Source organism: Arvicanthis niloticus, chromosome 5 (genome assembly GCF_011762505.2).
Source record: "Arvicanthis niloticus isolate mArvNil1 chromosome 5, mArvNil1.pat.X, whole genome shotgun sequence".
NCBI lineage: Eukaryota > Metazoa > Chordata > Mammalia > Rodentia > Muridae > Arvicanthis > Arvicanthis niloticus.
The window spans coordinates 61,383,718-61,444,665 of NC_047662.1; the positions used below are offsets into that span (position 1 = coordinate 61,383,718).

At 38.6% G+C, this 60,948-nt stretch overlaps 3 protein-coding genes and 3 pseudogenes across 3 annotated transcripts; all 6 read left to right on the top strand.

Annotated features, from left to right (window-relative positions):
• Nucleotides 1-12,786: 12,786 nt before the first annotated feature.
• LOC117708735 (interferon alpha-12-like) lies at nucleotides 12,787-13,442 on the top strand (annotated as a pseudogene).
• Nucleotides 13,443-16,188: 2,746 nt separating this feature from the next.
• On the top strand, nucleotides 16,189-16,761 carry LOC117709084 (interferon alpha-7). The gene has a single exon (XM_034503197.1). It carries the CDS (start codon nucleotides 16,189-16,191, stop codon nucleotides 16,759-16,761), a length of 573 nt encoding a protein of 190 aa, XP_034359088.1.
• Nucleotides 16,762-24,739: 7,978 nt separating this feature from the next.
• LOC117709053 (interferon alpha-1-like) lies at nucleotides 24,740-25,309 on the top strand. The gene has a single exon (XM_034503142.2). The coding sequence runs from the start codon at nucleotides 24,740-24,742 to the stop codon at nucleotides 25,307-25,309; it is 570 nt and encodes a 189-aa protein (XP_034359033.1).
• Nucleotides 25,310-38,255: 12,946 nt separating this feature from the next.
• Nucleotides 38,256-38,825, top strand: LOC117709078 (interferon alpha-12-like). The gene has a single exon (XM_034503192.1). The coding sequence runs from the start codon at nucleotides 38,256-38,258 to the stop codon at nucleotides 38,823-38,825; it is 570 nt and encodes a 189-aa protein (XP_034359083.1).
• A 3,520-nt stretch (nucleotides 38,826-42,345) lies between these two features.
• LOC117708736 (interferon alpha-12-like) lies at nucleotides 42,346-43,005 on the top strand (annotated as a pseudogene).
• A 15,055-nt stretch (nucleotides 43,006-58,060) lies between these two features.
• Nucleotides 58,061-58,635, top strand: LOC117708737 (interferon alpha-7-like; annotated as a pseudogene).
• The last annotated feature ends 2,313 nt before the right edge of the window (nucleotides 58,636-60,948 follow it).

The window sequence follows — 60,948 nt, forward strand, 5'->3', positions numbered from 1 at the left end:
GAAAGCACGTGGGATGGGATTGCCTGAACTAAGTCTGAACTGTGCATACCCAAGAAGATGTCAAGAAAAGCAAAAAGGAAGTTCAATGAAATAATAGCCACAATTTCCCTCCTGTTTGCAACAATGCAGTCATCCAGGTAAGGCTTCAACAAGGACCAGGTACAACTGTGGTTTTGTCACATTGCACATAGACCACAAACTATCTGAGGTGTTTGAATTTGTGCCTCCCAGTTGGGACAGGGAAAAGGTACAGCTGGTTGGCTGGTAGCACACAGTGGTTTTCCAATAGGAAAAGCACATAAGGCAGAAATCCCTTCCAACAGGCCTCAGCCTATTCTCAAATGATTCTGGCACACAATGATAGAAAGTAGACCCTTGGGAAAGATGCTCACAGTCATATTGGTGATGTTGGAAACACTGCAACACTCTCCACTTTTAAAATCTACTTTCTTAAAGTAGCATTGTGATTCATTTCAAATTCTGGGAATCACACAAAACCAAAAATCAATACCCCAAAGAAATGTGCACAGCTAAAGGGAGCATATGAGCTCTTGTTATTTTTCTATACCTGTTGTGGCGGATGACCTAGTGAATAACCAGAGAGGACTTCAAGAGTTTTCATCCTGATAAAATGAAATGAAAGTTCACATTGCCTACCTTTCTCTCTTTCCTATTCTTTTATGTGTGAAATAGTGTGTCCTTCAAATATATCCTTTCCCCAAACTCTCTTTTCTCTAAAGCTATCTTGATATCACATTATACCATTATTGTCTAGCTTCTCATCATCAATTTGACTCACCCATGAGCAAATTCCAAGAAGTTATATCAGGCAGCAGAGAAGGCAGCAGGCCCAGGATCCTGCTTGTCATTGTCCATCCTCCCATATGCTGGATTACCCTCTTTTCTCTTGAACTGCTTCTGTTTGTCCTTCCAAGCTTTGAACTGTCTCTGAACCTTAGCTGCCTGGCTTGAGTGTTTGGTCACACCTCTAGCCTAATTACCACTCACAGTCTTCTTGTGGCCAATAAGAATCCAAAGCCTCATAGATATTCAAATAAATAGATAAAGGAAGGGCTGTGAAGGATCAATTGTAAGTGCATATCTGAAGCATGCACAGTGTTTTAGGAACTCTGGTTCCTCTGGGTGCCTATGGAGGTATATTGTAATGAAAATACTAAACTATAACATGTAAGTCAGATGGGGCCAATTCTGTGATTGTGTAGTGTGTTCAGAGTGGGAAATGGAGGTTTTTGTGCTTGAGCGGAAAGGGAAGGAAAGAGAACGTCTCTGGTAGAACATTGGTGGAAACAGTAATTTGATCTGGATCTGTCTGTGCTTCTATTAGTCTGAAAGATCCCAGAGAGCAAGGCAGGGCTGAAGATCCAGTGTGAGATTTTTTCTGGGGGCCAACTCTGACTTTCCAGGCCATGTTACCCCCTCATGTCTCTAGACTGTTTGGGAACTGTTAGCTGTTAGAGCATGCAAAACATGAGAGCTCTCACACAGTGGAAGGAGGACTGTTGCCCTGGCACTGAGAATATAGTCTCCTTAGGATTTTTATGCTTTCCCTCAGTTTCTTTGCTATGCAGAAGCATTGAAATTTTACTTTTTTTTTTTGTGCCAACTTCCCATTTCTTACTTCTTGCTGTTTCAGGGTTGTCTGGGTCCTTTTCGTAAAGCCGTTGCCTCTCACTATAGTGAAGAGTTTTCTCTGTGTTTGTCTTACCGACTTGATATTTTTGTACGCATATCCAGGTCTTTATTTTTATTTGATTGTTGTACAGCATGGTAGACAGAGATCTAGTTTCATTCTCCCAATCACAGTTACAGAGGAGATGCCACACCTCCAATGCGTGGTGTTGCTGAGTCAGTGGAACTCAGGTGGATGTAGCTGTCTGTATTCATTTCTCGGCCGACTCTCTTATTGCACCGATCTTCATAGTGCTTTCATATTCATGTCCTGCCATTCTGATGACTAGACCTCTTTACCACATTCAGTCAGGTGCTGTAATACCCCCACCACTGCTCTTTGTGATTTTGTGGGTTTTCCAGAATAGATTATTTTGTTTCTAAGTGTAACATTGTTACACTTTTAATGAAAATTCATTAAATCTTAGGTAAACATTTATATAATGTCATTTTTAAAAAATTCATAAAATGGAATTTCTACAAGTTCTATACTGAACGTTAGTGACATGAGTGGTATTGCTTCCCTATCTGAATAGCAAAAGCCACTTCCTCTCTTTGCTTTCATGACAACTGACACCACATTTTTATTCCCATGATGAAACCAAATAGGTGTTTTGATCACTAGAAAAGTAAAAAAGAATAAATAAATAAATATTTAAATGTCATGAACATTAGAATTCATACTATCTACTTGTTTCATTCTACTCTCTGATATCATCATGAAATAAGTGTAATTAAAAGACCATAAGGCAGAATTCCACCATTTAATTTTAACATTGTAAAAATATGGTACACTTAAATACAAAAATTATGTACAACTGAAAGATGTAAACTTCTTCCTCTCTGGAAAAATAGTCTGAATGTCTCTATCATGCAGTTTGGAGATGAATGGGGATGGGGATGCAAGAGCCCTTCCTCCCTTACTTCAAGCGAACCGGATAAACAACTGTAGTTTGTGTTTCCTGTTGAAAGACAACCAGATGTTGAACCATCAGTATGTGAGTATGTCCTTACAAGTATTTCAAACAGAACAAGTATTTGAAGATTCAGTGTGTATTATAAAAAAGCATTTGGCAGAACCATGGGTACCTATTGTTATGAATGATATTAAGAAAAACTGGAAAATGTCTTTTAAAATGTGGGTCCCTTGTTTCAGGAGGGTGTCCCACGACAATCTCCCAGCTGAAGACAGGGTGAGAGCAGGGAGGGTTCACTACTGTCTCTGCACTGCCTCCGGCCTGGCCTGTGCCTCCACTGTGCATAGGTCTCTAGCCCAGCCTGGTGCAGGAGGTCCAGGCCAAAGGAAACGGAGTGCTAGCAGGGAGGGGATATTGCCTGTCCCTGCTGCTGCCTCTGCTTGCTCACTGTTGTCGCTGCTTGGTCACTCCCAGGTGCTGCACTTGTTTCTCTGTGCTGAGCTGGTCCAGCTTGGGCTGGGTCGATAAGAAGCCAGCTAGCTGGCAAAGAGGCAGCTTGGTGTCCAGGCAGGTTCCAGGAAAGTAGATCTCTCTCCAAGTGTTACAGCTCTTGTGACAGAAACCAGGATGATTCTCGAGCACTTTACTACCCCTAAATAGAGCCCTTATATACAGTTTCAGGGTGGGTTACGGTCTGACAGCAGATAAGGCCTATTGGCTTGGTCTGAGAGCTTGAAGATACCGCATCTGCATGTGGGAGAGCCTGAGGCACTGATGACCATAGACCTCTCTGTGGGAGGGGCTGTGGAGGGCTGAAGCTAAATGAAAAGAAACAGGGCCTGGGAGCAGAGTCAAATGCCTGCCATCCAATAAGGGTCTGGGGTTCTAGGCCTATGCTCAACCAAGTACCCAGCTGCTTCTCACAGCCCACCGCCCCACACAGAAATACAGACAAAACAGTTTTGCTGATACAGTCTGGATATTCTTGACACTCTGACTCCTGAGAGTTTGAGTCTCTACTGAAATAAAAAACTCTCCACATGAACACGATAAACATAAGAATAGCAGACTTCTAGAATTTATAATTTTGAAAACCAAGGACACACCATATCCAGTATGAGTGCTGACATCATCAGGATGTGGTAAGTACCCTCTCAGGCAGTGAACTTCAACAGGGAGAACTAAAGATATCTTACTACTCTGAAACAGAAAGTGTGATTAGACCCAAAATCCACCAACCAAGTCACATAGTTGTTAGGAAAATGACATTATATTAGGATCAGATTCTAAACACACACACACACACACACACACACACACACACACACACACACACAGAGAGAGAGAGAGAAACAGAGAGAAACAGAGAGACAATAAGATAGAAACAGGGGGTAGGGAGGTAGGGAAAGAGATAAACAGACAAAAGAGAGTGAATTTGCATTCAGAGTATGGGTGATTATTATAGGCTGAAGAACACTGTAGACATCAGTGCATAAAGTGCGGACAGAAAGGAAGATGTCTATTTTCATCCTAACTTTGAAGGAACAGAGAGGCACAATCCCATGGCTTGCAGGAACTGGCTCCTGAGAGAAAGAACTGATAGAAAGAGCTATCAGTTTTATTACTATCATAGTAATGAAAACTCATACAGTCATGAGTGCATAATTTCCAATTTCAAAGAGGAAAAAAAAAACCATTTGGGACAGGTTAAATAATTGTTCCCCAAAGAGCAATACTTAGATATGGAGCCAGTTTGAATACTCGTTTTCATACATGTATGCACTTTGACTTTCTACCACACTGATTGTTTTCACTGGAAATGAGACTTTCTGTTTATATTCAGTATAACTGAGGTTTAGTGAAAAAATTAAAATTTGATTTCTTTTTATTTTATTTTTTATTGGATATTATATTTAAATTTCCGATTTTATCCCCTTACCCCATTCCTCCCCACCACCCAGGAACCTCCTATTCCATCCCCCTTCCTCATGCTTCTATGAGGATGTGCACCCACCTACTCCCCTTCCCCCATCCCCAGTTCCCCCCCCCCCCCCGATGTTCAGCCTTCATGGGACCAAGGATCTCCTCTCCCACCTATGCCCAACAAGGCCATCCTCCCCTATATGTAAGGATGAAGTCATGGGTCCCTCCCTATGTGCTCCCAGGCTGGTGGTTTAGACCTTGGGGAGCTCTGGTTGGTTGGTATTGTTGCTCACCTCATGGGGCCACAAACCCTTCTGCTCCTTCAGTCTTCTCTCTAACTTCTCCATTGGGAAACCCTTGATCAGATCAGTGGTTAGCTGTGTGAGCATCTGCCTCTGAATGTGTCAGACTCTGGCAGACCTCTAAGGAGACAGCTATATCAGGCTCTTGTCAGCATGCACTTCCTGACATCCACATCAGTGTCTACCTTTGGTGACTGCACCTGGGATTGATACCCAGGTGGAATGGTCTCCAGATGGCCAATCCTTCAGTTTCTGTCCCACACTTTGTCTCCATATTTGCTCCCTTGAGTATTTAGTTACTTCTTCTAAGTAGGACTGAAGCATCCACACTTGGTCTTCCTTCTTCATGAGCTTCATGTGGTCTGTTAGTTGAATCTTGGCTATTTCAAGCTTTTGGGCTAGCATCTGCTTATCAGTGAGTAAATACCATGTGTGTTCTTTTGTGATTGGGTTACCTCACTCAGGATGATATTTTCTAGTACCATCCATTTACCTAAGAATTTCTCAAATTCATTATTTTTAATAGCTGCATAATATTTCTGGATCTTCAGTTCTATTCCATTGATCTTCTTGCCTGTCTCTGTACCAATACCATGCAGTTTTTATCACTGTTGCTCTGTAGTACAGTTTGAGGTCAGGGATGGTGATTCCCCCAGAAGTTCTTTTATTGTTGAGAATAGTTCTTGCTATCCTAGGTTTTTTGTTATTCCAAATGAATTTTCAAATTGCTCTTTCTATCTCTATGAAGAATTGATTTGGAATTTTGATGGGGATTGCATTGAATCTGTAGATTGCTTTTGGCAAGATGGCCATTTTTATTAAATGGCCAATCCAAGAGCATGGGAGATCTTTCCATCTTCTGAGATCTTCTTTGATTTCTTTCTTCAGAGACTTGAAGTTCTTGTCATACAGATCTTTTACTTGCTTGGTTAGATTCACTCTAAGATATTTTATAGTATTTGTGACTATTGTGAAGGGTGTCATTTCCCTAATTTCTTTCTCAGCCCATTTATCCTTTGAGTAGAGGAAGCTACTGATTTGTTTGAGTTGATTTTATATCCAGCCTCTTTACTGAAGTTGTTTTTCAGGCTAAGGAGTTCTCTGGTGTAAGTTTTAAGGTCACTTAAGTATAATATCATATCACCTGCAAATAGTGCAATTTTGACTTCTTCTTTTCCTATTTGTATCCCTTTGACTTCCTTTTGTTGTCTAATTGCTCTGACTAGGACTTCCAGTACTATATTGAATAGGTATGTAGAGAGTGGGCAGCCTTGTCTAGTCCCTGATCTTAGTGGATTGCTTCAAGTTTCTCTCCATTTAGTTTGATGTTGGCTACTGGCCTGCTGTATATTGCTTTTACTATATTTAGGTATGGGCCTTGAACTCCTGATCTTTTCACTACTTTTACCATGAAGGGATGTTGAATTTTGTCAAATGCTTTCTCATCATCTAGTGAGATGATCATGTGGTTTTTTTCTTTGAGTTTGTTTATGTAGTGGATTACATTGATGGATTTCTGAATATTGAACCATCCCTGCATTCCTGGGATAAAGCCTACTTGATCATGATGGATGCTTGTTTTGATGTGTTCTACGATGTGGTTTGTGAGAATTTTATTGAGTATTTTTGCATCAATATTCATAAGAGAGATTGGTCTATAGTACTCTTTCTCTGTTGGGTCTTTGTAAGGTTTAGGTAAGAGCGTAATTGTAGCTTCATAGAATGAATTGGGTAGTATTCCTTTTGTTTCTATTCTGTGGAATAGTTTGAAGAGAATTGTTATTAGGTCTTCCTTGAAGGTCTGATAGAATTCTTAAAAAAAAAAATCTTTAATTGCTTTCTTTATTTCTTCCTTGACCAAACTATCATTGAGTAGAATGTTGTTCAGCTTCCATGTGTATGAGGGCTCTCTGGGTTTTGTTGTTATTAAAGATCAGCTTTAGTCTGTGGTGATCTGATAGGATGCATGGGATTATTTTAATCTTTTTGTATCTGTTGAGGCCTGTTTTTGTGACCAATTATATAGTCAGTTTTGGAGAAGGTACTATGAGGTGCTCAGAAAAAGGTATATTCTTTCATTTTAGGATGAAATGTTCTCTCTCTATATATCAGTTAAATCCATTTGGTTCATAACTTCTGTTAGTTTCACTGTGTCTCTGTTTAGTTTTTCTTTCCATGATCTGTCCATTGACGAGAGTAGGGTGTTGAAGATTCCCACTATTATTGTTTGAGGTGCAATTTGTGCTTTGAGCTTTAGTAAAGTTTCTTTTATGTATGGGGGTGCCCTTGCATTTGGGGCATAGATGTTCAGAATTGACAATACATCTTGGCTGAGTTTTCCTTTGACGAGTATGAAGTGTCCTTCCTTTTTTTTTTTTTTTTTTTTTTTTTTGATAACTTTTGGTTGAAAAGTCTATTTTATTCATTATGAGAATGGCTACTCCAGCTTGTTTCTTGGGACCATTTGCATGAAAAATTGTTTTCCAACTCTTTACTCTGAGGTAGTATATGCCTTTGTCACTGAGGTGCATTTCCTGTATGCACCAAAATGCTGGGTTCTGTTTTGATATCCAGTCTGTTAGTCTATGTCTTTTTATTGACAAATCGAGTTCATTGATGTTAAGAGATATTAAGGAATCGTGATAGTTGCCTTTTGTTATTTTTATTGTTAGAGGTGGAATTATGTTTGTGTGGCTATCTTCTTTTGGGTTTGTTGAAAGAAGATCACTTTCTTGCTTTTTCTAGGGTGTAGTTTCCCTCCTTGTCTGGGAGTTTTCCATCTATTATCCTTTGTAGGTCTGGATTTGTGGAAAGATATTGTGTAAATTTGGTTTTGTCATAAAATATCTTGGTTTCTTCATCTATGGTAATACTGGCATTTTTGTTCTCTTAGGGTCTGACATCTTTTCAGGATCTTCTAGCTTTCATAGTCTCTGGTGAGAAGTTTGGTGTAATTCTGACGGGTCTGCTTTTATATGTTACTTGACCTTTTTTCTTTCTTTGTTTTGTGCCTTTGGTGTTTTGACTATTATGTGACAGGAGGAATTTCTTTTCTGATCTAATCTATTTGGAGTTCTATATGCTTCTTGTATGTTTATGGGCATCTCTTTCTTTAGGTTAGAGAAGTTATCTTCTATAATTTTGTCAAAGATATTTACTGGCCCTTTAAGTTGGAAATCTTTGCTTTTTTCTATACCTATCATCCTTAAGTTTGGTCTTCTATTGTGTCCTGAAATTTCTGGATGTTTGTGGTTACGAGCTTTTTGCATTTTGCATTTTCTTTGACAGTTGTGTCAATATTTTCTATGGTATCTTCTGTACCTGTGATTCTGTCTTCTATTTCTTGCATTCTGTTGGTGATGACTATGACTCCCGACTTCTTTCCTAGGTTTTCTATTTTCAGGGTTGTCTCCCTTTGTGATGTCCTTATTGTTTCTATTTCCATTTTTAGTTCCTGGAAGGTTTTGTTCAATTCCTTCACCTGATTAGTTGTGTTTTCCTGTAAATCTTTAAGGGGTTTTTGTGTTTTTTCTTTAAGGGCTTCTACTTATTTACCTGTGTTCTCCTGTATTTCTTTAAGGGAGTTATTTATGTCCTTCTTAAAGTCATCATGAGATGTGATTTTAAATCTGAATCTTGCTTTTCCGGTGTGTTGGGGGTATCTAGGACTTTCTGTGTTGGGAGAATGGGTTCTGATGATGCCAAGTAGCTTTGATTTCTGTTGCTTAGGTTCTTGTGCTTGCCTGTCGCCATCTGGTTATCTCTTGTGTTAGTTGGTCTTGCTGTCTCTGACTGGAGCTTGTCCCTTCTGTCTGTCTGTGATCTTAGGTATGTCAGTACTCCTCAGAAGACCAACTCTCTCCTGTCAAAATTTGTGCATGGAGGGCTGTCGAACAGCTGTAGGAGCAGAGTGCAGATGGAGACTGGCACCTTTCCTTTTTCTCTCTTGTTCAAAAAAAGTTAACTTGCTCTGAGCTGCTTGCCTGACCTGTGAGAGGCTCCTGGCTTACTTGCCAAAGGAAGGAGCTTTAGCAAGAAATTCTTTTACTTAATTTTCTGCTGCTAAACAGCACGTGTTAAACATCAGATATTGGCACTTATTTAGGCACAAATAATAAAGAAGGTAGAGTTAAGTTACCCCAGGGCTTATTTAAGCATAAGTAGTTATGTTTTAGCTCTTATTGAAACACAGAGCAGTAGCAGTTAACAGAATTTTCAGCACTTATTTAAGCATGGAACAATAACAAAGAGACAAGTTCCCAGAGTTTAATAAAGCATGTAAAAATACAGATATAGAATTTTATAAAGCACTGAGATTTATAAAATAAAGATACAATATTAAATAAAGCCCAGAGTGTTAAAGAAAAAAACAAATCAAAGCTTAATAAAGCATAAAAAGTAAGATTATAAGACCAAGGATCTTTTGGTCTACAGCCTTTGCTCAACTCTATGCTTCACCTCAGCTTAAACCCCAAAAGTCCAGGCAGGCCCCTGTCATCTCCCTACACACATCCACACCATGAAAGAACCAGTGCTGAGGGTCAGGGTAATAGTTAGAGGTTGAAGAACACTGCAGACCCTACTACAAAAGTTGTGGGCAGAAAGGAAATGTCTTCAATGATTCTGACTTGAAAGGACCAATGATGCATGGTCATGTGGCCAACAGAAATTTGATTTTGAGACAGAGAGAGAGAGAGAGAGATCAGAGAAACCACATTATCTGTAATGAGTCACCTGTGGGAATAAAGAGAAAAAGCACCATCTAGTTTACCATCCTGAAGAGACAATGTACTATGAAGGTTCTGCTCAAGCACTGCTCAGTTACATGAGCACAAGGAACCACAGGCATCACTTTCCACTTAAAGTAAAGGAGACAGCTAAGGATGAAATGTTTCTTAAAGAGCAATGCATACATAGTAAATGAATTAAATTACTCTGTGTGTGAATGTGCATGGGCCCATCTGTGATGTGTGTGTTTGTGTGTGTGTGTGAATGCTATATTCTCCCAAAGAAGGAGTAATGGACTTTCAGACAGAGACACAAGCTAAAAGGTCCTGTTCTCTCTATGCTAGTCCTGTGGACATGCTTACTGGATTAATTTCTTTCATCTTCCTATTCATTTGAAAATTACACTTCAGACACCTATGTGGACCTATAGGAATGACAGAAAAACAGACTTTCTGATTTAAGATTCCAAGTCAGATGCATTAAAAAGCTATGGAGACCCAACAGATGGAAAGGCACTGAGAAAGGTCTGCAAAGCAAAGGACATAATTACCAGTGTTAGCAGACATAAAGAGATGAGAGTAGTTCCCAAGTGTCTGACACAGTGTATACCCTGAAAGTAGAAAAACCTAAAATTATCAACAGCACACAAGTGAATATTCCAGTTAGATACAACTTTTTTTCCCACAAGGAAAGTAGTGACTCTAATATTCTCCTACAGAGAAGGGCTTTTTAAATATATGAAACCATACCTACACTTATTGTTGCCTTTAAATAAATCATTTCTATTTCTACTGTTCAAAATGAGTGCAAAGACTATGAAGTCTGCAAGTACAAAGAAATGACTGTGCAGATCCCTTACTGCTGTGAGGTGTGGGGAAGCTAGAACTGCTTCTGCTGTGATCTGATGAGAACAGTGTATGGTTCTGACTGATACTACAATAACCTGAGCATAATTATAAGCATTGCATGTTGGTTCATATGGTTTTAATAGTCCTCGTGGCACAGAGTGTGAGATTTCAAGCATTTGAAATACGAGCTTCAGATGCTTACCTGTTATGTTTTGGCTCGGATGTAAAATGTCACTGAGGTTCAACATGTTGGAGGTTGGTACGCAGGGAAGCAGTGTTCACAAGGCACTGGAGCCTTCTTCTTATCCTCCAGGAACAAACTTTATCAACGAAAACCCATTGATTATTTCAGATGAGCAGATTAATAGGTAGTGAGGCTTTGCTGGAAGACGATTAGGGGGATACATCCTAAGGACAAACTTTCCCTGTCTGCTTCTTGGAGACCATGAAATGAGTAAAATTTTGAGACTTATGGTCTTCCCACTATGCAAGAAATTCACAAATCCATGGTGTTAATTGTCTAAGGTTAGGAGACTAAATAAATGAAAATTTAAGCTTTGAGATTTTAAATATATTACTCTTGTGTATGCATGTGAATGTCTCTCTCTGTGTGCATGTGTGTGTGTGATTGTGGGACTGCATGTATTTAACTGTATGAGTATATATGCATGTGTGACCATGTGTCTGCTTGTCACTCAGTGTGTTTATGTTTAATTGCATGCATGCCTGTGTGTGTGCATGTGGTTGTTTGTGTATATTTGAGTATGTATACATGTGAGTTTGTATGAGGATATGCACCTGTATCTGTGCATGAGTGTATGAGTTTCTCTATGTGATGTTTTATGGTGGAATGTGACTGTGTGTTTGCAAAGGTTTGTGAGAGTTTTTGAGAATGTGTGGGAATCTTTGCATGTGTATGTGTGTGTATGTGTGAGTGTTTGAATGATGGCATATGTTTATGGGGAATTCTGTACATGTGTGTGTATGTGTGTTTAAATGTTTGTCTAGTGTTTGATCATGTGTTAAAAACTGTCTCATATGAGAGAATATGTGTGTGTGTGAATGAATGAGAAAGTTCTTATATATGTATAAGTATTGTGGGAATGTGTGTTTGTGTGAGTCTGTGAGTGTGTGAATGAATGTATGTGGGGGTTTGTATATGTGTGTGTATTTGTGTGTATGTCAGTGTGAGTATGTGTGTGCAGATACATGTGACATTTGTCCATTTGTGGGTCTCTGTGTATGTCTGTTTATGAGTGTGTGTGTGTGTGTGCATTTGCGTGTGAGAATTTTTATCTCTGTATGTGAGTATGTGTGTGGGGGTTGTGGGTATGTATGTATTGTGTGAGTGTGTGTGTATATTTCTGTGCATCTTTATATAATTCTTGATTTGTGTGTATGCGTATGCATGATGAGTGAGGGTGTGTAACATGTGAGTGTGGTTGTGTGTGCGTTTTGTGTGTGTGTGAGAGATAGATAGATAGATAGATAGATAGAGAGGCAGACACTTACTGAGACAGAATGACACACAGAGAGTGTGTTTACACAGACACAAACTTGCCTAGTTATGAATGTGGTGGCCAGAGACCACCTTATAGGCCTTGGTTGTTGACTGCATCCTTGTGTTCTAGAAATCAAACCCAGCTTATCAAACTTGAACATAAAGCTTTTTGCACATACAGCCCTCAGGATGCCATGACAATCACTGGATAAACAGCTAATATGCAGTGATGGCATAATTAACCTTTTATGAAAATTGATATTAGAGTTTGTGAAGGTAATATAAAGAAAATAACTTAATTTTGGCCTTTAAACAATTGAAAAATTGAAATATCATTACATCAGTATGATTTTCATAGAGATAGGGTTCTCTGTATAGTCCTGACTGTCCTAGAGCTTGCTCTGTAGATTAAGCTGGCCTTGAAGTCAGATACCCGCCTGCCTCTTCTGTGATTAAACTGTACAGCACCACTTCCAGGCCACAATACTTGTACTTCAGAAACATTGTGCATCACACTTTACTTTTAGACACAAATATTTATGTAAATGGTGTAAATAAAATAAGTAATTGTAAAATGAATTACAGTAACTTTTAAATACAATCATAGAGAAAATTTTGTGTTTGCAAAAGTTGTATAAATTTCACACAGAGACAGTATATCTGAGTAATACTATTTAATGACAATTTAAATGTAATTTAAAGAGAAACCCTGTAGAGTAGCTTTCTGAGGATAGCAGTGAACGAGAAAGCAATGATGGAACTCAAACGCTTGAGAAAAAATGCCAAGACACAAGCAGAGTGTGAGAAAAAGTAAGTGAAAAGAGCATTGGGAGGGTATTTGGAAAGGGGAAACTTGTGTTTGTCCCTATTTAAGATAGATGCACACAGCAGGCTTGTCAGAGAACCTAGAGGAGGAGACTCAAACACAGCCCACAGAGCCATCAGCATCTGCAAGACTTACAAAGGCTAGGCTCTGTGCTTCACTCATGATCCTGACAGTGGTGAGCCACTGGTCAACCTGCTGCCTAAGATGTGACCTGCCTCAGACTCATAATCTCAGGAACAAGAGAGCCTTGACACTCCTGGCAAAAATGAGAAGATTCTCCCCTGTCTCTTGCAGAAGGACAGAAAAGACTTCAGATTCCCCTTGGAGAAAGTGAATGCCCAGCAGATTCAGATGGCTTAAGCCACTCTTGTCCTTCAAGAGCTGACTCAGCAGATCCTGAACATCTTCACATCAAAGGACTCATCTGCTGCTTGGGAGGAAACCCTCCTAGACTCATTCTGCACTGACCTCCACCAGCAGCTCAATGACATGCAAGCCTGTGTGATGCAGCAGGTAGTGGGGCAGGAACCTCCCCTGACCCAGAAAGACGCCCCACTGTCTGTGAGGAAATACTTCCACAGGATCACTATGTACCTGAGAAGAAAGAAACACAGCCCCTGTGCCTGGGAGGTGGTCAGAGCAGAAGTCTGGAGAGCCCTGTCTTCCTCAGCCAAGTTGCTGGCAAGACTGAGTGAGGAGGAGGAGTGAGTCCTGAGTCAGAGTGGAGAGAATCTCCTGTACTAGGACACTGCATCTCACTTTATAAGTGCTCCTTTAAAAACTCTCATTACTTTCAGTATGAATACAATTAACCTGTGTAGATGTTTCAGCAATATTGAGCAATTATTTTCAGTGTGTAAAACTATTTTTGTGTCTGCAACCATTTGTTCTTATTTATTTATTTATTTATTTATTTATTTATTTATTGTGCTATTAATATAATTTAAGATATTTTTGTTAAATATTTCAGTCATATTTTTTAATGTAGCAAAACATCATTTGTAATTAACTTATTTTGTATTCAAATGAATTTGCTTTATAAGACACTTTGGATTAGTCAGTTTGGTATCTCTTTAACATTTTCAAATATTTTTAACATTAGAGTATACACTTTAAATATTGTGCAAATGATCAGTTGCCAAATATCAGAGAGGATAGACACATACACTGCACAGTATTTAGACAAACTCTAAATATTTTCATCTTCTTGTCTCCAGTATGCAGTATTTTTCTGGATGTATAGACAGCATGCTGTGTAGAAAAAAGCCATAGAATCTTGCTCCTGTCATATTCCTTAGTCCACATTGATCAAATATTCCCCAGATTAAATCAGCATCTGACTTCCCTGATCTGATATACTAGTCATCTACTCTTATCATTAATGAGTTTACTAATCTTATTATGTAGAATAACTTAGTTCATAATTTTATTGTGACTAAATCTGTGATTTACAGGGGCATGGCTCAACATATCAGGGGCTCTTGATCCCTCACCCTCTTTGAGTTTTGAAGGAAGAGTCTAAATTTATTACAATCTGGCACATAGTGAATGCCAGCTAATAATCCACACTAGTGAACAATTCCTGGCTTCTTAGAACTTACACTCATAGACGGACAGACTCTAAACTGTTTAGATTTCATTCTGTAAGCCATTCTAACACTACACATATGCATACACACGTGTGTGAATATTTCATATATATGTATATAAATATATAGAAAGAGTGAGAGTAAAAGAGAGAAATTCTTTTCATAAATTCATCTACTCTGAAAAACACTGACTGGTACAGTATTTCAGGTACATGTCTGTGTCTCCTCTTCAGTGTCAGTACATACACCCCTCTACAGGCCTCTGCCTGGTCTCTGAGAAATCAATCAGCTATTTTTGCATTTAGTGCAAGAAATTTTGTGACTCAGCTATCTCCCCATTGCTTTTTTTAATTATTAAATACGTTTCCAAAAATTTACAATATTTGTGTTTGAAAAAGTACAAGCCACAGTGACATTCAGAGAAAAATAGGAGACAAATAATGACACTGGTATTTCATTTGTATAAAAGAGAGATAGTGCTGTTTGCTTGAGGGGCACAGTTTCTGATTCTTCAGTTTACTGAGATGGATACAAACCATTATGACTAGCCATGCTGGTGTAGCAACCCTGTGAAACGACACAAAGAGAAAAGAAGGAAATGAGGGTTTCCAAGCAGACACTGCGGTGTGCATACTTGTCAGTGGGATTATAAATCAATCCACGTTTCTTCTGTCAGGTGCTTTGGAGTCAAGAATACCCAAGAAACTGTTAGGTTTCTGAAAGGAAAAGCAAAGTTCTGAACTGCATGAAAATGATTTGAAAGTGATAGTCAGAGACACAGGGAGCTGCAATACCAAGTACAAACAAAACAAATAAAATCAGAACAAAATTCCATGCAATGTAAAAAAAAAAATCATGGAAAAGTGTTTACACAGAGAAGAAATCAGACTTGAAGAATTCAGTATGTCAAAGAAAAATGCAGATTGTGGTTCACAACATACGTCAGATGCCTTTGTCACAAATGAGTGAGTGTGTGAATGTGTGATTGATTGTGTGTGTGTGTGTGTGTGTGAGAGAGAGAGAGAGAGAGAGAGAGAGAGAGAGAGAGAGAGAGAGAGAGAGACAGAACAAAGACAGAGACAGAGAGACAGAGAGGGAGAGCAAGAGAGCGCTTGCTCATCCTGGAATGCTGTGAAAGTTGAGATGTGGGCGCCTGTACACGCACTGGTTCTCTACTGTAAACATGGGTTCCAGAAATCACACTCAGCTCAAGTTCAATAGCAAGCCTATTTGTATGCTGCATCTTCCTGATGGCAGTAAATCATCAGATACATAGCTAATGTGATTATTTATTTGAGTTTTATATAAATTTATATTTAATGAAGGCAACATTAAGAACCCAATTTTAGGAATTTAAATATTTTAAAGTGTACTTTTACTTCAATGTATATGAATTGAGAGAAATTTGCGAACATCTTATATTATAATTTAAACATTTTGTAAGCAATGTAAATAAAAACGGATTTGAAAATCAATGTAGTTAACATTTACAGAACTTTTAACAAAAATTTTTGATTTATAATAAATTTGTAAATTTCAAACAAAGACAGTTTATTGGTGCTGAAACAGTTAATGAAAATTTAAATTAGAAAAATAACACTTGGAAAACAGCTTTTGGTGGGGAGCAGTGAAAGAGGAAGCAATAATGAAAATCTCAATGGTTTAGATAAAAGCCCAGAAACAAGTAGAGAATGAGTTAGAGAAAGAGAAAGAACAATTGGAAAGTTAGGGGAGGGCATTCAGAAAGTAAAAACTACTGTTTGCCCTATTTAAGACACATCCACACAAGATGGTCTTCAGAGAACCTAGAGGGGAAGATCAGGACCAAACAGCCCAGAAGACCAGAAGCATTGGCAACATTCACCATGGCTAGGCTCTGTGCTTTCCTGATGGTCCTGGCAGTGATGAGCCACTGGTCAACCTGCTGTCTAGGATGTGACCTGCCTCAGACTTATAACCTCAGGAACAAGAGAGCCTTGACTCTCTTGGAACAAATGAGGAAACTCTCTCCTCTCTCCTGCCTGAAGGACAGAAAAGACTTTGGATTCCCCCAGGAGATAGTGGATGCCCAGCACATGCAGACAGCTCAAGCCATCCCTGTCCTGGAAGATCTCACTCAGCAGATCTTGAATCTCTTCACATCAAAGGACTCAGCTGCTGCTTGGAATGCAACCCTCCTAGACTCATTCTGCAATGACCTTCATCAGCAGCTCAATGACCTGCAAGCCTGTTTGATGCAGCAGGTGGGAGTTCAGGAAACTCCTCTGACACAAGAAGACTCCCTGCTGGTTGTGAAGAAATACTTCCACAGGATCACTGTGTACCTGAGAGAGAAGAAACACAGCCCCTGTGCCTGGGAGGTGGTCAGAGCAGAAGTCTGGAGAGCCCTGTCTTCCTCAGCCAAGTTGCTGGCAAGACTCAGTGAGGAGGAGGAGTGAGTCCTGAGTCAGAGTGGAGAGAAATCTCCTGTACTAGGACACTGCATCTCACTTTATAAGTGCTCCTTTAAAAACTCTCATTACTTTCAGTATGAGTACAATCAACCTGCCTAGATGTTTCAGCAATATTGCGCAATTATTGTCAATATGTAAGATCATTTTTGTATCTGCACTGATTCATTCTTATTTATTTATTTATTCATTTATTGTGCTATTAATATAATTTAAGGTATCTGTGTTAAAATTTTCAATCTTACATTTTTAAATGTAGCAAATTACCATTTGTAATTAACTCATTTTGTATTCAAATAAATTTGCTTTATAAGACACTGTGGATTAGTTAATTTGATATCGCTATAACATTATCAAATATTTTTAACATTAGAGTGTACACTTTAAGTATTGTACAAATGAACAGTTTCAAATATTAGACAGTAAAGACACATACACTGTACAGCACTTATGCAAACCCTAATTTTTTTTGTGTTCTTGTCTTTAGTATGCAGTATTCTTCTGGATGTATAGACAGCATGCTGTTAAGTAGAAATTCATAGATTCTTGTTCCTGTCATATTATTTAGTCCACTTTTATCAAATATTTTCTGGATCAACTCAGCATCTGACTTCCCTGATATCATATACCGATCATCTACTCTTATCGTTAATGAGTTTCTTTTGGTTTCTTAAATATGAGTGAGATCATGGACAACAATACAAAACAGATCAAGAAAAATGACTAGCATGCCTATATAGCACAGAAAAGAAAGACAAGAAAAACCAAGGAATTAATTCCACTCATAATTGTCTCATAAACCAATTCTGGGAATAAATCCTGCAGGGAAGTTAAATGACTCTGAAATTAACCCTTTGAAATACCACTATTCTTTTTCTATTTCTTTGACCCTTTTTCTTCCCAATTTTTACTTCTCTTTCTGTTATTGTTCTGGCCTCTCCTCTTCCTTTTCTTCCTTCTCCTCTTCCTCCTCCTCATCACCCTCATCCTCATCCTGCTACTTTTGCTCCATCTCCTTTGAACTACAAGTTGTGCATGGTATAGCACCATCTCCTGGAGCATGGGTAGCAGCTCTCAGGGGTCCCATCCCCGAGGACACCTATATATCTTTCTCCCAGCAGTCATCAGTTGACATAGTTCCTCAGCTGGAGCTGGAATGCTACCAATTTCCAAGCTGATATTTTGTCTGGCTTGATCTTGTTCATTCAGTCATAGCCACTCTCAGTCCACATGAGTAAATACCCTGTTATGTTCAAGAACACAACTTTGCTGCAGTCATCCACTGCTTCTGGCTCTTACTATTCTTCTACTACCTCTTCTTCAATGATCCCTGAGGCCAGGAAATCAGCCCTTTATTTTCTGCTCAAAGACCTGTTGAGAGTCTCTCTGTTCATTGACATAGACTGCAAGAGGGTTCTGTTTTAAGTGTTGGCCAGTGCAGGAATCCTGTCAATAATATAAACTCTAATTTCAAATCAGGTATTGTGACAGTATGAACTCAGCACTGTTTTATTCTTTGTTATCTTCATGGCTCCACATGTATTTTAAATATGATATTACTGAGAGAAATATTACTGAAAGTTTAATTTGGATTGCATTGACACTGACGATCCCTTGAAATATAGCCACTTTCATAGCATTATCTTAATGATCATAGATCTTGTCCTTTTTATCTTAATACCTAACATCTTTGCTACTATTTGTCGATTAGATGACACATCTGTTCCCTTTTCAGCTTTCATTTTCAATGACATCATATTTTTGGTTCAGTGCCACAAACCAACTTCAGTGTTTACTTTCTAGGAAAGTAGAGAAGAGAGAACAGAATTGGAGACTTCAACCATCAGATCAACACCTCAGAAAGATGAAAGGGAATGGGAAAGTACAGACAGTGGAGGCTCTGATAACCCTTGCTGTCTGTCACAATTAACTGAACACTTCTGTCATTAGACACATATGACATGGAAGATTAATTACCAAATTCAATACTCAATAAGTATTGATAGCTGAAAAAGTTATTATATGGGCACCAGTGTGTTAGACTGAAACTGAAAGTGGAATTATAAATAAATGTATATATTATACATGTCCTGTATATAATGTATAATACCATTAATTTTGTATATATAAAATCATATATATAAGTATATTATAATATATTATTTTTATATTCATATATTATATTATATTTATAATACTTACATATTATAAATATATTAAAATTATATATATTATATATTTATTAGCACATACACAGTTTTCTCTCTAATAGAGTCCCAGGACCTCTATGCTGTCCAAGACTCCATTTTCCAGCCTGGAAGCCCTTGATACCCCCTCCCTGATGCAGGAAGCCCCAGTGTGTGCACTTCATTCTCTCCTCATTACTCAGCTCTGTTCACTGTACAATTTTTGTCTATATGTTATATATGTTGATTATATGTTATATGTTGATTCCTGACAGGAGTTTTTTTCTGAAAACATATAACTACCATTGAAACCAGAATGAAGGAGTTCAATGTTTGAATAAAACTCTCATGTATAAGAATTTCTTCTTAATTTTAGACCTTAGACAGTGTTCTTTTAATGACCTAATGATCACTGTTTCAACAAAAAATAAAAAAAAAAGAAATAAAGCAGAAAGAAAGACAGAACAAAAGAGAAAGAAAGGAAAGAAGGAAAGAAGAGGAAGGAAGGAAAGAAAGAAGAAAGAAAGTGTGAAATGAAAAGGATATCAAATCATCAATTTATAGAAAACTTTAGAGAAGAAGAGAGCCACCTACTGGCCTGGCCTGGAAAGAACAAACAGGCAAGTTCCTCATGATTTCTGTTATTTGGCAGTTTCCTCCACATTAAAACACACTTTTCCTTTAAACTCTGACCCTCCTTTCAATAATTTGAATAGGATAAAGAGCAGCAATCCAATTTTCCCAATGCCTATCCAAATCCTCTTGTATGTTAACATATTCGTAACTTTTTTTTTTTTTTTTACTAAATAATTAACAGAAGTGGCTGTCTTAACTTCTTGAGTCAAAGCATTTGCAGAATCTGTGGCATTAGAAATTAATGTAATTAAAGCTGTTACACCAGCAATAATCAAGACCATTGCCCTTTTGCTTCTGCTTAGAAGACTCACTTCTTTTAGTACTTACAAACTTTTTTCTGAATACCAAGTTTCTGTGATATTCAGGGCAATAAAACAATAGCTGGATGATAGACCTCTGTAACAGACATGCCAGGTTTCAACACATTAACACAATTAGAATGAGTGCAATCAATACAACTTACATTATACTGTAGAAGAAGCAAAAGTAATTTTAACTTGACAATTAAAATAGCCTTAACACATGCACTAACACTTGTTTGAAATCCATATCCTCTTCCAACTTTATCTCTTGCTAGTGTAACACCATAGAGAACTGAAGCTAATTTCCAAATATGTCTCTAAAAATGTCCAGAACCAGCCTCCCAAAAGAAGACTGTTATTTTCAACATTGGATTGATTTCTAGACCAGTCTGTGATTGAGTCAAAATAACTGGTTACCTTTAAGAAAAATACAAGAGTCATTAAAACTTCCTTTTGATTCTCTGTTCTACAAGGTCTAAAATCTTGAGGCAAGGCAGCTTGTCCCATCTGGGGTATATGTGAGTAAAGGTGGGTTGGAAAAATATGTCCAATGCAGCTTCCCAGTCACCATTGTCAGAACACTCAGCAAGCTCACAGGTTAGCATCATTCTTTGTCCTGGCATCAGCATGTCTCACCCATTGCTCTGGCTGCTACCATGCTCCTTCAGCATCCTGCAGAAAAAAAACACAAACAGGCCCCTTTGCCATATTAGATACCTGATCAGGATCATGCTATATGCCAGTAAGTGGATCTTTCCCTTTTACCTATGCATAAATATGCCTAGTTGTGGGGTGCCATAGACACTCAGCAGAAAGTTCCTTGGCTTCCAAATTAAAATAAATTAAATAAAGAGAACATAATTTAAATGAATTTTTTGTGTACAGGGATAAACCTCCCCCTTTTTTATTTTATAAAGATAAATATGTCCAATGCAGCTTCCCAGTCACCATTGTCAGGACACTCGGCAAGTTTTGTTTTCAAGTTCCATGGGCCTCTTCCATAGTCCCTTGTCCTTGACAATTGTCAGGAATCCCAGTAATATAGGTAATATTAATTTGCTGGGAAAAATGCTCGACTGCGATACTCAGTGCCATTACCTATTACTACTACTACTACTACTACTAAAGAGTAAGGAGCCATCTAGAGTGTCATGCCAAATGCTTCTGTATTCGTGTTAGCTCTAAAATTTACAGTGGTAATAATTATAATTAGGAAAAAGTTTAAAGACACTTGCAGAGGATTTGGCATAATTCTAACACCTCTCTGGATGTTTTAACTATGTATAGTGAGCTTATAAATTTCAATAATGCTGCTCTGCTGAGCATTGATGTGGCAGAGACTGCTGATAAAATTACCAGTAAGCCGAGGTCAGTATTTCTGTTTTGGTCAAGCTTCATGAAAGGCTTGATCATGCTAGCCTTTTTTTTTTTTTTTTTTTTTTTTGTTCTGGGAATAATTTTATTCCTGCCCATTGTGTTAAAGCTTGTCTTTAACAACATTAACATGTTAGCAGCTAACGTACATGGCTTGAAACTGAAAATGTACTCCCAGAGAGAGTAATTAAATTAACAGCCTGGCAAGCCTAGGACAGGTAGGATTCTGCACAGAACCTTACCAACCTAAGACATAAGTGCATTGACTTTAATAGTGTATATTCCATGACATGTAAGAAAGGCATTCTTGTCAGAACCACCCAAGACAGGCTCAGTCTTGTTTATGAAATAAAAAAGGGGAAAGGCAGAGAGCTTTTGGGGCTGCTTGTTAAGAATCTGACATGGGCCAAGGACAAGGAAATGGGCTGTTTGGCAGGAATATGACATTGGCCAAGCAGAAAGAATTAGGCTTCAGGCAAGAATCTGATATTAGGCTAGAACAAAGAAGTAATTTCAGGAAAGAATCTAAATCTTAGGCTAGAACATGGAAGTAGGATTCAGACATGGAAATTACTTTGGGCTAGGATGGAGAAGTAGGCTCAAATATTTTGGTCATCCTGATAAGCCCTTAGAAACAGTGATCAAGGAGTGTTCATGGAACTTTGTTTATTGTCTTGCTTGTTCTTTGATTATTTGTGTTTATTGTCTTGCTTGTTCCTTGACCTTTTGCATCTATTGTATTGCTAGTTTTTCAACCTAGAACTGACCTTAACACTTGCATGTAATTAAAATGGTATAAAAGCAAAATGGAGGAGGGGGGATGGGATAGGGGGTTTCTAGGAAAGGGAAATGGAGAAAGGGAATGCCATCTGAAATGTAAATAAAAAAAGAAATCAGCAGAAACAAAACAAACAAAACAAAACACACTTTTCCTCAGAAGAACTGACTTCAGGAAGAGTCCATTCCCTTCAAACTCATCTTAGGAAGGGAAATCCTTTTGGGTCCACAGGTCATGTCCTTTGAACAATGAACTGATAAGTATTATTGAAAAATCTTTTTCATCCTTTCTCTCTAGCCTTCTATAACCCAACTTCTCTGGAGAAGTAAGGGTCTGTGCCCAGTGTCCTTAGTATCCTTAGAATCCTTAGTATCCTTAGTATCCTTAGAATCCACAATCAAACTCACATCGTTTTGATTAGTAGGTAATGCAATGCGAAACTGAGACAACCCACCCTGAGCTACCAATTTTGTAAAAGCATCTGAACCCATAGAAGAGATTCTTCAACTGCTGCTCTGCCTGCTGAGGCCAGCAATAATGAGTTAGGTAAATGCACTGATCTATGGCTGTCATTTGACATGTGACCTCAAAGGTTCAGGTAACCTACTTCACAATAGCACATCCATGTGGTGCAATGGGAATCTGTGTGCTAGGTGATAGTCAATCTAAATTGATGCAGAATATCTTAGTTCATATTTCTCTTGGGGCAATATCTGTGATTTACAGGGGCATAGTTCAACATATCAACGGCTCTTGACCCCTAAGCCTCTTGGAGTTTTGAAGGAAACTTGTATAGAGGAATACAATGTGTATTTGTATATAGAACTGTCTAGGGAATTCTAGAATTTCATCAGCTTCTCTCTCTCTCTCTCTCTCTCTCTCTCTCTCTCTCTCTCTCTTACCTTTCTTTCTTTCTTTCTTTCTTTCTTTCTTTCTTTCTTTCTTTCTTTCTTTCTTTTTTTTCTTCAGAGCTGAGAACCGAACCCAGGGCCTTGTGCTGGCTAGGCAAGCACTCTACCACTGAGCTAAATCCCCAACCCCTCATCAGCTTCTCTTAAGGGTAAGATGTCAATTACAATTCCTTCATGATGATTTGTTCTGCCCCTTGAGTCCATGATCAGGATAAGATGTCCCTATTGTATTCACATGCTGTGTGTTCACTTTTGCATGTGCATAGAGTGGGGCCGGATGTCAATGGATGTCAGGCTTTTACCTCATTTTCTGTGACAGAATATCTCACTTAAGCAAGAGATCATCATTGCTGCCAGACTGACTGGCCTGTGAGCTTGTCATGGCTGTTCTTGGATGTCAACTTTACTATATGTGGAATTAACAAAGCCCAAAAGGTAGGCACATACCTGTGATCTAGTTTTGCTTAACTTGGTGTTGGAAAGTCCACTTCTCTCTTGAATGGAAAGACACAACTTTGTTTTGGATCTTTGAGGTATGAAGACTCACCTCTGCTATGAGACAAGCCTTCTTCTGGAAGCCTATGTAAGTCCATGAAAAAAATGCTTTTGCTGTTTGCCAGTGTGCTTTTCCCTTGCTAGCAATCCTTTCCTTCACTGTCATTAGAGCCTAATGTTATTGCAATCAGGTACATAGTGAATATTAACTAAGAAATCCACCCTAGTGAACAATTACTGGATTCTTTGAACTTATGCTCTTAGGCAGACATTTTCTGAGTTGGTTGGACAACATTTTGTAAGCCTTTCTAATAACGTACATATAGTACACATGTGTGTGTGTGTTTCAGGAGAGAGAGAGAAAGAGAGAGAGAGAGGGAGAGAGAGAGAGGGAGAGAGAGAGAGGGAGAGAGAGAGAGGGAGGGAGAGAGAGAGAGAGAGAGAGAGAGAGAGAGAGAGAGAGAGAGAGCTAGAGAGAGCATGCCTAGCCTGGAATGCTGTGAATGTTGTGATGAAGGCCCCTATACATGCACTGGTTCTCTACTGTAAACATGGGTTCCAGGAATCATGCTCAGCTCATCAAGTTTAACAGACAGCCTTTTTGCATCCTGCATCCTCCTGGTGGCACTAAAGCATCAGATAAGTAGCTAGCATACAGTGATTATTAACTTAAATTTTATATTAATTTATATTACATTTAAGGAAGGCAAAATTAAGAACCCAATTTTAGGAATTTAAATATTTTAAAACATACCTTTACATCAGTGGATATTAATTAAGAGGAATTTGCAAACATATCTTATGATTTAAATACTTTTAAAGCAATCTAAATAAAACAAAACTGCATTGAAAAAATGTAATATTTGTAGAATACTTTACAGAAAATTGTGGTTTACAACTAATATATAAATTTCAAACAAAGACAGTTTATCAGTGCTGGAACAGATAATAAAAATTCAGATTAGATAAAAACTTGGAAAACAGTTTTTTTTTTTTTTTTTTTTTTTTTTTTTTTTTTTTTTTTTTTTTTTTTTTTGTGGGGAGCAGTGAAAGAGGAAGCAATAATGGAAATCTCAATGGTTTAGAAAAATGCCCAGACACAAGTAGAGAATGAGTTAGAGAAAGAGAAAGAACAATTGGAAAGTTAGGGGAGGGCATTCAGAAAGTAAAAGCTACTGTTTGCCCTATTTAAGACACATCCACACAAGATGGTCTTCAGAGAACCTAGAGGGGAAGGATCAGGACCAAAAGCCCAGAAGACCAGAAGCATTGGCAACATTCACCATGGCTAGGCTCTGTGCTTTCCTGATGGTCCTGGCAGTGATGAGCCACTGGTCAACCTGCTGTCTAGGATGTGACCTGCCTCAGACTTATAACCTCAGGAACAAGAGAGCCTTGACTCTCTTGGAACAAATGAGGAAACTCTCTCCTCTCTCCTGCCTGAAGGACAGAAAGGTCTTTGGATTCCCCTTGGAGAAGGTGGATGCCCAGCAGATGCAGAAGGCTCAAGCCATCCCTGTCCTGAGAGAGCTGACCCAGCAGATCCTGAACATCTTCACATCAAAGGACTCATCTGCTGCTTGGGAAGAAACCCTCCTAGACTCATTCTGCAATGACCTCCATCAGCAGCTCAATGACACACAAGCCTGTGTGATGCAGCAGGTGGGGGTGCAGGAACCTCCCCTGTCCCAGGAAGACTCCCTGCTGGCTGTGAAGAAATACTTCCACAGGATCACTGTGTACCTGAGAGAGAAGAAACACAGCCCCTGTGCCTGGGAGGTGGTCAGGGCAGAAGTCTGGAGAGCCTTGTCTTCCTCAGTTAACTTCCTCACAAGACTGAGAGAAGAGAAGTGAGCCCTGAGCCAAAGTATAGAGGACTCTCCTGGACTTGGACACTGCAGCTCACTGCTTAGGCTCTGCTATCTCAAAACTGTTGCTTATTTTGGCAGGAATTCAAACAATTTGCCTAAATATTTCTGTAAAGGCATTTGTTCTCTTTCCATTAATTCGTATGTATGTATGTATGTATGTATGTATGTATGTATACCTGTATTTATTTATTTATATGTTTATTCATTTATTTAACTATTTGTGTGATGTAACATATATTGCAGCATAATTTGGTATGGATATGTTTTTCCATAAAGTATTATTAAATGTATCTTGTTTTGTTGGTTCAGTCTTTAATTATTCAAAACATTTTATTGTTTACACTGGTATTTTTTCAGTAAAAAAATCATATACACAATCAAGCTGCCAAATATTGCTGACGCATATGACATTACATCATGTTTAGACAATTAGATTTACCTGTCTTGTGCTTCTCATCCATTCATGGTTAATTCCTCAGTCTTTCTTTTTCTCCTGCATATCATATTCTTCTGAACGCACAGACAGCATGCTATGCAGGGATCAGGCATAGTATCTTGCTACTGCCAAACTTTGTAAAGGAACTGGTGCTTGTACAAGACAATCTGCAACCAAGTTCAAAGCACAAAAATAATTTATTTGACCTGGAAAGAGAAACGACTTAGAATAAGAGACAAAGGCAGGTGATAGAGGACTAGGGAGATGAGGAAGAGATACTTATCCTAGGGGTATTGGCGCAAAGCACTGCCTCTTGATAGAGAGGAGACAAACATGGCCCATTAGCAAAAGGCAGTTTATAAAAGTAAAAGGGGAAAACTCCACTAGGATGAGGTGTTTAATATTGTACAGCTTAGTTGGGGGCAGCCATTAAGGGGGCTTTTGTTTGCCGGTTTTCAGTATTTTGATAGCTGGACCTTGGTAGTCATGCTTAGGTGAATGGAGTGGACACATAAGGGAATAACCCTTGATGGCTAGCTTTACAACTCTTATCTAATGCTTTATAGCAAAGCAAAGGGATTGGAGGAGAAGGGCAAAGTCTGCCAGAACCCTGTTTGCTATAATTGTACTGACTAGAATCCCTTCATTGTGACTTAGTGAGCTTTGAAAAGGATTCCCCAGACTTTAGCAGCCTCTGCATCCCTGACTCTGTCTACTCTCAACTCCTACGAGTGTTTAAATGTTTAGAAGAACAAATATCAGTGAAGTTATATACACAGTATGACAATACAGCACACTGTATTAACTAACCTGCCTATACAGTGACAAATGACATATATCCTGAGAAGAAATCTCAGCAATGTTATCATTATTGCTACTGTTTCTCCACTGTGATGACAGGTTCCTTTTTTTTTTTTGGTTTCATTTTATGTGGAGTAACAGTTTTTAACTCACTGGTACAAACCAACATTTTCTTGAAAGCATGGTTTGCTTTCAGGAAAGCAGAAAAGTGAAACAAAATGTGGAAAACAAAGAAAATTTTATAGGAAGGATGTTACCTTCTTGTGTTGATTGTTTCACTCTGCTTATCTTTCTTCACCATGAAGTTAATGTAAAGAAAAAACCTAATGTGCAGGCGCACACCATTGTACTCCTATTTCAGTAGAGAAGTTAAATGGAAACTCATACATAGTTGCTTAATGGAAAGCTCTTCTTTCTGACACAGTAGGTTGGACCTGACTACCATTCATTTTTGCAGTTAGACAAAGAAGAAAGCATGGGAAGCATTACTAAAATACAAGTGGATAGTCATCTGTCAGAAAAGGTTTCCAGATAAGTAATAGCCTAGCAATGGTATTTCTGTAAGAGTGTCCTGTATGCTCACCCGATAATTTCAGGCATATCAAGAACTCATTGATTCAATGTTGACCATAAGATAGTGTTTGGTTAAACATCAAATACTTATCAGCTAAAATGATATTAAGACAAATTATAAAATGTCTCCATCAATTTAGACAACCCAGTGTTTTGCTATGAACATCTAGGAATTCTTGACACTTTGATACCCAACCATGTGGATCATATCTGAAAACAAAATCATGTTACATGTACAACTAGAGATGAGAGGAGTAATCTAGGATTTGTGAAACTAAAACCCAGAGGATATGGCTTCCAGTAAGAGTTGATGTCTAGTTTCTTGAGTTCGTTATATAATTTGGAAATTATCCACATCTGTCAGATGTGGAGTTGGTGAAAAATCATTTCCTATTCTGTAAGCTGTTCTTTTTTTCTTATTGATGGTGTCCCTCACCTTACCAAACACTTTCAGTTTCATGAGGTCCCATTTACTAAATGTTGATCTTAGTGCTTCTGTTATTGATGTTTTGTTCAGAAATTGGCATCCTGTGTCAAGGCATTCAAAGTTGCTCCCCAGTTTTTCTTAGATTAGATTCAGTGTACTTACTTTTATGTTGAAGTCGTTGATTTACTTAGACTTGAGTTTTGTGCAGGGCTATAGGTATGTGTCCATTTGTATTCTTCTATAAGTTAACATCCAGTTAGACCAGCATTATATCTTGAAGATGCTTTATTTTTTCCATTGTATATTTCTGGCTTCTTCATCAAAATCAGGTGTCCATAGATGTGTGTGTTTACATTTGGGTCTTTGATCTGATTCCATTGATCAACCTAGCATATGTTTATGCCAATATCATGTTTTTTATTACTATAGCTCTGGAGTATGCCTTGAAATCAGGGATGATGATACCTCCAGAAGTTTTATTACTGTACAAATTTGTTTTAGCTATCCTTGGTCTTTTTTTTCCCATATAAAGATGAGTATTATTCATTTAAGCTTTGTAAAAAATTGTGTTGAAATTTTGATGGAGATTACACTGAATCTGTAGAATTCTTTTGGCAAGATGGCTGTTTTTACTATATTAATCCTACCTATTCATACGCATGAGAGATCTCTTTATTTTTTGACATCTTTTTACTTTTTTTGTTCAAAGACATGAAGTTCTTGTCATACAGGTCTTTCACTTCCTTGGTTAGAATTATCCTAAGATATTTTTATATATTTGTTGCTATTGTGAAGGGTTCTGTTTTCCTGATTTTTTCAGTCTGTTTATCATTTGTATTTAAGAGAAATAGTATTTTTTTAGTTTATCTTGCATCCATCCACTTCTCTGAGGTGATGATAAGCTACATGAATTACAACGTACAATTTTTGGGTTTCCTTTTGTGAATCATCATATAATGTGGATATCACAATACTTTGATATTTTCCATTCCAATTTCTGTCTCATTGATCTTCTTTAGTTGTCTAATTGCTTTAGCCAGACTTTCAAGTGTTGGATTGAATAGTTATGGAAAGAGTCGATAGTTCTTGATTTTTTTTTAAATTTATTTTTTATTTTTAGTTTCTCTCCATTTAGTTTGGTGTTGGCTATAGGCTTGTTGTAAATTGCCTCTATTTTGTTGAGGTATGTCTCTTTTATATGAACTTTCTACAAGACGTTTACCATGGAGGAGTTTTGGATTTTTTTCGAAGGTTTTTCATCATGTAATGAGATGATCATTTTTTTTCCCTGTAGGTTTATATGGTGGATTACATTGAAATATTTTTATATTTCAAACCATCTCTGCACCACTGGGATTAAGCCTACTTAGTCACTCTGGATGGTCTTTTTGATATATTCTAGAATTTGGTTTGCTATTACTTTATTGAGTATTTTTTCATCAATATTAATAAGGGAAATTGGTTTGTGATTTTCTTGCTTTGTTGGATATTTGTGTGGTTTTAGTTTCAAGGTGACTATGGACTTACAAAATGAAATTGATAATTTTGCTTCTGTTCTGTGGAATAATTTGAGAAGTATTGGTATTATTCTTCTTTGAATATATGGTAGAATTATATGCTAAAACTGTCTGGCCTTTTGGTTTTTCTTGTTGGGAGACTTTTAATGAGTGCCTCTATTTCCTTAGGGGCTATAGTTCTATTTGAATTGTTTATCTGATCTTTAACTTTGGTAAGTGGCATCTATCTAGAATATTGTCCATTTTTTTTTTTTTTTAGGTTTTCCAATTTGCTGAGAACAGATTTTAAAGGAAGACCTAATATTTCTTTATATTTCCTTAGTTTCTGTTGATATGTTTCCATTCCAATTTTGTTAATCTGGATATTCTTTCTGTGACATTTACTAAGTTTGGTGAAGGGTATGTTTATCTTGTTGATTTTTTTCAAAGAATCACTGATTGTATTGTTCTCTTTGTTTCTATTTTATTGATTTCAATCCTCAATTTGATTATTTTCTGCCATCTACTTTTTTTTGGTATGTTTGTTTCTTTTGTTCTAGTCCTTTCAGGTGTATAGCTGCTAGGTTACTAGTATGAGATCTCCCTAGTTTTATGAAAGCACTTTGTGCTATGAACTTTTCTATTAGCACCACTTTTATTGTGTACATTTGGGTGTGTTTTGCCTCGTTACTTGTGAACATGTGCTTGGAAAACCTTTTTTAGCCCTTCACTATGAGGGAATGTCTGTCTTTGATATTGAGGACTGTTTCTGGCATTCAGGTCAAAGTGGATACTGTTTTGGATCGTTTATGTTAGCCTGTGACTTTTTATTGTGGAACTGAGATATTAATGACCAATGATTGTTAATTCATGATATTTTGATGCTGGTGACAATAGTGTGTGTGTGTGTGTGTGTGTGCAATTGTGTGCACATGTGCAAAGCAATGCTCTAGTAATAGAGGAGTAATGGATTTGCAGATAGACACAAGCTAAAACTATCTGCTATCTGTACATCAGCCCTAGAAAAATGTTTAATTCTTACATTTTTTCACCTTCATAAACATTTGAAATTTACATGTTTGCTCTCCCGGATCTGAGGCCTGGAACAGACCACTGACTTGTCTGCTCTTGTGTGGACCCCGGATTCCACCGAAGACATCCTGGAGGCTCCACGGATCCCACAGCCTTATGTAGGAAGACCCACACACTGCCCTAAGCCCATAGCTGGGTGCTGGGAGCGCTCAGATTCCAGCGGATACCCAAATCCCCCACCCCTGAGGAATAGCACTCCCCTTCCTCCCCTCTCCCGGATCTGAGGCCTGGAGCAGACCTCTGCCCGGTCTGCTCTTGTGTGGACCCTGGATTCCGCTGGAGACATTCTGGAAGGTCCACTCAACCCAGAGCCGCAGAGGAACTACTGAACTCAGAGTGTCAGACAACATATCCAGAGATATCCTAGAGGAGCCACTGCACTCAGATCAGTGGGCACCTTATCCTGAGACATCCTAGAGGTGACACTGCACCCAGAACAACAGACACCTAGCTGGTCTGCTACCTTGGAGGCACCATTTCCTGAGGCATCCTAGAGGTACCACTGTACTCAGTGCAGCTGGAGAAGATCGCAGAGACATCTGGACCCTAGGAGATCAGACACAAGCTAGATAACTGGAAAGGCAGGCTTCAGTCAGAGACAGCAAGTATAGGCAGCACTAGAGTTAAACAGATGGTGAAAGGCAAGCGCAAGAACATAAGCAACAGAATCCAAAGTTCATGGCATCATCAGAACCCAGTTCCCCCATCATAGCAAGCCCTGAACACCCCGATCACACCAGAAAAGCAGGATTCAGAATTAAAATCACTTCTCATGACGATGATAGAGGACTTTAAGAAAGACATACATAACACTCTCAAAGAACTTAAGGAGAACACTGGTAGAGAGATAGAAACCCTTAAGGAGGAAACACAAAAATCCCTTAAGGAATTGCAAGAAAACACAACCAAACAGGAGAAGGAATTAATCAAAACCATCCAAGATCTAAAAATGGAAGTAGAAACAATAAAGAAATCACAAAGGGAGACAATCCTGGAGATAGAAAACCTAAAAAAAGGATCAGGAGTCATAGACACAAGTATATCACCAACAAAATACAAGAGATGGAAGAGAGAATCTCATGTGCAGAAGATACACCATGGAAAACATTGACACAACTGTCAAAGAAAATGCAAAATACAAAAAGCTACTAACCCAAAATATACAAGAAATCCAAGACACAATGAGAAGGCCAAACCTAAGGATAATAGGTATAGATGAGGGGGAAGACTCCCAACTTAAAGGACCAGTAAATATCCTCAACAAAATTATAGAGGAAAACTTCCTTAACCTAAAGGAAGATATGTCCATAAATATACAAGAAGCCTACAGAACTCCAAATAGTTTAGACCAGAAAAGAAATACTTCCCACCACATAATAATCAAAACGTCAAATGTACAAAACAAAGACAAAATACTAAAAGCAGTAAGGGAAAAAGGTAAAGTAACATATAAAGGCAGACCTATAAGAATTACACCAGACTTCTCACCAGAGACCATAAAAGCCATAAGATCCTGGACCAATATCATACAGACCCTAAGGGAACACAAATGCCAGCCCAGACTACTATACTCAGCAAAACTCTCAATCAGTATTGATGGAGAAACCAAAATATTCCATGACAAATCCAAAATTACACTATATCTTCCCACAAATCCAGCACTTCAAGGGATAATTGGTGAAAAACTCCAACACAAGGAGGGAAAGTACAACCTAGAAAAAGGAAGAAAGTAATCTTCCAACAACCCTAAAAGAAGGTAGCTATAAAAACATATCTTCACTGCCAATAACAAAAATAACAGGAAACAACATTCATTTTTCCTTAATATCTCTTAATATCAATGGGATCAATTCTCCAATAAAAAGACATAGACTATCAGACTGGATACATAAACAGGACCCAACATTTTGCTGCATACAGAAAACGCACCTTTATGAAAAAGACAGACACTACCTCAGAGTAAAAGGTTGGAAAACAATCTTCCAAGCAAATGGTCCCAAGAAACAAGCTGGAGTAGATTCTAATATCAAATAAAATCAGTTTTTAACCAAAAGTAATCAAAAAAGATAAAGAAGGACACTTCATATTCATCAAAGGAAAAATGTACTAAGAGGAACTCGAAATTCTGAACAGCTATGTCCCAAATGCAAGGCCACCCACATATGTAAAAGAAACTTTACTAAAGCTTAAAGCATACATTGCACCCTACACAATAATAGTGGGAGATTTCAACACCCCACTCTCAGCTATGGACAGATCATGGAAACAGAAACTCAGCCGAGACACAATGAAACTAACAGAAGTTATGAACCAATTGGACTTAACTGACATCTATAGAACATTTCATCCTAAAACAAAAGAATATACCTTCTTCTCAGCACCTCATGGTACCTTCTCGAAAATAGACCATATAATTGGTCACAAAACAGGCCTCAACAGATACAAAAAGATTGAAATAATCCCTTGTACCCTATCAGACCACCATGGACTAAGACTCATCTTTGACATGGACAAAAACAACAGAAAGCCCACAAACACGTGGAAACTCAACAATGCTCTACTCGATGATAACTTGGTCAAGGAAGAAATAGAGAAAGAAATTGAAGACATTTTAGAATTAAATGAAAATGGGGACACATCATATCAAAACTTGTGGGACTCACTGAAAGCAGTACTAAGAGGAAAAATCATAGCTCTAAGTGCCCACAAAAAGAAAATGAAAAGAGCATAGATTAACAACTTGACAGCACACCTGAAAGCGTTAGAACAAAAAGAAGCTAATATACCCAAGAGGAATAGACGGCAGGAAATAATAAAACTCAGGACTGAAATAAACCAAGTTGAAACAGAAAGATCAGGAGTTCAAGGCCTATACCTAAACATAGTAAAAGCAATATACAGCAAGCCAGTACCCAACATCAAACTAAATGGAGAGAAACTTGAAGCAATCCCACTAAGATCGGGGACTAGACAAGGCTGCCCACTCTCACCTTACCTATTCAGTATAGTACTGGAAGTCTTAGCCAGAGCAATTAGACAACAAAAGGAAGTCAAAGGGATACAAATAGGAAAGGAAGAAGTCAAAATTTCACTATTTGCAGATGATATGATAGTATACTTAAGTGACCCTAAAACTTCCACCAGAGAACTCCTAAACCTGATAAACAACTTTAGCAACATGGCTGGATATAAAATCAACTCAAACAAATCAGTAGCCTTCCTCTATTCAAAGGATAAACAGGCTGAGAAAGAAATTATGGAAATGACACCCTTCACAATAGCCACAAATAAAATAAAATATCTTGGAGTGAATTTAACAAGCAAGTGAAAGATCTGTATGACAAGAACTTTAAGTCTCTGAAGAAAGAAATCGAAGAAGATCTCAGAAGATGGAAAGATCTCCCATGCTCCTGGATTGGCAGGATTAATTTAGTAAAAATGGCCATCCTGCCAAAAGCAATCTACAGATTCAATGCAATCCCCATCAAAATTCTAAATCAATTCTTCATAGAGATAGAAAGAGCAATTTACAAATTCATTTGGAATAACAAAAAACCTAGGATAGCGAGAACTATTCTCAACAATAAAAGAACTTCTGGGGGAATCACCATCCCTGACCTCAAACTGTACTACAGAGCCATAGTGATAAAAACTGCATGGTATTGGTACAGAGACAGACAGGATGATCAATGGAATATAATTGAAGACCCAGAAATTAACCTGCACACCTATGGTCACTTGATCTTTGACAAAGGAGCTAAAACCATCCAGTGGGAAAAGGACAGCATTTTCAACAAATGGTGCTGGCTCAACTGGAGGTCAGCATGTAGAAGGATGCAAATCAATCCACTCTTATCCCCTGTACAAAGCTCAAGTCCAAGTGAATAAAGGACCTTCACATAAAACCAGATACACTGAAACTAATAGAAGAGAAGTTGGGGAAGACCCTTGAATACCTAGGCACAGGGGAAAAGTTCCTGAACAGAACACCAATGGCTTATGCTCTAAGATCAAGAATCGACAAATGGGACCTCATCAAATTGCAAAGCTTCTGTAAGGCAAAGGACATTGTCAATAAGACAAAATGGCAACCAAAACATTGGGAAAAGATCATTACCAATCCTACATCCAATAGAGGGCTAATATCCAATATATACAAAGAACTCAAGAAATTATACTCCAGACAACCAAATAACCCTATTAAAAAATTGGGTACAGAGCTAAACAAAGAATTCTCAACTGAGGAAACTCAAATGGCTGAGAAGCACCTTAAGAAATGCTCAACATCCTTAGTCATCAGGAAAATGCAAATCAAAACAACCCTGAGATACAACCTCACACCAGTCAGAATGGCTAAGATAAAAAATTCAGGTGACATTAGAAGCTGGCGAGGATGTGGAGAAAGAGGAACACTCCTCCATTGTTGGTGGGGTTGCAAGCTGTGTGGTTGTCTTTGTTAGTTTGTGTGTGGGCGGAGGAGAGAGATCTGTGTGACAGCATTTTGTGTGCTTTTTTGTAGGAAGCCGTGGTTAGCGGTGATACATCCGCCATTCCAAGATGGCGCGGACATCGTGTCCTCCCCACTAGTAAACAACTAACTGCGCAGGTACAAGAGGCAAAAGCGCGCCAAAAGTCACTGACCAATCCCAAGGCGTAATATTGAGTGATGAGTGAACAGCCAATCAGAAGTGAACACGTCACTCTAGGGTGTATTTAAGCTGTGCCTCTTCCTGTGTTTCGGCCCTTCCTCAGTCTTTCAGCTTCTGCTGTTACAAGGAGTAAAGCCTCGTTTGTAGTAACCACCCGAACACTGCCTCACGTGTCTCTTTTCGTGGGCGAAGGGGACACGGGAGGCGCACGGAACACTTTTTTACAAGTTGTGCTTGTGTGTCTGTGAGAATTGTAAATATGTGATGTTTTATGTGTATCTATTTGCATGTGTGTATCATTGTATGTACAATAGGAAGCCAGAACATCTTGCTTCATATTGTGACTTATTGTCATCTTGATTAACTACACCTGTATTTTCTTGCCTTCTGATTTCTCTCAGATTTACCAGCTTCAATAAGATTGACTGACTTGGATTCCAGATGTGAGTGAGGCCATAAACAACAAAATACCATAGCTGACAAATGTAGAGAATTCTTATATACCAGAGAAAACTGAACACTTGGGGTATCAGTCCTATCTTGATGATGTTTTCTATTGCTTTAATAAAATAGCATGGCCTAAAGCAACTTGGGGTGAGAAAGGTTTATTTCAGCTTAAAATCCACAGCATAGACCATTATTGAGAAAAGTTGGGACAGTATCTCAGACAGGGCAGTGTCCTGTAGGCAGATGCTGAAACAAGTTTGGGGGCGGTGCTGCCTCCCAGTGTGATGGCTCATGGCCTGCTCAGACTGCTTTCTAATGGCTTTCCAACCACCTGCCCAAGGGTGGCACCTCACACAGAGGGCTGGGCCCTCCCACATCAGTCATCAATTATTAAAATTCTGTAGAGACTTGTGTACAAGGTAATCCTGTAATCTTGCCCAATAAGATTCCCTCTTCGTACATGACCCTAGCTGGTGTCAAGTTGCCCTTAAAATTAGTCAAAAAAACTCAACTTATAATATCTTCAAAAAACATCCCTTGGAATAAATCTAACTGGGAAAGTGAAATACTGCTAAAATGAATACTGGTATTCTCTATCTGCCAGCATAAATTACACGAACCTACTCTGTTATGTTCAAAATCACTGCTTTACTATTGTCGTTCACTGTCTTTGGGCATCCCCATCTTTCTGTCACCTCTTGTGTAATGACCATTGACCGTAGGGGAGCCAGGAAAGCCAGACTGATCTTTTGTCAATCACTTATTCTCTGCATAGTCACCAGTTGTAAGTGTCTGTATTTAGCCATTTGTTGCAAGAACATGCTTCTCTGATAAGGACTTAGAGATGGACTTATCCACTGTGAGATGTACAGCTGTAATGTATAAAAGCAGACATTGTAATAATACTGCCATTACTCATAGTCTCTCTAGTCTTGCTTTGTAGTGTAGTCCTGTTTCCACATCTGTGTTAAGATTGATGTTGTTGGGAAGAACATTATTGCAGTTTTGATTGGTATTGCATTAACTGTGTAGATACATTTCAAACAATGTACTCATGTTTATGTAATATTGTTTTATATAATGACCACAGAACTTTAATTTGTGCATTGCCAATATTGTTGCTATGGCTTCCCCATTTGGATGACATCACTTTTATTCTTTTGCTTTCATTTCGGGTGATGTAACGGTTTCACTTTATTACCACGAAGCAACATCAGCATCTCTTCTTTAGAAACCCAAGGGAAAAAAAAATAAAGCATAGATGAAATGAAAAATTGAATGAAATGACACATTTTCTGTTGTTTTGCTTCATTTTTGCATTTTCCTTTTCATGAAGTAAACGTACCAAAATAATTGATGTTCAGATATCCACCATGATGCCACCATTCCAATAGAAAAATTAAATGAAAAAGCTATACACATTGGCAGCACTGAAACTATTCTCTCTGATAGAACAGCCAAAGATCTCTTCTGCTCACTTCTGAATTTGACAAATACAGAATGGGTGCAGTAAACACTACTAAAGTAAAATTGGATAAGCATCTATATGTGATTGCTGAAGTCATCAAGATGTGGTGAGCACACTCAGGGAGTGAGGTACAATAGCAAGGCTGAGGATAGTGTGTCTCTGTGAAGCAGAGCATGAGTAGAATCAGTAGCCACTGAATAAGTGTAGGGGTTCCTGGACAAATAATGTCAACTAGAGATCAGAGTCTTTATACTTATACACACCAAGAAAGACCTGGCATTCAGTTTAGTTGTAATTGTTACCAATTGAAGAACACTGTAGACATCGGTGCCCAAATGATGCTTAGGAAGGGAGATGTCTTCATTTATTCTGACTTTGAAGGAACTGTGTGCCCTTCAAAACTGGTTCATAAGAGAGAGTGCTATTAGAGAAGTTCTGTTAACTGTATGAGTCACAATGTCAATAACACAGAAAAGCCCCATCTGATCAGCATTCTGTTGGTTACTCTTCTGGAGCACTAAGCAGCTAAAGAAACCCACAGGCCAAAACAGTACCCCTTTAATCTTAAAGACAAAAGGAAGCATCTGTGTAAAGAATAAGGCTGAAACATTGTCCTCAGAACAAAACCAAATATGATGAATTTTAGGAGAGCTGATGTACATCTTTGTGTGAGAGGGGTGTGTTTATCAATGTGTGGCCATGTATGTGTGTTTGTATGTATGTGTGAGTGTGCAGGCATGAGGTTGCCAAAGCAAGCATATGGAGGCAGTGGACAGCTTTCAGGAATCAGTTTTCCTCTATGGGTTCTAGAGATTAATATCAATTTGTCAAGATTGAACAGCAAGCCCTTTACACATTATGTCATAGTGATACCAGAACAATCATTAAGAATATACCTAATACATGATAAAAAGCAAAATTTTATTATCATTTAAATAAATATTAAACTAAACTAACCCAATGAGAATGTAATGACTCATTTTGCAACAATTAATCAATTGAAATAACTGTTTGACCTATACCATTGCCTCAAATATTATGAATATATGTTTAGAAAAAATAATTTGTAACATAATTAACATTATACTTTGAATAATTACATTCAGAAATAAATGCCATACACAAAAATTCAATTGCACCCTTAAATTCAAAAGCTTCTAAACACAATAATTAGAAAATGCTCTCATTCTTTACATGGAAGTTTGCACATCCACTATATAGCGTGTTATAAAAGACAATGACATGGTTTTTAGAAATAGATTGGGTGAGAGGAAGAATGCAAATGGCAGCAGTTCTGAAAACCAAAGCCCCCCTCCCCCCAAAAAACCCAAAATCCCAAAAAGCAAAAGCCTGGCTCAACCAAAGAATTACTTAGAGAAAGTGAAAAGGGTATAGGGAAGTAATAACAACACATTCAGAAAATAGAAACTAGAGCTTTTCCTTATTTAAGACACATCCACCCATGATGGCTTTCAGAGAACTAGAGAGAAGGTTCAGGACTACACAGGCCAGAAGAACAGCAGCATCTGCAAGATCCAGAATGGCTAGGGCTTGTGCTTTCCTGATGGGCCTGGTGGTGATGAGCTACTGGTCAACCTGCTGTCTAGGATGTGACCTGCCTCAGAATCATAACTTCAGGACCAGGAGAGCCTTGACACTCCTGGCACAGATGAGGAAACTCTCTCCTCTCTCCTGCCTGAAGGACAGAAAGGACTTTGGATTCCCCCTGGAGAAGGTGGATGCCCAGCAGATGCAGAAGGCTCAAGCCATCCCTGTCCTGAGAGAGCTGACCCAGCAGATCCTGAACATCTTCACATCAAAGGACTCATCTGCTGCTTGGGAGGAAACCCTCCTAGACTCATTCTGCACTGACCTCCATCAGCAGCTCAATGACCTGCAAGCCTGTGTGATGCAGCAGGTTGGGGTGCAGGAGCCTCCCCTGACCCAGAAAGACTCCCAGCTGGCTGTGAAAAAATTCTTCCACAGGATCACTGTGTACCTGAGAGAGAAGAAACACAGCCCCTGTGCCTGGGAGGTGATCAGAGCAGAAGTCTGGAGAGCCCTGTCTTCCTCAGCCAAGGTGGTGGCACGACTGAGTGAAGAGGACTGAGTCCTGAGACAAAGTGGAGAGGACTCTCCTGACATAGGATACTGCACTTCACTGCTCAGATTCTCCTGTCTCAAAAGTCTCACTTGTTTTGCAACATATTCAAACATCCTGCCTAGGTATTTTAGCAGTAATGAGCAATACTGTATTATTCAATAAAGGGGTTTATTTTCCAGGTACCCATTTTATTTATTTATTTATTTATTTATTTATTTATTTATTTATTTATTCATTTAGGAAGTGTACTGATTATGTATGTCACTTATTTTGTATGATAAATTTATATTTTTGTATTTACCTTAATGTAGCAAATACATATGTAAGTAGCTAATTTTCTATGTTCTATAAATTATTCCTAAATTAATCTGTTTTGAGTTTTTCTTCTTCCATCTTTTCAAATATTTTCAATGTTTAAACTGATATTCTACCATATAACAATTATATGCATGGCCAGGGTGCAAATGTTGTGACCTTGCCTAGGGTTTAAATGAGTAGATCTATCTACTCATCTCATACCTATCCTACTTTGATGGCCAAATTTATATTTTGCATTTCTCCAGTATAGTGTTCTACTGTGTATACAACCACCATGCTGTGCAGAAGGAAGGCAGGACATCTTGCTCCTGTCAAATTGTGCCTTAGTCCTCTTTAACAAGCTCTTCACCAGACATACCAGCCTCCTGCTTCCTTCACTCTGGAACCTAGTCCACTCTCAATTTCTGTGCTTCTAACTGAACACACTACAGAAGTCCTTCACATGAACACTGCAGAAGAAAGCAATGGTCTTGTAGAATTTACACAACTTAAGAGGACATGAGTTCTGAGGTCATCCTTGTAATTGCACTCTCATGGAGATAGGTACAAGCTGGAGAGATGAGGATGAAATTCACTTCATAGCAGATTGCTAGTAAATTTGATAGCTACTGAAAAAGTCCCACTGCAAGAGTAATGCCATCTTGGGATCTGTATCAGACTCTCCACATACCCACACTCCAAGGTAGAACCAGACCTGAGGGTTCAGGTAACTATATTAGCTGGAGAACACCACAGAGTCCACTACAAATTGGTGGGCAGAAATAGGGTGTCTTCATTGATTCAATTTTGAGGTACCAGCGAAGCAGAGCCACATGTTCTGTAGGAATTCATTCCTTAGATATATATAGAGAAATGTAAGAGAAACCCCTTTGCCTATAATGAATCATTTATGGGACTAAATTGGAAAAGCACCATCTGTTTCTCTGTTCTGAAGAAACTCTGTGTTATGAATGCTCTGCCCAGTCACTGCCCAGTCCCTACCCAGTAATGCAAACCTCTGAAGCCAGGGAACATCACTTTTCACCTAACTTACTCAAGAAAGATATAGCCAAAATGCTCATTGAAGAGAAATACACACACATTGAATTAAATGACTGTGTGTGTGTGTGTGTGTGTGTGTGTGTGTGTTTGTATGCACAGGTACAAAGCTGTGTCTGTTCTCGTAGTGGAAGTGTGATAGACTCTCAGAAAGAAAGATAGAAGCTTACATTCTCTGTAGTCAATAGAGCAGCCTTATGAACATGCTTCACAGATTCCTATGTTCCTTTCACTTTTCTAGACATTTGAAATTCACATGTCTGTCATGTCACCTATTTGGATCTGACATGTGAGAGAAGCACAGACTTCCTTGATAAGGATTCCATGGTAGAGGAGTGTAAAAGACTGAGGGACTAAAGGGCATAAGAAGTGTCTTTACCGGGCAGTGGTGGCGCATGCCTTTAATCCCAGCACTTGGGAGGCAGAGGCAGGCAGATTTCTGAGTTCGAGGCCAGCCTGGTCTACAGAGTGAGTTCCAGGACAGCCAGGACTACACAGAGAAACCCTGTATCAAAAAAACAAAAAACAAAACAAAACAAAACAAAAAAACAACGAAGTGTCTTTACAGCAAAGGAAAGAATGACTGAGTGGACAAGGTTTCAAAGTGTCTAACAACAGTTATATCCTCAAAGGAGAAGACATGAAAATTGCCAACAGCAGAAATGCAAACATTCCATTTGGAGAGTTTCTAGGGGAGTGCAATAGTGACTTTAACATTCTCTTATACAAGAAGGCGTTTTAAAATGTCATCTAAAGCCATATAATAATTATTTGTTGGCATTAATTAAATTAGATTGAGCATAATTTACAAAATGAGTACTAAGATTTTGAAGTCTGAAAACACAGACACAACCACGTAGATCCCTAGCTCTTGTTAAGAGGTGTTGCAATTTGATATAAACATTGTACTTGGTACTGACCCCACACTACAATATCCTATGCATAATTATAAACATTGCATGCTAATTAAAATAATTATAAAAATTTTATGATTGTAGTTGTAACATAGAACTAGAGGTCCTAAGCATTTGAAATACAAAGTTCACATACATATTGAGTGAATTAAATGACCGTGTGTGTGTGTGTCTGTGTGTGTCTGTGTGTGTTTATGTGTATGTTGATTGTGAGTCACCATGTAGTTGTTGGGAATTGAACTCAGGATGTCTGGAAGAGCAGTCAGTGCTTTTAAACTGCTAAACCATCTCTCCAGCCCTAACAAAGTTCAGATTCTTTATCTATTTGTTGAAATTTGGATACAATAAAAGCAAAAAGGAAAGGGGGGGCATGGGACAGGGGTTTTCTAGGGAGGGGAAATGGGGAAAGTGGATGGCATCTTAAATGTAAATAAAATAAAATAAGAAAAAAAAACAAATTAAGAATGTAGCAAAAAAAAAAAAAAAAAAAAAAAAAAAAAAAAAAGAAAGAAAGAAATTTGGATACAAAACATCACTGGAGGTTCCACGTGTTGGAGGTTGGTTCTCAGGGGATCAGAGTTCCCAGGGCACTTAAACCTTCATCACATCCTCCAGGAATAAACTTTATCAATGAAAATCCCTTGATTATTTCAGATGATTGGACTATTAGGTAGGGAAGGTCTGCAAGAAGAAGGTCATGGGGCTCCTTCCTAAGGATACACTTTGTCTCTATTTGTTTCTTGGCCAACTTGAAGTGAGTAACTTTGTGAGTCAGATGATCTTCCTATTATGTAATGGATCCAGAAAACTATGGAGTTAATGGTCTAAAGTTATTAGACAAAATAAGTAAATATATTGTAAGCTTAGAAACAATTTGAATTATACTGTAGATTGTAATTTAAATAATTATATGACTGAGGAATAACAACAAAAATTGATTATAATATAAAATTCAATAGCTTTTAAGTCTAATATTTAGATAAAACTTGTCTGAACATTAGGTATGTAAATTTTGACAATTGAATTGGATCTATGGATCTAATAGCAATTCTATTTAGAAAAAAACTTGTAAAACAGGTTTGTTGAGAGGAGAGATGAAAGGGAAAAAATAATTAAAACAAAATGGTTAAGAACAAAAGGTCCAGATACAAGAAAATAATCAATTAAAGAAAGAATTGGAAAAGAAAAAGAAAAAGAATTGGAAAAGGAGGGGAGAACATTCAGAAAATGAAAATTAATGCTTTTCACTACTTACGATGAATGGAAACAGGATAGTCTTCAAAGAACTTAGAGGGAAGGTTCAGGACCACACAGGCCAGAGGAACAGAAACATCTCAAAGACCCACAATAGCCACACCTGTGCTTTCCTGATGGTCTTGGTGGTGATGAGCTACAGGTTAACCTGCTCCCTATGATGTGACCTGCCTCAGAATCATAACCTCAGGAACAAGAGAGCCTTGACATTCCTGGCACAAATGAGGAGACTCTCTCCTCTCTCCTGCCTGAAGGACAGAAAGGACTTTGGATTCTCCCTGGACAAGGTGGATGCCCAGCAGATGCAGAAGGCTCAAGCCATCCCTGTCCTGAGAGAGCTGACCCAGCAGATCCTGAATATCTTCACATCAAAGGACTCATCTGCTGCTTGGGAGGAAACCCTCTTAGACTCATTCTGCACTGACCTCCATCAGCAGCTCAATGACCTGCAAGCCTGTGTGATGCAGCAGGTTGGGGTGCAGGAGCCTCCCCTGACCCAGGAAGACTCCCTGCTGGCTGTGAAGAAATACTTCCACAGGATCACTGTGTCCCTGAGAGAGAAGAAACACAGCCCCTGTGCCTGGGAGGTGGTCAGAGCAGAAGTCTGGAGAGCCCTGTCTTGCTCAGCCAAGTTGCTGGCACGACTGAGTGAAGAGGACTGAGTCCTGAGACAAAGTGGAGAGGACTCTCCAGGACCAGAACACTGCATCTCACATTATAAGCTCTCCTTTAAAAACTCTCATTTATTTTGGTATGAATACAATCAACCTGCCTAGATGTTTCATAAAAAGTGAACAGATTTTGTTTATAAGTAAAAGGCACTTTTCTCTGCATGTATTTGGTCATATCTATCAATTTATCTAGCTATCCATCTACATTTATATTACTATTTATATATATTAAGTTACTTTGCAGTCTATTTTCTTTAATATATCAAAACATCATATGTAATTAAATTGTTTTGTATTCAAATACATTTGTATCTATAAACCACTTTTGATTTGTTACTTTAATATGTATTCAAAGATTTTAAGTGTTTTTATCAGTGTACTGTATATCATAAATATTATACAAATGAACAATGTTGAAATACAAGATTGAATGCACATTGCTAGTATACAGTATTTACAAAAAACTTAGAGGTTTCTTTGTACTTTGCCAGTATTTGCCTGGATTTATAGCTAGCATGCTGTGCAGTAGAAAGCCATATAATCTTGCTCCTGTCACATTCCTTAGTCCTCTTTGACCCATAATTCCCTAGAGTAATCTTCCATCTGACTTCCCTGACCTCTGTTACCTATCATCTACTCTCAACTTTGACATTAACTGTTTGGGGTTCTAATTATGAATGAGATAATGTATAGCGGTACAGATAGATGAAGAAAAATGATCAGCCTGCCTATATAGCACAGACAAACATACCAAGAAAAAAACTAGGAATCAACTCTATTCATAATAGTCTCAAGAACCAGCCCTTGAAATAAATCCCATGAGGGAAGTGGAAGGCCTATCTTTTCAAACAACACTATTCCCTGTCAATTTTATGGGTTTTTCTCCTCCACCTCCTCCTCCTCCTCTTCCTCCTCTTCTTCCTTCTCTTCTTCCTCCTCCTTTTCCTCCTCCTCTTCCTCCTCTTCCTCCTCTTCCTCCTCACTTTGTTAGTCCTTTTGCTCCTTCTTCTTGGTCCTTCTAGTTATGCATACTACAATGCCATCTTAGCATTGTAGTATTCATATACTTAGCAGGGGGCCCATCCCTGAGGATAACTGATTCTCTCCTAGCAGCTACCCGGTGCCATAGTTCCTCAGCTACAGGTGGAATTACCTTTGTTTTCTTTTTCTTTTTTCCTTTTTTTCTTATTTTATTTACATTTAAGATGCCATCCACTTTCCCCATTTCCCCTCCCTAGAAAACCCCTGTCCCATGCCCCCCTTTCCTTTTTGCTTTTATGCAATTTTTTTTAAAATGTTAATCAAAGGATTTATGTTTGGTAATGCTCAATCAGAAGCGTAACCCTATACCCAACCTGGATATAAAACTATCTTGGACTGGTGGAGATCTGTGAACATCTGCCTCCATGCCCCCTCTCTCTTTCTCTCTCTCATCACCTAGCTTCTCCTCTCCTTCATCTTCTCTCCTTACTCCATCTCTTCCTCTCAATACTCCTTCCCACTTAGCTCCTCCTACATATCACTCTTCCTGTTAAAGTAAAACTTTTCTCTCAAAATACAGTTAGAGCATACTTATTCCTAATTGTACCAGTGAGGTACAAGATAGTCCTAATACCCAGTCCATCATTTTGTTGACTAACCAGAACCTCTGTCATCTCTTCTAACTTACTTTTGATCCTGGCTTTTTTTTTTTTTTTTTTTTTTTTTTTTTTTTTTTTTTTTTTTTTTTTTTTTTTGGCTTTAGAATGAATGTCAGCTGAAAACTATCTACTCAGATCTTTTCTCTCAAAGTAAATAGCCAGGATTGGCTATGAGACTATGGGTCTTCAACCCTGTCAGAAATCTGGAATGACTGAGTTAACTGAAGTTATGGGAAGCACTAAACGTAGCTTCTAAAACTTAGCCAATTTATAGAGACCGCTGAACACCTGAGAAGCCCCTATACTACCGAACGTTCGAGCATCAAATCTTCAGCCTTCTGGCCCAGAGTCATCTGACAGACCTTAGTGATGCAGGATTATTAAGGGCTGATTACTCTGTCTAGGCAGATATAATCAGTCGACTATTCTGCATGTGTGTCCTCTTCTGGACAGTAATTTGTCTGTAGATGGAAAGAGGCAATTCTTGCCTAGTGGCTGTCACCACACAACTGGCATAACTCCAAGGATGCTCAATTTCTTCTTAGAATCCACAACAGGAAGCTGTCAGGAGCAGACAGGTCTCTAATCAAAATGGACATTAATATATAAATTTTTGTAGCGTCAAATCTACGAACTTCTGACGTTTTGAAAACCAACTATCCATGTAAGGTCACCTGGACTGTTGTCTGTACACTCCTTTCAGCTATTTCTAAATAAAATATGGGAAACCTCCTAACAATAAACTCAAAGCCATAAATTTGCTATAGTCCCTTAACTCATAGGTTAACCGTCCCAAATCAGTTAAAAAAGTAAAGGAAGGACTGGGTCTAGGCCTTGTATTCCTAAATGTGTTATACAGGCACATTGCCATGAGAGTATCAATATTCATCTCACTTTTATATTAATAAGGAGCTCGTACCAATGAAAATCTTAAATTTGAAATCAAAGTAAATTTTGTACCATTTAAGAAATTATAACTTCATCTTGATAATAATTATACAGATTTCTACCAATAGGTTATGGCTATGCAATAAGTCCTAGCTAATCCTCCCTGTTCCAATAAAACCACTACTTTTCCCTAGAAAGACAGACCATTATTAACCACATTAGTCCCCAAGCCCAGGGAATAGGGGCACTGACTCTTCTTTAACTTCTTCAAGCTGATTATGGGCGTTGAGATATTAGAAGAGGGGTGGGGGAAAGAGTAAGTTGATAAGCCTCTGATGCTGTGTCTTCACTGAATCCAGATGTAATTCCAGGACACTGGAGGTTTGGGCAGGTCTGCTCAGTATGCTTGATGAGTAGATACACCAAGGCTGTGTATTCTGCAATATACAATTCTCAGAACAAGTTTTAGTATCAAGAAAAAAAAATTTCCCCCACCCCTAGGAGGCTGACTTTTTTTTAAAAAAGATGTTGGTTCTAACAACTTTTCTTTTTTTCCCCCTTTTTAAAATTGGTTGTAATATTTACATTTCAGATTTTATCCCCTAACCCCACTTCCTCCCACCACCCAGAAACCTCCTATCCCATCCCCCTCCTCATGTTTCTATGAGGCAGTGACCACACCTACCCCCCCCCACTATCCCCTCCCCACCCTCACACCCCCCACTCTGTGTTTATTTTTTTATGGGACCAAGAAACTCCTCTTCCACCTATGCCCGACAAGGCCATCCTCCCCTACATATACTGCTGGAATCTTGGGTCCCTCCCTATGTGTACCCTGGCTGGTGGTTTAGACCCTGGGGGGCTCTGGTTTTTGGTATTGTTGCTTTCCTCCTGGGGTCACAAACCCTTTCTGCTCCTTCAGTCCTCTCTCTAAGTTCTCTATTGGGAAACCCCTGATCATATCAGTGGTTAACTGTGAGCATCGTCCTCTGAGTGTGTTAGTCTTTGGCAGACCTCTAAGGAGACAGCTATATCATGTTCCTCAGATTATGCACTTCCAGCCATCCACAACAGTGTTTAGCTTAGGTGGCTGTACATGGGATGAATACCCAGGTGGAATGGTCTCCTGATGGCCCCTCCTTCAGTTTCTGTCCCATGTTTTGTTTCCATATTTGCTCCCTTGAGCATTTTTGTTTCTAAGTAGAACTGAGGCATCCCCTCTTGGTCTTCCTTCTTCATGAGATTCATGTGGTCTGCTGGTTGAGTCTTCACTAATTCTAGCTTTTGGGCTAACATCCACTTAACAGTGAGTAAATACCCTGTGTGTTCTTTTGGGATCGGGTTAACTCACTCAAGATGATAATTTCTAGATCCATCCATTTACCTAAAAATTTCTCGAATTCATTATTTTTAATAGCTGAGTAATACTCCATTGTGTAGATGTACCACATTTTTTGTATCCATTCCTCTGTTGAGGGACATCTTGGTTCTTTCCAGCTTCTGGCTAGTATAAATAAGGCTGCTATGAACATAGTGGAGCATGTGTCTTTATTACATGTTGGAGCATCTTCTGGGTATATGCCCAGGAATGCTATAGCTGGGTCCTCAGGTAGTGCTATGTCCAGCTTTCTGAGGAACCGCCAGACTGATTTCCAGAGTGGTTGTACCAGCTTGCAATCCCACCAACAATGGAGGAGTGTTCCTCTTTCTCCACATCCTTACTACCATCTACTATCACCTGAGTTTTTTATCTTATCCATTCTGATTGGTGTGAGGTGGTATCTCAGGGTTGTTTTGATTTGCATTTCCCTGATGACTAAGGATGTGGAGCATTTCTTAAGGTGTTTCTCAGCCATTCAAGTTTCCTCTGTTGAGAATTATTTGTTTAGCTCTGTACCCCATTTTTTAATAGGGTTATTTGGTTGTCTGGAGTATACTTTCTTGAGTTCTTTGTATATCTTGGATATTGACCCTCTATCGGATGTAGGATTGGTTAGGATCTTTTCCAAATCTGTTATTTGCTGATTTGTCTTATTGACAATGTCCTTTGCCTTACAGAAGCTTTGCAATTTGATGGGGTCCCATTTGTCAATTCTTGATCTTAGAGCATAAGCCATTGGTGTTCTGTTCAGGAACTTTTCCCCTGTGCCTAGGTATTCAAGGGTCTTTCCCACCTTCTCTTCTATTAGTTTCAGTGTACTGGTTTTAAGTGAAGGTCTTTTATCCACTTGGATTTGAGCTTTGTACAAGAAGATATGAATGGATCGATTTGCATCCTTTTACATGTTGACCTCCAGATGAACCAACACCATTTGCTGAAAATGCTGTCCGTTTTCCACTGGATGGTTTTAGCTCCTTTGTCAAAGATCAACTGACCATAGGTATGTGGGCTCATTTCTGGATCCTCAGTTCTATTCCACTGATCTTCATGCCTGTCTCTGTACCAATACCATGCAGTTTTTATTACTATTGCCCTGTAGTATAGGTTGAGGTCAGGGATGGTGATTCCCCCAGAAGTTCTTTTGTTGTTGAGAATAGTTCTCGCTATCCTGGGTTTTTTGTTGTTCCAAATAAATTTGCAAATTGCTCTTTCTATCTCTATGAAGAATTGATTTGGAATTTTGATGGAAATTGCATTGAATCTATAGATTGCTTTTGGCAAGATGGCCATTTTTACTATATTAATCCTGCCAATCCAGGAGCATGGGAGATTTTTCCATCTTCTGAGATCTTCTTCGATTTCTTTCTTCAGAGACTTGAAGTTCTTGTCATACAGATCTTTCACTTGCTTGGTTAGATTTACTCCAAGATATTTTATTTTTTTTTTGTGGCTATTGTGAAGGGTGTCATTTCCATAATTTCTTTCTCAACCTGTTTATCTTTTGAGTATAGGAAGGCTACTGATTTGTTTGAGTTGATTTTATATCCAGCCATTTTACTGAAGTTGTTTATCAGGTTTAGGAGTTCTCTGGTGGAAGTTTTAGGGTCGCTTAAGTATACTATCATATCATCCGCAAATAGTGAAATTTTGACTTCTCCTTTCCTATTTGTATCCCTTGACTTCCTTTTGTTGTCTAATTGCTCTAGCTAGGACTTCCAGTACTATACTGAATAGGTAGGGTGAGAGTGGGCAGCCTTGTCTGGTCCCTGATCTTAGTGGGATTGCTTCAAGTTTCTCTCCATTTAGTTTGATGTTGGCTACTGGCTTGCTGTATATTGCTTTTACTATGTTTAGGTATGGACCTTGAATTCCTAATCTTTCCAAGACTTTTAACATGAAGGGATGTTGTATTTTGTCAAATGCTTTCTCAGCATCTAGTGAGATGATCATGTGGTTTTTTTCTTTGAGTTTGTTTATGTAGTGGATTACATTGATGGATTTCTGAATATTGAACCATCCCTGCCTTCCTGGGATAAAGCCTACTTGATCATGATGGATGATTGCTTTGATGCATTGTTGGATTCGGTTTTCGAGAATTTTATTGAGTATTTTTGCATCAGTATTCATAAGAGAGATTGGTCTGTAGTTCTCCTTCTTTGTTGGGTCTTTGTGAGCCTTAAGTATGAGAGTAATTGTAGCTTCATAGAACGAATTGGGTATTTTTCCTTCTGTTTCTATTCTGTGGAATAGTTTGAAGAGAATTGGTATTAGCTCTTCCTGGAAGGTCTGATAGAATTCTGCACTAAAACCATATGGTCCTGGACTTTTTTTGGTGGGGAGGTTTTTAATGACTGCTTCTATTTCTTTAGGGGTTATGCAACTGTTTAGATGATTTATCTGCTCCTCGTTTAACTTTGGTACCTGGTATCTATCTAGGAAAATGTCCATTTCATCCAGATTTTCCAATTTTGTTGAGTATAGGCCTTTGTAGTAGGATCTCATGATATTTTTAATTTCTTCTGTTTCTGTTGTTATGTCTCCCTTTTCAGTCCTGATTTTATTAATTTGAATACTGTCTCTGCGCCCTTTGGTTAGTCTGGCTAAGAGTTTGTCTATCTTGTTGATTTTCTCAAAGAACTAGCTCCTGGTTTTGTTGATATTTTGTACAGTTCTTTTTGTTTCAGCTTGGTTGATTTCAGCCCTGAGTTTGATTATTTCCTGCCATCTACTCCTCTTGGGTATATTAGCTTCTTTTTGTTCTAATGCTTTCAGGTTTGCTGTCAAGTTGTTAATGTATGCTCTTTCCAATTTCTTTTTGTGAGCACTTAGAGCTATGATTTTTCCTCTTAGTACTGCTTTCAGTGAGTCCCACAAGTTTTGATATGATGTGTCCTCATTTTTATTTAAATCTAAGAAATCTTTTATTTCTTTCTTTATTTCTTCCTTGACCAAGTTATCATTGAGTAGAGCATTGTTCAGTTTCCAAGTGTACGTGGGCTTTCTGTTGTTTTTGTCCATGTCAAAGACGAGTCTTAGTCCATGGTGGTCTGATAAGGTACTAGGGATTATTTCAATCTTTTTGTATCTGTTGAGGCCTGTTTTGTGACCAATTATATGGTCTATTTTCGAGAAGGTACCATGAGGTGCTGAGAAGAAGGTATATTCTTTTGTTTTAGGATGAAATGTTCTATAGATGTCAGTTAAGTCCAATTGGTTCATAACTTCTGTTAGTTTCATTGTGTCTCGGTTTAGTTTCTGTTTCCATGATCTGTCCATAGCTGAGAGTGGGGTGTTGAAATCTCCCACTATTATTGTGCAGGGTGCAATGTATGCTTTAAGCTTTAGTAAAGTTTCTTTTATGTATGTGGGTGCCCTTGCATTTGGGGCAGAGATGTTCAGAATTACGAGTTCCTCTTGGTACATTTTTCCTTTGATGAATATGAAGTGTCCTTCTTTATCTTTTTTGATTACTTCTGGTTGAAAACTGATTTTATTTGATATTAGAATTGCTACTCCAGCTTGTTTCTTGGGACCATTTGCTTGGAAGATTGTTTTCCAACCTTTTACTCTGAGGTAGTGCCTGTCTTTTTCAAAAAGGTGTGTTTCCTGAGTGCAGCAAAATGTTGGGACCTGTTTATGTATCCAGTCTGATAGTCTATGTCTTTTTATTGGAGAATTGAGTCCATTGATATTAAGAGATATTAAGGAGAAATGAATGTTGTTTCCTGTTATTTTTGTTATTGGCAGTGGAGATATGTTTGTGTAGCTACCTTCTTTTAAGGCTTTTGGAAGATTACTTTCATGTTTTTTTCTAGGTTGTAGTTTCCCTCCTTGTGTTGGATTTTTCCACCAATTATCCTTTGAAGTGCTGGATTTGTGTTGAGATACTGTGTAAATTTGGATTTGTCATGGAATATTTTGGTTTCTCCATCAATAATGATTGAGAGTTTTGCTGGGTATAGTAGTCTGGGCTGGCATTTGTGTTCTCTTAGGGTCTGTATGATATTGGTCCAGGATCTTCTGGCTTTTATGGTCTCTGGTGAGAAGTCTGGTGTAATTCTTATAGGTCTGCCTTTATATGTTACTTTACCTTTTTCCCTTACTGCTTTTAGTATTTTTTTCTTTGTTTTGTACATTTGATGTTTTGACTATTATATGGCAGGAAGTATTTCTTTTCTGGTCTAAACTATTTGGAGTTCTGTAGGCTTCTTGTATATTTATGGACATCTCTTTCTTTAGGTTAGGGAGGTTTTCCTCTATAATTTTGTTGAGGATATTTACTGGTCCTTTAAGTTGGGAGTCTTCCCCCTCATCTATACCTATTATCCTTAGGTTTGGCCTTCTCATTGTGTCTTGGATTTCTTGTATACTTTGGGTTAGTAGCTTTTTGTATTTTGCATTTTCTTTGACAGTTGTGTCAATGTTTTCCATGGTATCTTCTGCACATGAGATTCTCTCTTCCATCTCTTGTATTCTGTTGGTGACACTTGTGTCTATGACTCCTGATCTTTTTTTTAGGTTTTCTATCTCCAGGGTATTGTCGCTTTGTGATTTCTTTATTGTTTCTACTTCCATTTTTAGATCCTGCATGGTTTTGTTTAATTCCTTCTCCCATTTGGTTGCATTTTCTTGCAATTCCTTAAGGGATTTTTGTGTTTCCTCTTTAAGGGTTTCTATCTGTCTACCAGTGCTCTCCTTAATTTCTTTGACAGTGTTATTTATGTCTTTCTTAAAGCCCTCTATCATCATCATGAGAAGTGATTTTAATTCTGAATCCTGCTTTTCTGGTGTGATCGGGGTGTTCAGGGCTTGCTCTGATGGGGGAGCTGGGTTCTGATGATGCCATGTAACTTTGGTTTCTGTTGCTTACGTTCTTGTGCTTGCCTTTTGCCATCTGTTTAACTCTAGTGCTGCCTGTACTTGCTGTCTCTGACTGAAGCCTGCCTTTCCAGTTATCTAGCTTGTGTCTGATCTCCTAGGGGTCCAGATGTCTCTGTGATCTTTTCCAGCTGCACTGATTACAGTGGTACCTCTAGGATGCTTCAGGATATGGTGCCTCCAAGGTAGCAGTCCAGCTAGGTGTCTGCTGTTCTAGGTGCAGTGTCTCCTCTAGAATATCTCAGGATATGTTGTCTGACGCTCTGAGTTCAGTTGTTCCTCTGTGGCTCTGGGTTGAGTGGACCTTCCAGTATGTCTCAGGTGGAATCCGGGGTCCACATAACAGCAGACCTGGCAGAGGTCTGATCCAGGCCTCAGATCTGAGAACTAGTTTCTAGACACTGTCCAAGTTAGAGTGCCTGGGATCCCCACTTCCTCTTGGTTCTTGGAGGTTGGGGACAGAGCTGCCACCCAAGATCTGCTCAGTGCTCTGGCCCAGACCGGAAGGAACCAGTGTTCCGGGCCAGGAGTGACTTCCTGGGTCCTTGGTGGGTCCCGGTTACTCCCTGTTTAGGGTGGGCCCTGCTGTCTGCTTACCTAAGATATTGCCTGAGTTAGAGTGCCTGGGATCCCCACTTCCTCTGGGTTCTTGGAGGTTGGGGGCAGAACTGCCACCCAAGATCTGCTCAGTGCTCTGGCCCAGACCAGAAGGCTTACCTTTGTTTTCGAAGCTGGGATTTTTGCCTAGGTTGATGTTGTTTATTCAGTCATAGTGACTCTGTACATTTATGCAACAACAATATTGTGTTCAAGAACATGGCTTTGTTGTGGTCATCCACTCTTTTTGGCTATTACAATCACTCTGCCTCCTCTTCTGCAATGATTCTTGATGCCATGAAATCAACCTTTTATTTTCTGCTCAGTAATCAGTTGTGGTCTCTGTGCTTATTGGGATGGACTGAAAGAGCTTTCTGTGGTAAAAGTTGGCCAATGCAGAAACCTTCTCTTAGATATAAGCTGTAATTTCAAATCAGGTATTATGACAATACTAGTACAACACTAAAATGCTTTCATTCTTTGGTATCTTCATGATTCCATGCGTATTTTTAAAATGACACATCTGGGAGAAACATTATTAAAGGTTTTATTTGGATTGAGTTGAGCCTGAACATCACTTGAAAACATAATCATTTTTTCATAACATCATTATATTTAATTGCCATAAATCTTGTTATCTTTTTATCTTAATACCCAAAATTGTTGCTAGTACTTTGTCATTTGGATGATGCATCAGTTCCTTTTTTGGCTTTCATTTCCAATGACATCATATTTTCGGTTCAGTGCCACAAACCGGCATCAGGGTTTCCTTTCTAGGAAAGTAGAGAAGAAAAATAGAACAGAAGTGGAGACTTCTATCATCAAGCCAACACTTTTTGCTTTATCACCAACACTTTTATCAGGAAAGTTAAAGGAGTAAAATAAAAATATAAATTTTATAGACAGTAGAGGCTTTGAAAGCCCTCACTGTGTGTCAGAATTGCCTAAACATTCGTCCATTAGAAACATTGCACACCAAAATTAATCACTGAATTCAATATTAAAGAAAGAAGAGATGGCTGACAAATTATATAGGCATCTGAGTCCTAGACAGAAACTGAAAGTAAAATTACACATAAATGTATATATTATACATGATGTACTGTATTTATGATGTATAAAAGCAGTACACACTATATATAATTATGTACATATGTGTGCACACACAGTCTCTCAGAAAGACTCCAAGTACCTCCCTGATGTCCCAGACCCCACCTTTCAGTCTCACTGTCCTTGTGTCATCCTTGCAGATGCAGTTAACGTGAATGCAATGTGTGCTTCTCATTCTCTCCTTATTAAACAGCTCTGCTCACTATGCTACTCTTTTTTATTATGTCTTAGATTTTTTTCTAAAAACACATAACCACCAGTTGAAACCATAAATTAAGAAGTTTTAATGTAACTTACCCGTGTAAGAATTTCCTCTGATATCTAGAGCTTAGAGAATGTTCTAATGACCTAATGCTGTTTCAAAAAAAGAAAGAACAAAAGGAAGAAAGGAAGGAAGGCAGGAAGGAAAGAGAGGAAGAGAGAAAGAAAGAATGAAAAAGCAAGAAACAGAGAAAAGAAAAAGCAAAAGGAAACCAAATCTTCAATTTATGATAAAAATTTAGAGAAGACGAGAGCCACCTACTGGCCATGCTGTGCAAAGAAAAGAGTCCAACCCAGGTAAGTTCTCTACAGAATTCTGATTCCTGGCAGAGATTCTTCCACACTAAAACAGAATTTTTCCCAGAAGAACTTTAGATTGCAAAATTCCATTTCTTTCAGTTCTCCAAGGGAGGAAAAAACCATCTCGGGTCCTCACATGTCAATTCTTCTGAACAATGGACATCTAAATGTGTACAAAAAGATCCTTTGTTCCTTTCCCTCTAGTCTTCAGTAATGGAAGTTCTCTGGAGAAGGTAGAGTCTGTGTGCAGTCCCCATGTAGTGATTCACAACCAGTCTCACATCATTTTGAGCATTTGATAAACCATGGGGAATGCACTGTAAAACTGAGAAAACCATCCCTGAGCTAGGAATGCTATAAAATAACATCTGAACCCACTGAAGAGATTCTCCACCTGCTGGTGGGTCTGCTGATGACGGCAATGGTGTATTTGATAAATGCACTGACTTATGACTGGTTTTTGATCTGTGACTTCCAAGAGTACAAGTAACTTATTCTACAAAGGCACATACCACATGATGTGTTCCATTACAAATCTGTGATCCAGTCCATAGTCACTCTTAATTGATGTGCAGTAACTTAGTTCTTATTCCTTTTGAAGAAAGATGTGATATATATTATCTATATCTATATCTATATCTATAGACATAGATATATATCAATCAGGAGAGCTCTTGACTCATCAGCCAATTTGTTTTTTTTTTTTTTTTTTTTTTTGCAGAACAATTAAAGGAAGGAAGACAATGCTCATCTATCCTAGAGATTCATCAGATCTTTCTTAAGAGTCAGCTGTCAATTACAAATTCAATTACAAATTTCTTTATCTTGGCCGGTCCTGCCTCTTAACTTTATGGTCAGGAGAAAGATATTTCTGTCTTCTTGGATAAAAAACGACTTCACATCAGTGATGCCATGTCTGATTCCTCACAGGGAGCAGAGGAATAGGTAAAGAATTTGAGATATGACAGGGGCAGATATTGGTGGTCTGTGTATTTACAGAAAATCGAGTGATGTTGAGGTAAACTACCTTTGTTATGACAATTACTATATTGTTGGACCTTCCACACATAGGCACCCATTTCTGGATTTGTTGGACTGTGCTTTGTAAGTCATTCTAATACTATACACATACACATTACATACATACATAATACACACACACACACGCACACACACACATACACACACACAAAGAGAGAGAGAAAGAGAGAGAGAGAGAGAGAGAGAGAGAGAGAGAGAGAGAGCGAGAGAGATTTTCTTTCAATAAATTCTGTTCCTTTAGAAAACACTGTCTAATACAGTGGTCAAGGCACATGTCTATGTCTTGTGGGACCCCAAGAGTCCAAGAGTATCCTGATTCCTCGTGGAGGCTTATGGAGGGCATCCCAAGAAAAACCAGGTTGGAACCCTGCCTCATCAATCCCTCCCTAGTCTGTTTCTACATGAGGCACAGCCAAAAGAAGCGACTTGCTTTTGTGGTTCCCTGACCTCCATTGTCTGGTTCTGAGCTCATCATGCTTTCCCGAGGAGCTTTTTGATACCCAAAGAGTATCCTGTTCATCTGTGAAGGCCTGCATTGTGTGGGGGGGTGGGGGTGGGGGGAGTATACCGGGACAACTATCTTGGAAGTCTCTCCCATCAATGTGTTGCCAGTAGGATTTGCCTGGGCACAGCCAGCATAGGTAAGCTGTGTGCTGCCCCCTTACAACCACTGTCTGGCCCACAGCTCTCTCTGCCTTCCTGAGGAGTCCTACTGACCTCAGGATCATCCAGCCAAACACCAGGAAAAACCAGATGAGTAAAGAACAGCATAAGAACACAATCAACTAGTGCCAGGGCAATATGACCACACCAGAGCCCAGCTATCCTGCTACAGCAAACCCTGAATACCATAACACAGCTGAAGCACATGAAGATGATGTTAAATCAAATATTATGAAGATGATAGAGGCTTTAAAAAGGAAATGAATAAATATTTTAAAGAAATACAGGGACATAGACACAAACAGGTAAAGGTATTGAATAAAACTGTCCAAGGACTAAATATGCAAATAGAGACAATTAAAAAACCACAAGCAGAGGCGATCCTGGAGATGGAAAACCTAGGGAAAAAAACAGAAACCACAGACACAAGCATCATCATTAGAATACAGGAAATGGAAAAAAGAATCTCTGGTATAGAGAATACAATAGAAGAAATTGATACATCTGTCAAAGTAAATGCCAAATCTAAAAACTTCATGGCACAAAACACCCAGGAAATTTGGGAAACTATAAAAAGAACAAACCTAAGAATAATAGGAACAGAAGACTCCCATCTCAAACACCAAGAAAACATCTTCAAAAAAGTACAGGAGTCTCAAACTTAAAGAAAGAGATGATTATAAGTGTACAAGAAGCTTATAGAGCCGGGCAGTGGTGGCTCACACCTTTAATCCCAGCACTTGGGAGGCAAAGGCAGGCAGATTTCTGAGTTCAAGGCTAGCCTGGTCTACAGAGTGAGTTCCAGGACAGCCAGGACTACACAGAGAAACCCTGTCTCGAAAAACCAAAAATAAAATAAAATAAAATAAAATAAAATAAGCTTATAGAATACCAAACAGATTGAGCCCAAAAAGAAAATCTTCCCACCGCATATTCAGAACACTAAATGTACAGAACACAGAAACAATATTAAAAGCCGTAAGGGGAAGAGGCCAAGTAACATATAAAGGCAGACATGTCAGAATTAGACCTGACTTCTCAACAGAGACTCTAAAAGCCAGAAGGGCCTGGGAAGATGTCTTGTAGACCCTTAGAGGCCAGAGATGTCAGCCCAGACTACTATACCCAGCAAAATTTTCAATAAGCATAGATGGAGAAAACAAGATATTCTATGACAAAAGCAAATTTAAGCAACATATTTCCACTAATCCAACTCTGTAGATAATAATGGAAGAAAAACTGCACCTAGTGAGGCTAACTATACTCAAGAAAACACTATAAATAAATAAGTTCACACCAGTAAAACCAAAGAAAACACACACACACACACACACACACACACACACACACACTACCACCACCACCACCATCACCACCACCACTAATATCAGAGTGACAGGAATTAACAATCAATGGTCACTAATATCTTGCAACATGAATGGACTCCGTAAAAAGACATAGGCTAAAAGAGTGGATGTATAAACAGGACTCATCATTCTTTTATATACAAGAAACATACCTCAGCAACAAAGATAGGCATTACCTCAAATGTAAAAAGGTTTTCCAAGCAAATGGTCCACAAAAACAAGCTTAGTATCTAATATCTCAGAAAATAGACTTCCATTCAAAAGGAATCAAAAACGAAGGGGAAGGACATTTCATACTGATCAATGGAAAAATCTGACAATAGGACATTTCAATTCTGAACTTCTATTTGACAAAGGCAACAGCACCCACATTCCTAAAAGAAACATCACTAAAGCTTAAATTACACATAGAACATCATGCATTAATAGTGGGAGACTTCAACACTCGACTCTGACCAATGGACAGGTCACTGAGACAGGAACTACACAGAGAAATCATGAAAGTAATAGAAGTTATGAATCAAATGGACCTTACAGATATCAACCACCTTTATAGGAAATGTTCGAAGCAATTGTTTTGCTATAAGAGGTGTGTAAATTTAAAACAGAAGGTGTTTCTCTATAGTGTAATAATTAATGACAATTCTAGTTAGAAAAACCTGTAAAAACAGCTTTCACATGGAAGCAGTGGAAGAGAAAGCAATAGTGAAAACCATAATGGTTTAGAATAAATGCCCAGACCCAAACAGAGAATGAGTTACAGAAAGTGAAAAGACAACTGTGAAGTAATGGGAGGGCATTCAAAAAGTAAAACCTACTGTTTGCCCTATTTAAGACATATCCACAGAAGATGATCTTCAGAGAACCTAGAGGGGAAAGATCAAGACCAAATAGGACCAACAGCATCTGCAAGATCCACAATGTCTAGGCCTTGTGCTTTCCTGATGGTCCTGGCAGTGATGAGCTACTGGTCAACCTGCTGTCTAGGATGTGACCTGTCTCAGAATCATAACCTCAGGAACAAGAGAGCCTTGACACTCCTGGCACAAATGAGGAGACTCTCCCCTGTCTCCTGCCTGAAGGACAGAAGGACTTTGGATTCCCCCTGGACAAGGTGGATGCCCAGCAGATGCAGAAGGCTCAAGCCATCCCTGTCCTGAGAGAGCTGACCCAGCAGATCCTGAACATCTTCACATCAAAGGACTCATCTGCTGCTTGGGAGGAAACCCTCCTAGACTCATTCTGCACTGACCTCCATCAGCAGCTCAATGACCTGCAAGCCTGTGTGATGCAGCAGGTGGGGGTGCAGGAACCTCCCCTGTCCCAGGAAGACTCCCTGCTGGCTGTGAAGAAATACTTCCACAGAATCACTGTGTACCTGAGAGAGAAGAAACACAGCTCCTGTGCCTGGGAGGTGGTCAGAGCAGAAGTCTGGAGAACCCTGTCTTTCTCAGCCAACTTGCTGGCAAGACTGAATGAGATGAAGGAGTTCTGAGCCCGAGTGGAGAGGAATAAAATCCTAGACTAGGACACTGTAGTTCACTTTACAAGCTCTCATTATAAGTTTCATTTATTTTTGTATGAATACAATCAACCTGCTGAGATGTTTCAGCAAAACTGTCCAAATTTTGTTTCTATGTAATACCATTTGTTCCTGCATGCATTCGGTCTTATTTATTTATTTATTTATTTATTTATTTACTATTTATTTATCACATTAATTTGATTTGATGTATTTATGTCCAATCTTATAGTCTTATTTTCTTTAATGTAGAACACCATTATAAGTAATTAAAATTATTGTTTATTCAAATAAATTTGCTTTCTAAAACACGCTGACTAGTTAATTCAGTATGTCTTCAAAAGTTTTCAGTATTTGCAACAGTTTTCTCCACAGCATTAAACCTGTACAAATGAACTCTGTCCAAAACTCAGACTGGATAATGTTTATTCATACCCTAAATGTTTCCCTCTACTTCTCTACAGTATAAGGTATTCCTACAGATGTATAGCCAGTGTACTGTGCAGTAGGAAGCCAGAGAATCTTGCTATTGCCACACTGCATCTTAGTCCTCTTTGCCCTAATATTTTCCAGAGTAATCTTCCATCTGCGTTTCCTGCCCTCTGGGACCCATCACCTACTGACACCTTTGATGAGTTTAACTGTTTTGGGTTCTAAGTATGAGTGAGATCATGTAGAGCATTACAAAATAGATCATGAAAAATGACTGACTTGCCTATATAGCACAGAAAAGCATGCCAAGAAACTAGGAATCAGTGAAATTCATAATAGCCTCGGGAACCAGCCCTTGGAATAAATCCCACCAGGGAAGTAAAATGACTCGAAAATTAACCCCTTGAAACACCACCACTCCCTCTCAATTTTATGGGCATTTCTCATTCTTTGTTTACTGTTTATTCTCCTCCTCCTCCTGCTCCACTTTCTTCTCCTCTTCCTAGTCCTCCTCCTCTTTCTTCCTTAGAGTTGTGCATGGAACAGCATCATCTCCTAGAACATGCGTAGCCTCTCTCAGGGACCCTTGAGTTATTCCTGAGGATAACTGAATCTCTCTCTCTCACAGGAGCCATCAGTTACTATAGCTCCTCAGTTATAGGTGGAGTTGCCTCTATTTTCCAAGTTATTATTTTGTCTGGCTTAACTTGTTCATTCATTCATAGCTACTTTTAGGTCATGTGTGCCACAGCCCTGTTGTGTCAAAGAACACTGCATTCATCCACTGTTTCTGTCTCTTATAATATTTCTACTCCCTCTTCTCAATGATCCTTGAGGTCAGGAAATCAGCCTTTTATTTTCTGCTCAGTGAGCAGTTGTGGGTCTCTGTGTTCATTGCCATGGACTACAAGAGCTTACTGTGGCAAGGGTTGGCTAGCACAGGAACCTTCTCTTAGACATGCCCCTGTGATTTGAAATCAGGCATTGTGACACTATGAACAAAATACTGTTTTATTCATTGGTATCTTCATGGTTCCTCATGTATTTAAAAGTGATACTTCTGGGAAGAAATATGATTGAAATTTTGATTTAGATAGCATTGAACCTGAGGATCACTTAAAAATATAGTCATTTTCATAACATTCTTTAATTTAATGAATGCAGATCTTGTCTATTTCATTTTAATAGCTAGCATTGTTTCTACTACTTTGTTGTTTCTATTCCTTTCTTTAGATTTCATTTCCAATGACATCATATTTTTGGTTCAGGGCCACAAACAAATATCAGGGTTTTCTTTCTAGGAAAGTAGAAAAGAGAAACAAAACAGAAGTGGAGACTTCGACCATCAGATCATCACCTGAGGAAAGATGAGAGAGTAAATGAAAAATAGTGACAGTTGTGGCACTGAAAGCCCTTGCTGTCTGTGACTATTACCTGAACATCTCAGCCATTGGACACATTAGATACTACACATTAATCACTGAATTGAATAGTCAATAAGAATTGATAGGTGATAAATACTTCATAAAGGAATCGATGTCCTAGATTGAAACTGAAAGTGAAATTACAGATAAAATTATATTCATAAAGTATATCATGTGTAATAGCAGTACATACCAAATATAGTTATGTTCTTATGTGCGCACACACAGCTTTATCTCTGATAGACTCCCAGTACCTCCCTGCTGTCCCAGACCCCATCTTTCTGTCTCTCTGCTCTTGTTTCTCCATGCCTGAAGCAGAAATCCCCAATGTGTGCTGCTCTGCATTGACAAGCTTTGATTGCTCTACAAATGCTCTCTCATACATCTTGATTTCTGCTTAAAATTTTCTGGTATATCCACTAGTAGAATC

What these genes read in the sequence shown, in the direction of transcription:
- LOC117709084 (XM_034503197.1), top strand. Translation starts at nt 16,189, where the DNA reads ATGGCTAGGCTCTGTGCTTTCCTGATGGTCCTGGCAGTGATGAGCCAC.
- LOC117709053 (XM_034503142.2), top strand. Translation starts at nt 24,740, where the DNA reads ATGGCTAGGCTCTGTGCTTTCCTGATGGTCCTGGCAGTGATGAGCCAC.
- LOC117709078 (XM_034503192.1), top strand. Translation starts at nt 38,256, where the DNA reads ATGGCTAGGGCTTGTGCTTTCCTGATGGGCCTGGTGGTGATGAGCTAC.